The 60948-nt window shown below is 47.3% G+C and overlaps 1 protein-coding gene across 1 annotated transcript; it reads right to left on the bottom strand.

Moving 5' to 3' along the window:
• Window positions 1-201: 201 nt before the first annotated feature.
• On the bottom strand, window positions 202-59231 carry TIMM22 (translocase of inner mitochondrial membrane 22). The gene is made up of 4 exons (XM_085649767.1): window positions 58965-59231; window positions 21440-21636; window positions 20698-20770; window positions 202-827 (listed from the first exon to the last, which is right to left on the bottom strand). The coding sequence occupies exons 1-4, from the start codon at window positions 59182-59184 to the stop codon at window positions 751-753; spliced, it is 567 nt and encodes a 188-aa protein (XP_085505893.1). The 5' UTR covers window positions 59185-59231; the 3' UTR covers window positions 202-750.
• Between the last annotated feature and the right edge of the window lie 1717 nt (window positions 59232-60948).

Here is a 60948-nt window from a genome sequence, read left to right as displayed (position 1 = left end):
TATTTCAACAAGTGATTGTAATTTGAGTGAGATTACATAATATGACAAAATGACCCCCACCCTCCCGAAAAAAAAAAAATAGAAAACAATGAACTTCTCAATGGAAGATATGCTGATCAAGACCAAGTTAAAACTCTAAAGTTCAAGCAATGCACTCGTTTCTGGATATTTTCAGAAAAATGCAACTCTTTATCCACAATATCATTAGAACTTTCTTTTTTATTTCATTCAAGGTTGTACTTTGCATATTCATAGCAAATAAAAAGAACATAAAATGGAATCAGTAGACCATTTGCTTTCCTTCTTTAACATTTGTATGTTGTGAACATACGTTCAACTGTGTTCGGTCCCCTTATGTAATAATTCAGCGCATTGTTGGTGTGAGAGGAACTGATCTCTCTCTAGAGCAATAGTTATCAGTCAATAGTCATTCTTATACAATACGGAGGAGCAGAACAGAGTCAGTGCCTGGCTGTGCTCAAGTCTTACTAATTCAGTGTTCTTCGCAGCACATAAGTCCTTGGAAAACTGCCAGTATCCTTGGCTCAAAACAACAGTGATCCCCATGAACAAAGGGGCAAGCCGCCAGATGCCAACACCGGGCAGAGGTTGTGGCACCTAATCATCATAATCCTGATTGCAGGAAAAGGAGAGAGCTGGTCTTGTCACTTGGTCTCGCCATCACAAGTAGTTAGAATGCCACAAAATAAATATGTCCCTATTGACATAATTTGCCAGTCCCAAACTCTGTTATCGTAGATAATAGTCAATGGCTGCAGAAAAAGCTGCAAACCCACCACATCCTATGACACCAGCTTTTAATCCAGCTGCAAAATAAAAAGGGCAATGGTTAAAAACAGAGTTAAGCCAATAGTATTAAAGGTTCTTCAAGATCACAGGATATTGTGTCTTTACTTGCATAACCTATTCAGAGGATTTCAATACTGGTGAATTGTACCCACCTCCCAGACTTCTGCATTTTGATTCCATTCATTTAGTCAGATCCTTAGACCAAACATTTATTGGCAGATTTATGTGAACGATTCTTGAGGATTGGCTAGGGCCAATTTGAACGCTCCTTGACAGACCCAGAAAATCTCAGAAATCCTTGCGATACCTTTGAAGGGAAAGGCTGCAACATCTTCACCATTCAGATCTGGAACCATTGAAAAGCTACAAATAGTGAAAGCCAGCTTACTGAACCTTTCCCTAATCCATCAAAGGGGCGATAAACTGTACACATAGTAATTTCCTCTCACAATCTCATAGTGGTGGCCCAATGCAACAGAACGTGTAGTCCAGTGTGTGATGAGATACACCAACAACAACTAAAGTATACCTCCAAGTGTACTTTACCTAATCTTCCCAAAACAAGGCAGACACCGATTCATCTGAACCTCATGAAAATACCTACAGGAGACATCAAGCCAATTGCAAACCAGCTCATGGCACGAAGTCTCACGTTTAGCTTATGTTTGGTATGTAAAGAAATAAATGTGCACAAGTTCCCGGAGCAACAGATTCAAAGCCTCCAAGTATTAACAATGTGCATAGTTATTTAATGGTGTTGCCACAAAAAGACAATTAACCACTTAAGCAAGTGGGTGTCATAGATTTAAAGTAAACATGTCATGGAAGGAGTTTCACTACTTTAAAGTTTGTGAAAGGAACCCCAAGACAGACACCTCCATTTTGTAGCCTTGGCTTCTCTGTGTCATAAATAGCCCAATGAGCAAAAGACAAAGAAGGTGGTAAGAACACACACTTTGTGCTATGTATTCTTGAAACATTAAAACACTTTTTCCTCTACCTGCGACTGTTTACATTTAAGTTTTGGTTTCTGTGCATTTTGTACTTTTAAAACTTTTTTTTCTACCCATGACTGGTTAAAGTTCTCCTAGTTTTCCACTATACCGTGCTAGGCTTTAAGAAGGTAATCAAGCCCCTCCCTTTTTTACAAGGTATAAAGGAAAAATACACCACAGCAGGGCTCGAGTAGTGGGTACACGTAGGTACACGGCATCCCACCACTCTTTTCACAGGGTGGACGCTGTCCTCCCCGCCAAGAAGCTGGGCCCCACAGAAATAAGCTGAACGTGTCCCGGTGTAATTTTCAGACACCGGGACACGTTCAGCACGTGACGTCATGAGGTCATTTGCATATTGTCAGTCCCCCCCACTTCTTTTTATAGGACTTGTGCCCTGCATCACAGAGACTAAACAGAGTGTGCTTAAGAAACTGCTTAATCTGCTTTATGGTTTAAGCAGTGTTGGGAAAGTGTATGTAGTACTCTATTTTGGCTAGAAAAAGTGATTTAAGTGCACGAAAAGCAGTATTTTTAATGGCTTTAGATTTGGGCCTTATCTGCAGGGGTGAACAGGAACTACAAATTGTGGATTGAGCCAGTCCGTATCCAAAGAGATTCTGACTTGAGGAGCAGCTCCCTGCCCACCAGTTTGTGTTAAATCACATGCCCCTTACATAGGTTTCTTACTGGTTGTTGCATCTGTGCTCCGATTGGTTGCTAGATCTAGGGTTTTTATTGGAATTCGGGTTAGAGTTCTGATTGGCTGATAGGTCTGGGTTTCACCTGACCTAGGGCTATGTAACCTTAGGACTCAGGGCGTCTCAGCCCGGGCAGAGAGGAAAAGGACAGTTGTCTGTTTTGGTACAGGTCGGACCTAGGGTAAAAAATGCTGTCCTTTTTTCCATTCATCAGCTTCCGTATTAACTCAAGACCCTCAAACATAATCACACACTCACAGCAAATATACTCTACTAATTTACTACAAACATAACCTGACCTATACCACTAACAAATCCACACATCACCACCACAAATCCATATTATACATAACCTTAATCCATCAAGACACACACTCCCTGCTCATACAACACACCAGCTCTACCTTCTACTTGGTCCTAACAAATCCCTTCCTGTCACCACCAGAAACCACTCAATCGATATCTCCTTTCACTACTATACAAAAGCAAAACATAACATACACACCAGCACATCAAGATCTTGCACACAATTTCATAATATATTCCGTCGCAAATTAGAAACATACACCCACTCGCACCCTCATGACTACACAAATACACATCCTTAACCATCTTTATTCCCAAATCAACTACCACTACAAATCCAACAACACAACTCCAATTCAACCCCCACTCATCCCCTGCACAATTTGGAGCCTTAAAAACATGACCCACATGCTCCACCACCACCCCTAACCAGATGCAAACAAAATAAACAATCCACTCTTCACAACTTCACATATCCATGTCTATTACAAAACAAGGCTACTCTACAAAATCACGGCTCACCAACACTCTCAAACACCATCTCCACCACCTACACACACAGACCCAACAAAATGCCTGTTGCAAATAACATCCAACAAAGACCTAGACACAATAAATTCCATTCACAAACTGAGTGGCTACAGGAATCCTTTCATATCCTAATACCACCAAGAATAACAAAACAGGACGAAAGAAAATAAGCACCTTGGAGAAAGACAACTAAAAAAGATAAAACAACAAATTAGAAGGCTGCAATGATCCTCGCTCAATACAAACAGGAATCAAGACAAACATCACCTACGCAAACTTAACCTACTATACAAGTCAACAATTTTTTATTTTTTGACCGAAACAGAGCACCCTGGACCAGTTTGCTACGTCTGCAAGTGGGGCCCCTCCCCCAGGCCTTTGTCCAGACAATGCGGCCTTGCTCGTGGCCATCACTGACGCTAGGGACACGGAGGCCAAGATTGGCGCAGTGGGTCCCAAGGTCTCATTTCTGTGGCAGGACCTGCTGTTGACCGTGCCACCGAAGCCGAGACGAGAGTGTCCTCTGTGGAGGATACCGTGCAGACACTCCAACAGCAGGTCAATAAATTGACAGTGATTTCCCAGGAGCTTGCTACCCGCACCGAGGATGCGGAGGGCTGTTCCAGGCGCAACAACCTCTGCTTTGTTGGTTTTCCGGAGGGCTGCGAAGGAGGCTCCATGAATCTTTCTCACATCATGGCTTACAGATCTGCTGCCGGCGGATAAGATCTCGGTGTGTTTTGTGGTTGAAAGGGCTAATCGGGAGATTACAAGAAAGCCACTTCCTGGAGAAAATCCACAGCCGGTCATTGCCAAGCTGCTAAATGATGCTGATCGGGATGCAGTGCTGCAATATGTCAGATTGAATAAAGACAAGCCAGTCTTTGATTCAAGGCCCATCATGATCTTTCCGGACTACACACGCCTGGTGCAATAACAAAGGCAGTCCTTCACTGCAGCAAAATGGAGGCTATGTGAACTCAACATCTCTTATATGTTACTATACTCTGCCAGGCTCAGAGTGATTTATAATTCCAAAACTCTTCTTTGACTCGCCTGAGGAGGCCATTGCCTGGTCTGATGAAAGGGCACACCTGAAGCCGCATTACCCCCCGTCGTTGGAGTCTGACTCCCCTATGGGCTCAGAGCGGAATTGTTCTCGCAGGACTAAGTTCAAAAGACGGCATCGCTCTGGTTCTGCTAGTCGATCCTCTAGTCCTGTACACGCTCCTTGACCGACCCACGGTCTGCGATATTTCTGGCTGCACATAACTGACTGTGTATGGCTTGGGTTCGCCCGGATCATTTAGCACCACGTCGAGTTGGCTGTTCACATGGTGGTTGACTTGCACGGCCACTAGCTCCCAAAGGTTCATGTTTTTCAGGGTGGTTGGAATCCATTGGAGGGGGGTTCTTGGGGTCCATGTTTTGAGTCCTGAGGTTCCCCTTGCCACGACAGATGCTCCTAGTTCCTGGCAGTATCAGGTGGGGGGGGGAGGAGGGTGGTTGATGGGGGGGGGGGATGGGGAGGGGGGAGGAGGGTGGTTTCAGAATTGTAGCGTTTGTTTTTGTTCTTGTTTATACACACAGACGCACATCCCACTCCCCACTGGGCAGACCGCTGCTCTTGGATCCCGACTAGATACATGGCTCATCCAGTAACAGCTCTCCATATAGGCAAACTGGCGGTGGTGACGTGGAATGTCCTAGGACTGCTTATTAAAGTGAAACGGGGGGCCACCCTCAGGCAGGCCAAACGTTATGGGGCCGACATTCTCCTACTACAGGAGACTCATCTCCTAGGCAACAAAGCCCCGTGCCTGGCTAGGTTCGGATTCCAACAGGTGTTCTATGCGGGTCTCATGGAACCGCCATCCTTATTCATGCCCACGTCACTTTCCTTCTTACTAAACATTGGGTGGACCCTGGCGACAAATGTTCTCCTGACTGGGGCGCTTTACAGTGAACCGCTCACGCTGGGCAGTTTTTATGCTCCCCGCCCCTTGGGGCTACGTTTGTGGAATGTCTGACTCTGCTGTGGGGTGAACTTCCTGGGGTCTGACTATTAGGTGGCGACTGGAATGACGTTATGACATTATTTGAAAGGAGGCGGGATCCAGAGTGGCCCCCGCTTGCAGGCACTTCCAAACTGTCAACGGTTGCTGGAACATTGGGTTGGGCGGATCTATAGCAGACATACCACCCCGCAGAAATAGGCTACACCTACATATCGGCGGTACATGGCTCCATGTCCGGCTTGGACTACCTGTTTGCATCACGGTGTTAAGTCCACAGGTTTTCGCAGATCTCACATCTCCCGAGAGGGTTGTCTGATTACTCGCCCGTCAAGGCGACACTCGTCCTAAATTGTCAACGGCCCCCGCTCTGATGGGGGATGTCCCCGAGGTATTTGTGTGATCCTGATCATCAGGAGTGCCTCACTACAGCGATCCAAGATTATCTCTCCCTGAACGCGGACTCCGCACCGTCTAGAGTCACCCTGTGAGAAGCCTTGAAGACTACTATTAGAGCGGTGGATATTAGCTATAGGACTAACAACAAGCGCAAGTGTTCTGCTCAGAGGTCTGAACTTGAGGCCCGGTGCGTTTCCCTGGAAGCGAAATGCTCTATGGAACCCACCCAGTCCCTTCGGAGGACTTTATCCCTGGCGTAACAGCAGCTGCATCATCATCATCATCTGACAGAGGAGTCAAAGGACATCTGGTTGGCGTCCCAGTAACGGATATACCAGTGGGGGGCTAAATCTAGTAAGATGCTACATAGGGTATGTCAGGCCAAGCAGGGCCCGGCCATGGTCCCCACCATCCGGGGTGATGATGGTGTCCTGCGTACTACGCCCCCAGAGGTGGTCGAGGAATTTGCCCGCCATTTCTCTGTGCTGTATACCCGTAGGGAACAGGTCTACGGGGATACCATCGCAGAGTTTCTACGGGACAATGCCCCCCCTCCCCCTCCCCCCCCCAACGACTATCGGCCCACATTAGATATCAATTAGAAGTCTCCATTACCATAGACGAACTAACAGCCGTAATCAACGCGATGCGACCGGGTAGTGCCCCTGGTCCCAATGGGTTCCCCATGGATTTTCTTCGCTCTCATATAGCCGCACTGGGTTCGCATTTAACTGGTACGATTCACGAGGCCCTCGAGCAGCGACTACTGCCTCGAGACTGGCGTCAGGCTGAAATTGTCCTCTTTTTGAAACCCGGCCATCCACCTGAGGATCATTCCTCATATCGCCCTATCTCCTTAATAAACGTTGAATCCAAAGTATTGGGGAAGGTCCTGGTGGACCGTTTGCAGGCATGCATTGAAGACCTGGTTCATTTGGACCAATATGGCTTTATGCCGCATCGAGCCACCCAACATAATATTAGACGGGTTCACAATGCTATGGTGTTGGCTCCGGAGCTGGGACGTCCCGCGGCCTTACTCCTCGCGGCTATAAATAAAGCGTTCGATTCTCTTAGCTGGGAGTTCCTCTTCCAATTATTAGAAGCGATTCATTTTGTCCGTGTTCTGGCTTATGTGCGCATCCTCTATACCGAACCTATGGCCTCTGTACGTATAGCCAGCCACCATTCCCCCTTCTTTCCTATAGGCCGAGGCACACGTCATGGCTGCCCCCTATCCCCTCTCCTTTTTGCCTTGGCTGTGGAGCCCCTGGCGGTGTGGGTGCGTAGGGATCCGGTACTTGAGGTTTTGACTGGCCGTGTTCACAACCGGACTGCATTGCGCTCTACGCAAACGATGTCCTGTTATTTATGACCGATCCCTGGATTTCGGGCCCCTGTATCTTGCAGATCCTCCGGGTTTTTGGCCAGAACTCTGGGCTTCATACTAACCCCGCAAAATCAGTACTGTTCCCAGTGTGTGGCCATCTGGGTAGAGGCTTCTGGGCATCCCAGTTAAAACATGCCAAAGAAAGGTTTCAGTATTTGGGATTATTTGCACCCCCCCCCTGTTCGCAGATTTCTTGGACACTCAATATTACTCCACTCCTTGCCAACCTCCATGATGAAACAGCTGTATGGTCTTCCCTACCGCTTTCGTTATACGAGTAAATGTAAATTGATACTTGTATAGCGCACTACTCACCCGCAAGGGTCTCAAGGCGCTTGTACAAATACCGCTGTGGAACCCATCCTGGCTTTCCCTGTGAGGTGTCCACTCCTGGGCACCCCCAAGGTGGAGGCCAGGCATCCTTAGCGTTGTGGGGGCCGTTGTGGAGATTAAGCAAGCTATTGCCCAGAGTTGCAGAATGGGACTCCATGATTGGAATAGGCACCGAGGCGAGAATTGTCAGGTCCGTGGAATTTTGAGCCCAAGACCCGCCGAGGGGGGGGGGGAATTGAACCCTGGTCCCGGGCCAGACCTCTGCATCAGAGTCTGCCGCTCTAACCATTGAGCCACACTTCTCCACTACTGCGGCGGTATCGCGTCTGCGGATGTATACTCTTATTATGTTGCGGCTCACCTGTTAATTATTAATGGTATAACTCACCTGCGGACCCGGCGTTTGCACTAGAGCACGCGGCCATGAGAAGGACTCCCCTCCTGCAGCTCCTTTACAGTGAGCATAGCCATGACCATTTGCTACATGCCAGTCGAACAACGATCAGGCTGTGGAGGTACACGGTTCGGCACATGGGATGGCACACGCGGCTGACGCAGGCGACGCCCCTATGGCACGGGAATTATTTGCGTCCAGTGGCTGCACTGAAAAGGGTCCGTCAGTGGAACCCGATTGGCATCTCCACCTTGGGGGATGATATGCGGGGCACAGTCCTTAAATCATTCCAGAGACTATAGGAGGATTTCCATCTCCACAAATCCCAGTTCTATAGGTACCTCCAGCTACGTCACGCCTCGACTCCCCTGCTTGCAACTCTGCCTGACCTCCCCGAATTCCACCCGTTGGAAGGCCAACTTCTTATGGGGGATCTAGGAGCCCACAAAATAAGACAGATCTACCAGACGCTGATGAGGCACTCTAACATGACCCTACACAAAACATGAAGGGCTTGGCAGGATGACATTCCCGATCTGACAGAGGACGATTGGGCGGAGGCGATAGCTAATCCCTGTGGTGTCGCGGTGGAGTCCAGATACCATCTCATACAGTTTAAGTATGTGCACCGCGTGTATTATACCCGCCTACGTCTTTGGAGGATGGGAGTTGTGGCATCCCCCCATTGCTTATGATGCGACAGGGCGGAGGGGACGTTTCTTCATAAGGTGTGAAGCTGCGAGGCCCTGCAGCCCTTTTGGCGTAGGGTATCGACTTGCCTTAAAGAGGTATTGTCGTGGGACCTCCTGCAAGATCCCAGTCTGTTTTTACTTCATAGTACAGAAGACATAGGTGGGAACAGTTATGAGCAGCATCTCCTCTTTTTCGCTCTTATTATCGCCAAAAGGGATATTGCTCAACTATGGAAGGGCACTTCGCCGACAATGGGGAAGTGGCGTAGAGAACTAAATAAATGCATGGGTGCAGAAATGGCAGTTTTTCAGGCGATGGGCTGCCCCCGAAAAATATAGGAGAATTTGGTCTTATTGGGCCACCTACCGGGGCATCGATCTTCCTGCTCTACCATCACAATCTCCGTAACAGTGGTTCTATGGGAGGTTTGCAGACTATGCTGTGTATTTTATCATTTTATCTATCCGGATGTGCGGGGGTATTGATATTTGCTTGCCATTGTCGGTGGGGTGGGAAAGTATGTGGCAGTGTTTGGTATATTATTATTATTTGTTGTTATCTATACAAATTGCACCCATTAATATTTCCACGACTGGTAATCTTTTCACAATGTATCTTCATGTGGATTTTGTTGGCCCTGTGGTACTCTCAAAAAACGAATAAAATATGTTAAAAACATTTTTAAAAAGGTCCTATTCAGACATAACTCAAAATGCTACATGTGCAAATAAAGAATTTTATAAAAATTCTCACTGAATTTCATAAACCTAAATGCACAGAAGTCAGACATGTTGGACTCTTTATTTATAACAAAGGAAAACCACCAGCACCATTCCATTTCCAAAACTCCTCTCCAAGAGAATGCCAACCCAGCCTCTGCGTTCTTTCAAACAAATATCACAAAGTGAATTGAGGGATCTGGTCAAAGCAAGTAGGCCTTCTGACCCTTGCCCACTACAAATCTTCAAGAACATTCTCTTAACTACCTCTGCTACTACACCAGTGAGAAGAATCATCAATAATTCTTTAACTATAGGAATTTTTCAAGGAGGCCTAAAAAAGGAAACCAACCTGGACCCTCATGATACCAACAGCTACAGACCAATTACAAATGGACCTTTCCTGGGCAAACCGATAGAAAGACCAGGATTTGCCACGCTGTCGCAATTCAACTCCATACTTTCAGACTACCAAACAGGATTCCGCCCAGGAAGAGGCACAGAATCTGCCCTCTTCGTCACCATCTAGGATAACCTTAAAAACATAGTAGAGCGGAACGAGGTTGCGGCACTACTTTTCTTGGACATCTCAGCTGCCTTCGACAAGAGTTTGCCATGACACTAATACAAGTATTCTAAGAAGCCAGAATAGAGGGGACCGCTCCAGACTGGAGCACATAATACCTTCAAAACAGGGCAAATGTCATGCATAGTTCCCCTTCTTCATCCAAGCTGCACTTCACAAAAGCAGGAGGTCCCTCAAGGCTCTATCATCTCACCGATGCTTTTCAACATTTTGATGAAGTCATTACCAGCAATGATCAATGAATTTCAACTCACATGCTATAACTATGCAGGTGACACACAAATGCTCCTTAAACTAGAAAGCCCTAAAGGCATTGGAAAGGTAGAAATCTTCAGTTGCCTCAGAGATGTTGATCAGTGGATGACATGGAGCCATCTTTATTTGAAATGCTCACATGTGGCTACCGGAAGAATTATGACCCACTCTGCCTGGCCTGACAATCTGGGACCACCTCCTAAATAATCTACAGAAGTATGAAGCCTTGGCATTATCCCAGACTCCAAGGTATCAATGAATGACCAAGTGGACAAATTAGCAAGATTAGGCTTGGTTTCTATAAAACGTCTGTAACGCATCTTTCCCCCACCTGGGATTTCAACACAAGGTTTAGGTTACTATCTCTCTTGTACAGTCTAAACTTGATTACGCCAATGGCCTCTACCACAGGTTAACTTGATCAACTATGAAAAGACTACGGTGGATTCAGAACTCTGCTGCCAGACTACTCCTACATGTAAAGCCACAAGTCCACATCTCCCGTGCCTTGAGGGGCCTAAATTGTTTACCGGTTGCCAGAAGATCCACCATCAAGCTGCTTTGTAATACCCACAAAATAAATACATGGATCAAGACTTCTTCTCATTAGGAATAAAATTACCAAATACATTCAACAAAGGAACGTCCGGGAGGAGCCTAGCGCGCAACCAAGATGGCCGCGTAGGCTTACGGCTCTCGAGGGCCTCCGCAACCTCCCACGTCTATCCTGACTAAATCCTGGTTAATTTGACGGGCTTTTGCTGATGAACTTGCGCTGAGGTGCCACCCGTTTTCCAAATTCAGATCGGACGCCGGGAACCCGAATGGTTGCGCCCCGAAGTTTGCGGCCTGCTATTGCCTTGGTCCCAATCTCGAGTTGGTGAGGTGCCCGGGTACGAAGTGAACAACAGCGGCATGCTGGGCTTGACCTGCCACGTACCCCGCACTTTCACTTTCGTTTTCAAGTTTGTCTTCTGATACCGGCTGAGGGACTTTGGTGTTTGAGGAGCGCGGATGGCGGCGTGTCTGGCCTGACTTTCGGACTATACACGGGCTTCCTGTCTGCGACTGCTGTGTTCCATTGAATTAACTACCTGGTCCTTGTCCCTGGTGCTGGCGGGTGCCGGCCTTGGTGGCCTCCGGACGATGGCGGCGAGACTAGACGGAGACAAGTCGAAACCTAAGTCAACCCGGAGGGGCGCCTATACACAGGTCAACATGGATCGTTATGCGCAGCCAAAGGGATCCCCTAGTGGCTCGAATAAATCGCCTGAGAGGTCCAAAGAGGTCTCGGGCCCATCGTCTGAATTGACCTTGCAGGACGTCATGGGCGCCATTGAGGAGATGAAGGCAGCTGTGGGTCAGCGGTTTGATACCCTGGCTCATAAATTGGACGCGGTCCTGATCGATGTGAATTTGGTCAGGGTAGACCTGTCCAAAACTAACGAACGGGTCGACTCCTTGACTCAAGCGCCTAACTGTGGATGTGGCCGCCCTGCAGACGGAGGTCCGTAGGTTGCGGCTAGCCAGTGACCTGACGGATCGTCGACTTGAGGACTCCGAAAGCAGGGCTAGACGGAACAATGTTCGTATTATTGGGGTGCCGGAAAGATCGGAGGAATCTGCTGCTGATCTTTTTGTTGAGGATCTGGTGCTCAATCGTCTCGCGCCCAAGGGACTGAGCAAGTTCTTTGCGGTGGAACGGGCCCACAGGATTCCGGGTGGTGCGCCAAAGTGGGTGCTCCCCCGCGGCCTATAATCGCCCGACTCTTTAACTTTCGGGATAGGGATGCTATCCTTCAGGCGTCGAGGGTGGCCGGGCCGCTGAAGTTTGAGAACTCTAATGTCAGCTTTTACCCGGACTTCACACAAGCGGTTCAAAAACAACGGCTGGGATTTTTGGGCGTCAAACGGCGCTTGAGGGACATGGAGCTGAAATACGCAATGTTATTCCCGGCTAGGCTGCGGGTTGAGTTCCGGGGTCGCTCACACTTCGATCGGCCGGAGGCGGTTGGAGACTGGTTGGATGCCCCTCCTCGGGGACAGGATCGAGACACTCGGATGGCGGAGAGCGGAGAGGATTTGGTGGAGCAGGACTAGAACTTGATTCCTGGTGATGGACTAGACTGGTGACGTTTTGTACCTTGGCTCAACTGGACACTAGTTAGACACAATATGCCCTTCAAATGCCTGGAGGTTGTGGGGAGCTTATTGGGGCCCTTTCCTCCTTCTGGGGTTCTTTTCGTGGTATATGTTAGGGCGACAGGCACACTGCGAGTTGGGGGGGCTGTTTGGGCTCCAGCAGGGGTGCAGGGAGGGGGGAGTTGTGGTTTGGGGATTGTGGGGGAGGGGGGTTGTTGGGGACTGTTTGTTTGTTTCGCAAGGCAATGTGAAGTTCTCTGCTGACTTGTCCGGGTTGTGTTTTCCGGGATGTGGGTATCATGCACGGGAGTAGGGTGGGGGGTAGGGGATTGAGAATCCTTTCGTGGAATGTGAATGGATTGGGGGACAGGATCAAGCGCGGGGTGGTGTTGCAGTTTTTGAAACGGATTTCACCCGACATTGTTTTCCTGCAGGAGACATTTGATTGGGAACTCCTTCCATGCCCTAAATAGGAGGGGCTATCGCCTTGCTGCTCACTCTGGTTTCACTTCTGGCTCTAGGGGAGTGGGCATTTTGGTAAGGGCCTCTCTTCCACTGGAGGTGGACGAGGTGCTTCACGACGATAAGGGGCGTTATGTGGCACTGGTGGGGAGATGGGAGGGTAGGACTGTTTCGCTCGTTGCTGTTTATGTGCCTCCAGGGTTACAGACGGCTACATTTGCTGATTTGGGGCGTCTGGTCCTGGGACTCCCTGGGGGGGTTCTGGTGTTGGGGGGTGACTTTAACGCTGTTGTATCCGGGTTGGAGGACCGTCACCCCCCAGGGATCTCCCTAGGGCTCAGGCCTGGTTGGGTGGCTTTCTGGACACTTTGGGGCTTGTGGATTGCTGGAGATTGATGCACCCGGGACAGGCGCAGTACACCTTTCACTCGGGGGCCCATGGGAGTCTCTCGAGACTCGATTACATGCTCATGCCGGCGACCCAAGCTGGGATGATTGGGGAGGTGCGTCATTTGGCCCGAGGTATTTCTGACCATTCCCCTATATGGTTGCAACTGAAGGTTGGCCCTGAGATAGAGAGGAGAGTAGTGCCCATTAACCCCTGGTATTTACGTAACCCTAAGATCCGCGCGGAGATGGTTAAGTCCACCGACCACTACTTCCACGATAATGTGGGGTCGGTATCGTCAGCTGTCTCCCTATGGGAGGGTTATAAAGCGATGGTCAGAGGGCAGGCCTTGTCACTTATCTCCTATGTTAAGAGGTGCGGGAGAGCAGAGGTGGTTCGCCTGGAAACTGAAATAGCTGAAATGGAGGAGGACTTGGCGCGGGGGTCACTGACGAGAAATTGCACGTTGTCAGCCTCAAACAATCCAGATTATAGAGCGTTGGTCACGGATGCCGCTAAAGGGATGAGTAGAGAGCAGCAAGGAAGATTGTATGATGTGGGGGATAAGGCCGGAAAGCTGATTGCTTGGTTGGATAAGAAGGAGAGAGCGAGCAGGGTGGTGCCCGTGGTGGAGAGAATGGATGGAGTCCGTGTGACTGACCCCATGGAGATTGTTGACTGCTTCGCAGATTACTTCCGCAGGGTATACTCTCCGGTTTCTGTGCGTTCGGAGGAGGATTCTCATCTGTTGCTTAGAGACATCGCACTGCCAACCCTATCGGAGGCTGATGCAACACTGATGGAGGCGAAGTTGTCGTCAGATGAGATCGCTTTGGCCACTCGCTCGATCGCGTCTGGTAAGGCTGTGGGTCCCAATGGTCTTCCCATTGAACTATATAAGTTGCGTCCCGATAAGATAGCGCCGTATCTTCGGGACATGTTTTTCGCGGCACGTGCGGCGGGTTTCCTTCCCCCTGACCAACGTCTCGCCACTATAGTGGTGATACACAAAGAGGGGAAGCCGCGAGATCGCTGCGCCTCCTATAGGCCCATCTCGCTGTTGAACGCAGAACCCAAAATCCTGGCTAAGGTATTGGCTAATCGGCTGGTTCGGGTCGTGGGCGACCTGATTCATCAGGATCAGTCCGGTTTTATACCCCATCGGAATACCTCCCTGAATTTGAGGCGGTTGCACGGCGTGCTTGCTAGAGCGGAGTTTATACGTGAGCCGGCCATCTTGGCATCTTTAGATGCTACTATGGCGTTCGACACTTTGGAGTGGCCGTATATTTGGGCCGTGTTGGCGAAATTCGGGTTCGGCCCTGAGTTTATTGGTTGGGTAAAATTACTGTATACTGACCCATTGGCTCAGGTTGCGGTGAATGGTAGGGTGTCGGCTCCCTTCGCACTGGGGAGAGGTACGCGGCAGGGTTGTCCGTTGTCACCCCTTCTTTTCGCACTTTCTTTGGAGCCTCTCGCCGCTTGGTTGCGTTGGGAGCCGTCGCTGCGGGGTATTAGATGGACGCCGGAGTTCGAGGACCGTGTCTCCCTTTACGCGGATGACATCCTTCTGTATCTTACCTCTCCCCGACAGTCGCTAATTGTATTGGTGGATGTATTGAATTCCTTTGGTCGCAACTCTGGCCTGGTTATCAACTGGGCCAAGTCATGTGTTTACGTCCTCTCGGGCGAGGCCCCCCTCCTGCCGCGGGATTGCCCTATCCAGATTGCTACACTGGGGTTCAAATATTTGGGAATCTTTATCTCTCTGGATCCCGCGGTCCGCTATGAGCGAAACCTTCTCCCTCCCCTCCAGCGATTGAAGGCCGACGTCGCGAGGTGGCGACGACTGCCGCTCTCGCCGCTCGGACGGGCGGCATTGTTTAAAATGATGTCGCTACCCCGCTTCTTGTACGCTTTGCAAAACACTCTAGATGTAGTGCCAGCCCGTTATTTTCGTGAGGTGGAGGGTCTTCAGCGCCAACTGTTTTGGGACGGGCGGCCGCGGATCGCTCTCGCCAAGTTGACGCTCCCTTGGTACAATGGGGGGGGGTCGCCCTCCCCGATATTAAAAGATACTATTGGGCGTCTCAATTGGCGGCGGTGAACCACGGGATATACGGTCCTGCCTTAAATCCGGCCTTCGAGATGGATAAATTACTGCTCCCGGGTGGGGATTATAATAGGGCGCTGTATTCGGTGACCCCGGATGCGCGGTTGACAGGACCCACGCAGGTCGCGGTACGTGTGTGGCATGCGGCAAATGCTGCGATGGGGTGGAGGGATCGCTTGACTCGGGCGACGCCGTTGTACGCCTCCGGGCGGCTGGGTTGTTTGTGGAAAACGAAAGGCTTTGAGAAATGGGATTTGATTGGTATATGTAAGGTGGGTGATCTGTGGGCGAAGGGGTCTTTCAAAACGTTTGAAATGCTTAAAACTGAATACAAATTAAATGATAGAGAGTACTTCCGGTATGCACAAGTCTACCATGCGCTGTGTTCGGTCTTTCCGGACGTTGCTGCTATCCCCGAATATTCCCCGCTGGAGGATAGAGTGTTGGATGGCTATGTGCCCGACAGCACTATTTCTCTGATCTACAAAAAACGAATTAATGATCGCGCGGACTTGCTGATCCGTCTGCGGGAGGCATGGACGGGCGACGGCTTGGAACTAGACGATGAGGACTGGGTATCGGCGGTGGCCTCCCCGAAAGAGGTGGCGATCCCGGCCCGCTTACGATTCGTACAGCTGAAGATCCTTCATAGAGTGTATGTCACGGGGCCCGGTTTGCTACGTATGGGTTACTCGAGGGATGGAATGTGCAAGCGTGGATGTGGCCTGTCGGGTACCTTTCTTCATATCCTATGGGAATGTTCGGAGGTTGTGCGATTTTGGAACGGTATCCACGCCGTAATGGAGGAGGTCACGCAGGTTGCTCTGTTGCCAGAGGCTAGGAGGTGTTTGTTGAATGTCTGGGAACCGAATGACTATAATGTGGCACAGACGCAGTGGGCGACTCTGGGGTACATGGTGGCTAAGCGTAACATAGCACAGCTGTGGGGCTCCCTGAGGCCGCCCACGATCGCGGTATGGAAGGAGAATATGGACTGGTGTATGTTTAGGGAAAAGACGGTGTATGTGGCGAGAGGCAAGCCTGGGAAGTGGACGAAGGTATGGGGTCCATGGAATTCATATCGTGGACATATCTGCACCCCGCCTCTGTCGTTAGAGGTCGATATTGCTTTGTCCCCCTAGCCACGCATTCTGCGGGATTGTGTGAAGTGTGTTCCATGTTTTGTCTTCCCGTTGCCCCCCGCTGCCACTTCCTGTCAAGAACTGCTTCTGATACTCTACGTTGTCCCCTGTCCTGGGAAGCGCACGCTGCTATTTCGGACTCTCATTGCCTTGAGTGTGTTTTGCATTTAACAGAAAATGAAACTGTTTTTTCCCGATTGCTCTTGGCCTATGGCCACGGCCTGTTGCATGTGCTCACGAACAGCCGGGAGCTTCGCTTCTGGTTTATTTGAATGTGTGGCGTTTCATTGCGGGCCCTCGGGCTCTGTAGCGGCCGGCCTCGGTGGTTGTAGGCCCTTGTATGTATTTTATTGTGTAATAAAGGTTTCTTTTAAAAAAAAAAAAAAAAACCCCAAAGGAACGTCCTTTCAAGATTGGCACTGCATCTCAAAACCCACCATACAAGAAAAAAAAAAAAAAAAACATAGGTAGTACATCTTTGTCCGTTCAGGCAGCCATACTATGGAATTCATTGCACCCATATGATCTCACTAAGGGGGTCACAACTGGAGAAATTGTTACCATCCACGGTACCACTCCACACTCTTAGTACTCACAACAAGTAACCGGATGGTCTACCAACTCTACCTAAATAATGATTGTAAAAATCGGTACAATTGTTATTGTAAAGACGAGAACCCTCACTCACCCAAAGGTGACATGGTTCATCATTGGGTTCCCTCTTGCACACTGCGACCGCAAAGTACACAGTGTGGGCTACAATTCTCCCACAGGAGAGGAGCGAGAGATGTTTTAATCATCCAATGTTGGTGAGAGTGAAGGGCAGAGTGCAAAAAACCAAAGTAGTGAATTAAAACTCTCACATATGAGGGCAATACAACTTTAATAGGTGTCCTCAAACCTCATCCTACTATAATGATCTCTCAAATTACACTTTCTAGACTCTTACCGCTTCTATCCCTCCATTATCATTTTCAATCCAACTAACAGACTCACATGTCCACCGCTTAAATTAACTCATACTTCCCTATACTAATCTACCACTAATCCGTTTTGGGTACCAGAGAAGCATGCTACTCACCGAAAAGCGATTAGACGCCTCAACAGGGGTAGTAAGCACTATATAAATACAATTACCATAATCAACAAGATCCAATGTGTTATGGGTTCGGTATAGCAGTAGAGCAGACAAGGTCACAAGTTTACCCCTTAGATGGTGGGCAACTCACTCAGTACATGATTTTTGTTTGCGTTCTCTTACATCTAGTCTTAGATGTAAAACGGGATGGACAAAACTAGAAGTAACAGAATGCAAAGAAAAACATCTTGACTGGGTCAGCTATTAGAAAAAGGACTGGGAAACAGGGCTCAGAATAATTAAAATAAGCCCTGTGTTGCAAAGCAGATTATGTTTTAGTTGTTTCATATGAAAAAGCAACTTGAATGTACAAGTTTTCAAGATACCTTAGTAAACAGACATCTAAATGTCACACCAGGACAAAGCGAAAATATACAATGTGAAAGCACTATCCTTTAGTGGACTTGCTCCTTCCACAGGTCCGCACCATCTGGTAGCTGCTGCTGCCCCCATCTGCTGCTGCTGACCTGGAGGTCAGGAGTTTGAGGCTCTCCTCCACCCGCAGGCTCCTGCCTTATCCCTGGTGGTCCAGTTGTAGAGCCTCACCGCCCTGCTGCTAGACTGCCCTTCTTTCTCTCTCTCTGCCTGCCTTTTCTGTCTCTCTTTCTACGTTTCTCTCTTTTTATTTCTGCCTTTAGCTTGTTTTCTTTCCTTTTCCCTCCTGTTTTTTCTCCCTCATCGCACCTGCGATGCCCTATGGCCTGCCCCCTCCAGGTTCCCTTCCCACATTTTCCCGCCTCACAGCTGTTCAGCTACCTCCCACCCCCCTCATAGCACTACTTAATGGCGGGCGCAACGCAGCGCCAAGGACCCTGCTTATCGGACATTCCACTCCTACGACACCAGCACCCTCCTCACCCTAAACCCCTGACGCCACATCACCTGCCATCTAGCCTCTGCAACAAACTTGGCCCCTTCTTTCACCACAAGCTCAGGCAGATCTACAATAGCTTCGACACCCTAGACCCGGCCTCTACTCCCGCCACGATCCCACACAACCACACCGCACCGCAACAGACCGTGCTCTGCTGGACCCCACTCACAACAGAGGACACACTCAAGACCATAAAGAGAATCCACTCAGCAGCCCAGACAGACTTTTTCCCGTACAACATCTTCCACAGAGCAGCTGCCGCCATGGCCCCCCAGTTTCGCCACACCATCAACTGCTACATCGAAACCGCCACCTTCCCAGATGACTGGAAACATGCAGAGATGAACCCCCACTAAAGAAGCAGTCCTCCGATCAGACAGACCCAAAAACATCAGAACCATCTCCCTCCTCCCCTTGCCAGCCAAGGTCATCGAGATGGCCATCAACGCCCAACTCTCTGAGTTCATCTAAGGGAACCACATCCTGGACCCCTCCCAATCTGGCTTCCGTGGCAACCACAGCATGGAGACCATTCTCCTCACCGACATCCGATCCGTCCTCAACCAGGATGAGACAGAGGCCCTCATCCTACTCGACCTCTTGGCTGCTTTCAGCACCATCTCCCACCACACACTAATCACGAGACTATGCGATACCGGATACAATCCTTCCTCTTGCGCCGCCGAGTTAGACTGCCACCGTTCCTCTCAGAACCCACAAAGATCAGCTGTGGAGTGCCACAGGGTTCCTCCCTGAGCCCCACCCTCTTCAACTACTGCATGGCCCCCTCGCAGTCACGGACTCAACATAGTCTCCTGCGCTGACGATACTCAGCTGATACCCTCCCTCACTAACGAACCCACAACCACAGGCACCAACTATCCACAGTTGAATGTAGGCAAGCTGCGACCTAGATGAAAGACAGATGGCTAAAGCTCAACTTGGACGAGACTGAAGTACTCGTCCTGGGACCCACCCGTTCAGCCTGGGATGACGTCTGAGGGCCAGCCGCTCTGGGATTCCCCCCAAACTCTGACGTACCACGCATGCAACCTCCGCATCATTCTTGACTCCTCACTCATGAATCAAAAGAGATTCAGATGGATCCCTACAGAATACAGAAAGACAGTCACCCACGCAGTAGTCACCAGCAGACTCGACTACAGCAACGCACTCTAAACCAACGTCACCCAGAAACAGCTCAGGAAACGACAGAACATTCAAAACGCCATAGCCAGACTGGTCCTCGATATCCCCCGCCGCAACCACATCATGCAACATCTCTGACAACTCCATTGGCTCCCAGTCAACAAGAGAATCACCTTCAAGCTCCTCACTCACGCCTACAAAGCTCTACACGACAAAGGACCAATATACCTGAACCACCGCCTCGCATTCCACGTACCCACCAGACAATTCTGCACCGCCCAACTAGCCTTAGCCTCCATCCCTAGGATTTACAAAACCAGAACCGGAGGAAGCTTGTTCTCCTACTGTGCCACCAAGACTGAGAACACCCTTACCCTCCGGCAATCTGCCTTGCTGACCCAATTCAAGACCTGGCTCTTTGAAAGATCCTCCACCCAGTGCGACCAGCAGCCCTCTACTGACACACCCCCAGCGCCTTGAGTCCCTCACGGGTGAGTAGCCACACTATACAAGCCCGACTAAGAGCGGCAACATGAAAGTGTAGCAAAGTGTAGCAAAGTCTTCTTTTGCTAAAGGCAATATAAGAGAAACGTTTTGCACTAAAACGGAGGCAACCAAGTTGTTTTTACATTTGTTTGTTGCATTTAATCAGACAGTGGATCGTGATTCTGAGGCATTTTTGAGTTTGTGAAAAGAAGCGAAGAAGGTGGTCTCATTTTAGCAGAATGTCAATTATGTAGTATTTGCACAACTTTGATTGTGCTGACCGTCACAGCCAACATCGTAATAATATGGAAGTTTCAAAAGAACTCCACCAAACACCACCCTACTGCACGTTATCCAAAGTTAGGGGTGATATATTTAGCAGCGCCACCAACAGCACTGAGGTGCAAAAAATAGAATTGTTTTTGTTTATAAATACAAAACACTTGGGCTTGACTGGCTGAAGGAGTTGCATGTTACCCAAGTGCATTAAATAGTTATGCATGAGGGACTGAACCTTCTCTCTGCACCAAGACGACAGAACAAAACTCCTTATATGAGCTCAGCATTTAAACTAGTTATTCACAGCCTGGTTAATGGTGAAAATTGGTTCAATTGTGTGTGTTAATTTTGGAAGCCAGATTGCTAGAAAATGAAAGTCGGAAAATCGCTCACAGACCTCGAAAGCCAATTGCGCCTCCTGTGATGCAGCCACTGAGGACACTGTTCTTCCAATCAGATTTGCCACGGTACTAGAAAACAGAGGGACACAAAAGATGAAAATGAACAAGAATGTAGAAAACTCTTTTACAACCCACACTTAAGCTATCGAACTCACCTTTAATGGACATATTTTTGGCTGCAGATAGAAAGTTTGAATTCAATTTATTTTTAACCCAGCTTTCATACCAGGCTCCGACAATAGATGGAGAAGAAACACACAAACTGGACATGAAGCAACATCAGCAAGATGGGAGGTATACGAAGGGAAAGTAATCGAAAGTGAACAAAAACTAGAAGAATGCTTCGAGCATAAATCATTGAATGTGGGCTATGGGTAAGAGAAGGTGGTTAAAGTGCATAGTGCCTGCCAGATTGTGAACATTTATGGAAGGTACAAAGTCACTAAAACACTGACAGTCCATTACTTTCTTAGCATGATTACATAAACAATAACAATTATCAGCATTAAAATGCATTAAGAAATAGCAATATGTGAAAGTGATACTATTCGTGTAGGCTTCAGTGCCTCCAATAGAGGAAGGTATGATATGTGTCCATTTTTTTGCCGGGCTTCCAATTGTTGGTTCTAAGGCAGTTTATTCTGTCAGCTTACAAAATTATTAAAATATATGCAAAAGTGAATTGTTAAGTGAAGATCTAATTTACAGTTTTATCCAACTACAAATACTGCCACTTACCGATTCGACCAAGCACTCTGTGCAGGAGAACATTGCTCCCACAATGGCGAAGTTTTTTGCATATGATGCACCCCTCTGGCCCATATCCCGGAGGACTTCCTTTGCTGTTGGCGTCCTGTAGGGATCTTTGGGATCAAATCCTACATTGGTGTCAATGCCGGCTGTAAACACTCCAAAAGCTCCACCCAACACAAAACCTAAAATCAAGAATCCTACATTACTAATTTTCCTCAGCACATAGGACTTGGGTAAGAAAAAAAAACAGGCCAGGGCATTAAGACACAATCCTGGCACTAGCAGTCCCCAAGACATGCTCTGGGACAAGACGACAGTGAACCTGGGAGCTGGTAACATACAATTAAACAAGGCAGTAGAACACAATGAAAGGGAGACAGATCCTTGTACTAGGAACCCCTGATGGTAAAACAAGGAACACTGACAAGAGAATCAGAAGACAATGACACAGGGGTGGGAATATAGGCAGATCGGAAGGTTGCAAGTGCTTGACAAGGGGACTAAGATGTGGGCCAAAGGAGGGAGATGGAATTAGAAGAAACACAAAATAGAAGCAAACACATCACAAATGAGGGACACTGACATGGGAACAAGGAAACATGCATGTCAGAGAGACATTGCGTGCTTTTTCAATCACAGTGACTTTTTCCTGGCTTCTGATTGGAATGGACATCAGGATAAGGGGGCATTGACCTCAATGCAAGGCAGGAGAACTACACACAGAAAGATACTTAATTAACAGGGAGATACTACCTGTGGGTCAAAGAGAAATGCAAACTGATAGCAAAAAAAGAATCAAGGACAAGATGGGGACAAACAGATAGGAAAACATATACACTAACCCCCAAAACAATAACTATGATGGAAACACCATGGCAGATACTCAAACAGAGGACCTGGTACACAATGGGACAGAACGACCAGATCGGGAGGCCGCTCCTTCTCCTTCCTTGCGGCCAGCTCACCTCCTCACTCAACAACTCCACCCCAACCACCGCGGAAGACGACAACCCCAACACCGCAGCCCGAACTCTGCACAGATGGATCTCCGACAGCGTCAACACCATAGCCCCCCCCCTCAAGAACAACACACGCCAAGAAAGCCAGATGGTTTACCGTCTTACTTCGAGAGTCCAGACGCACATGCTTCCGCCTCGAAAAGGCCTAGAGGAACTCCAAATCCACAAAAGCCCACAACAACTTCAGAGCTGCCACCAACGCCCACCACAAACTCATCAGAAATATGAGAAAAACAGCTATCAAAGACAATCTTCACACACGCACACAACAGCAAAGAGCTCTTCAGCATCATCAAAGAGTTTGCCCAAACCACCAGCGAATCTACAGACATCCCTCCTTCACAAGACATCTGCAACAACCTCAGCACCTTCTTCCACCACAAAATCATGAACATTTACAACTTCGACAAAGAAAGCCAACACACTGAACCCTCACCAGCAGCACACGACAGCCTGAAGCCAACGATCCACAGCTGGACAGCCCTCACCACCGAAGACACACTGAAGACAATGAAGTCAATCCACTCCGGGGCCCCCACGGACCCCAGCCCCCACCACATCTTCAACAGGGCCGCCGACACCATCGCACCCATGCGTCGACGCACCATCAACCGCTCCCTGGCGAACACCTCTTCCCCCGACGACTGGAAACACGCCGAGATCAACCCCCTCCTAAAGAAGCCCTCGGCAGACCATATCGACCTCTAAAACTACAGACCCATCTCCCTGCTCCCGTTCCCAGCTATAGTCATCGAGAAAGCGGTCAACAGCCAACTCACCACCTTCATCGAAGAGCACAACATCCTCGACTCCTACCAATACGGCTTCAGAAAAAAAAAAAAAACAGTACAGAAACCGCCCTCCTCGCCGTAACGACGACATCCGCTCCCTACTGGACAGAGGAGAGACAGTAGCCCTCATCCTCATCGACCTTTCAGCCGCCTTCGATACAGTCTCTCACCGCACCCTAACACGCACACTTCACAAAACAGGGATCCGGGACAAGGCCCTCGCCTGGATCCGCTCAAGCCTCTCCGGCAGAACGCAGCGGGTCAGACTCCCTCCTTTCCTCTCGGACCCTACACCAACCACTTGCGGAGTCCCCCAGGGATCCTCCCTCAGCCCCACGCTCTTCAAAGTCTCCATGGCTCCGCTCGCCCACATCGTCAGAACCCACGGACTCAACATGGTTTCCTACGCAGACGACACCCAACTCATCCTCTCCCAGGAACCCAACGCAGCCAAACACAACTTTCAAGAAGGCATGGAGGAAGTCACCAAATGGATGAAAAACAGCTGCCTACAACTTAACACGGACAAAACAGAGGTACTCCTCATGGGCCGACACCTGGAGTCCCCCCGCCCTCGGAAGCCCTCCCACCCCCACGGACCACGCACGCAACCTCAGCATCATCCTGGACTCCAAGCTCCAAATGGACCGCCAAATCAACTCCGTCGCATCCTCCTGCTTCCACACCATCCGCCTCCTACGTAAGACCTTCAAATGGATCCCCCTCGAGCACAGAAAGACAGTCACTCATGCCCTCTTCACCAACAGACTCGACTAAGGCAACGCACTCTACGCCAGAATAAACAAAAGCCTCACCCGCAAGCTAGAAAACATCCAGAACGCCGCTGCAAGACTGGTCCTCAAACTGCCAAGACACTGCCATATATCCCAGCACCTGCGCACACTCCACTGGCACCCCATCGAGACTAGAATCACCTTCAAGATCTTCACCCACACACACAAAGCCCTCCACAACGCCGGATCAGCATACCTGAACAGCCGACTCGCTTTCCACGCATCCCAAAGGACCCTACGATCAGCCCAGCTCTCCTACGCCCTGGTCCCCCGTGCCAGAAAGACCAGATCGGGAGGCCGCTCCTTCTCCTTCGTCGTGGCCAGAGCCTGGAACGCCCTACCGCTCCGCCTCAAACAGACTACTTCACTCCCCATCTTCACGAGAAAGCTCCAAACTTGGCTCTTCGATAGACCACCTCCTTGATGGACTGGAACCTGCATCCCGCCGCCCTCCCCAGCGCCTTGAGACCCTTACAGGTGAGTAGTCACGCTTAACAAGTACCCGATTTGATTTGAACGACAATACCAATAGAGAATTTGGTACATGGAATCTTGGATATAGATCCTGGAAACAGATGAGAAGGATACAACGACAAGGACATGACGGAGGCACTGATTGAGCAGACAAGGTAATGAATGAGAAGACACAGAAAATACAGTCCTAAAGGCAGCACTAGACAAATTATTAGATACAGACATGGACACAGAAACAAAGATATAAACAAAATGTAAGCAAAAACAAAAGATCTGACAATCACCATAAAACCCCTCCAAGAAACCTAAGCATCAAATGGTGCAATTTACAAATATCCCTGGACAATGGCAATTATTTATACAAATTGCCAGAGCAATTAGGAAGAAAAGAGCAACAAACTGACTAAACGTTGGGTTGGGACTGGACTATCCCCTACCCTGTATGGTCTTCACTTGTGTTTCCCAGCCCAGAGTGCCAGACTTCGACTTTCTGCTATTCTGTTTTTGACCATAGGCTCACACTAATCCAGAGTGTGCGCAGAAACCTGGCCAGTCCCTTGACACGAGTGAGGCCATGGACCTGTCCTGTAATCTGGAGGCACCTCATTTTACAGATAGTTGATCAAAGGCCCTTTAATGGGTTTATCATGTAGAGCGGTGGTGGCAGTGTACCATGAGTTTTGAATTCATAGCTGTGACCAGACTTTTTTCTTTTTTGACACTGGAGTAGAGGTCTACTGGGCAGCTCGCATCAAGTTCGGCTTCAAAGTGCTAACCCAAATCCTAGCACTAATATTCCAAGTGTATGTTGTGCGTGATTGTGTGTGTAGCCGGTGTGGTACATGCATTGAGTGCATTCGTGAGCCAGAGTAATAGAGGCCTGTCGGTAATATTTTGGAAGCCCCTGGCTTGTACCTGTGCAAAAGATGGAGGCAAGGGATTTTCCTAGACAGTGTATTGCTTACATTCCTGAGGCTGGAGGAAGGAGACCTAGACACTGAAGTGGGGCAGAGAGGACAAGGCTCCCACCGAAATTCAATTAGGCCTTTTGCTGAGAGAAACTAATGATTTGTCTCCCTGTAGCACTGCTACATGCTAGGTGGAGTGTTGTCCTACAGGCTCTGTTGTTCAGCATGAAAAGAGCCCTTTTGGCGAATAAGTATTTGGCCTCTTCCATGACGATTGGTCAGCTTAGCTGTTGAGAGCCAGGTGCAGAAAGCTCACACTTCTTTGTGCCTCTATTGTGAGTACTCCTGGCTGAAGATTACTTTGCTGTGGGGAACATCACTTTACACAAAGGCTGCGTCTGTAGAGCAGCTTAAAAAGGACACTTAAAAGAAGAGCTACTCCAAACAGGTTCTGAAAGGACAGACCTTGAATCCACATCGGTCATTTTTGACCGTATAAAAGTGGAAGCAACTGCTCAGCTTGTTGTTGCAGTTCCAAGTTGTCTTGGACCAAGAAAAGGAATGCATCACAGAGTACTGGGAACACTGCTGTACAACCATAGCTGCATGACAGCTAGCTTTCCAAAGGTAAGGGGACATCACCTGAAGAGTTACCTTGCAAGAAGAAGTTGCTTCTCTTGCATGAGCACAGAGATGTCAGCCTGCTTGATGAGAGAGGGAGGGAACCTGTTAACCCTGCAAGAAGGGTTGTCACCTTTGCTACAAAAACATACTGGCCAATTATTTATATATGCATTTACATCTACGACGTTGTATATAAGCAACAAGTACCATTGGCTGTTAATGCCGTGAAACTGCATCATATGTATATGTACTCCCCCGATGGCTCACCACATGGCAGAATATCTTAATTGTGTGTGTTTGTGCTTTGGCACAACTGTATGAAATACTGTTCATAAAGGGCAACTAAGTTGTCCACTCAGGTTCATTAATTGAGAAAAATGAATGAACATAAAAAGTTCAACAACAATAAGGTGATGGATAGAATGCTTGAATTAATCTCAGCCACTGGCAACTGCTGGGGGCCGCACTCCAACCCATTTTTAGCCCACCCAGTCACCCCAGTTTGGACCTAACCACACACAAATCAGTCTTGACCCTGCTCCAACAAGAACAGTCAAGTCTGAATTGCTAGGCCAAGTCCTCCTTGAACCAGAACAGAAGCAACCCAAGACCAGTTATGCACTATTTGTGGCTCTTCAGTTGGGTGTAGATTGGTTCCGTTTTATTTGTTTAAATATCTTTATTGGTTTTCTTGAGTTTAGTAACAGAGTATAATTTTCATAGGCAACACATCTGCACATACAAAGCTATATCATGTAAACAATTTTCTTATTGGTATCAGTTTACAGAAATTCAAATACAGTACACAATGGCTTTTAGTTGTCCTTACAGGTGGCCGATAGTTGTAAAACATTACATGCTACTTCCTGCTAATATTCGTGTTTTTCAATTCCCAATTAACATGTAGCTACGCCCCATATATTGCAAATATGTCTTATTTAGTCAGGCATCTGCAACAGGTGGTTTGAATCGGCAGTCCACTTGGAGAATAGGAGCTTGTATTGCAACTAACCATATTGTGGGAAATTGTGCAGAAAGAGAAGGATGGGCCAATAAGACATATTAATCAATCCTCAAAACTAACTATGAATAAAAAGAAAAACTGCCATCACATTACAGCGAAAAGGATATACGCAACATCACCAGGCATTCGCACGCTCATCTCAATCTGGGCCCTACAGTGGCTCGCCAGGGTGGTGTTTGGGCTCATTAAAGCGTTAGAGACCTCTATCATCCTGGCGTAGCTTGGTTCCATTGGCACAATGAGCATGGGACCCATGCCTGGACATACCCATTGCACTTACAGTGGCAACTGCAATAAGGTGATGGATGGAATGCTTGAATGAATCTCAGCAACTGGCAATTGCTAAGGCCACACTACCGTCTACTGTTTTTCTTAAACGGCTTAAACACAGGTTCGCTCACTTGAATAAACACTGGCCCCGTCAATTGCACAATGTCCTGCTGCTGCTTTGTTTTCATGTATAAACAAAACCCAACACACACTTTCAGAGCCAAACTGCAGGCAGCGTGCACTGCTGCATGTTACCTCAGATTAAGTACAAACAAATACTGGCCCATGTATTGTCAGAAAATCATCAATACCAGCACCGGCTTTAAACATTAACATGACCTTGGTGCTACTGCAGTAACAGCCTGGTGGTAACCGTACCTGCAGGAAATACGATGTTCCAGGCAGTGCCAGACGCTGCTTCAACCAAGTTTTGAGAAAGATGACGGTGGGTGAAAAAAAAATCTGTAAGTCTTATGAGTATGGGGCACAGTCTTTCCGAGACAGCGGTTACAAGTTGGAATCAGGGAAAATGGTCTTTACCGCTGTGACCAAAAACTACACTTGAAGCGGTCGTCACTGCTGTGACCTGAGTGGTGCTGGAGCAGGCATTGTTGCTGTGACCAAAACTATGCCTGAAGTAGACCGTGCCGCCACAACTAAGAACTGTAATCAAGGCAAACTGTGCCACCACAACCAAGAACTATGATCGAGGCAGGCTGTGCCGCCACAACCAAGAACTGTGATCGAGGCAGGCTGTGCCGCCACAACCAAGAACTGTGATCGAGGCAGGCTGTGCCGCCACAACCAAGAACTGTGATCGAGGCAGGCTGTGCCGCCACAACCAAGAACTGTGATCGAGGCAGGCTGTGCCGCCACAACCAAGAACTGTGATCGAGGCAGGCTGTGCCGCCACAACCAAGAACTGTGATCGAGGCAGGCTGTGCCGCCACAACCAAGAACTGTGATCGAGGCAGGCTGTGCCGCCACAACCAAGAACTGTGATCGAGGCAGGCTGTGCCGCCACAACCAAGAACTGTGATCGAGGCAGGCTGTGCCGCCACAACCAAGAACTGTGATCGAGGCAGGCTGTGCCGCCACAACCAAGAACTGTGATCGAGGCAGGCTGTGCCGCCACAACCAAGAACTGTGATCGAGGCAGGCTGTGCCGCCACAACCAAGAACTGTGATCGAGGCAGGCTGTGCCGCCACAACCAAGAACTGTGATCGAGGCAGGCTGTGCCACCACAACCAAGAACTGTGATCGAGGCAGACTGTGCCACCACAACCAAGAACTGTGATCGAGGCAGGCTGTGCCGCCACAATCAAGTACTTTGCCTGCAGCAGACTGCTGCCACAAATCTCAGGATGTAGCAAATTAAAAACTTTAGGGGGAAAAAAATCTCAGTAACAATACAAGTAGGGCTCCTGGTTTCATGGTATTTATTAACATTTCTGTCTGTATTTATCCATTTTTATTTTTGGGCCATCTTATCAGTATATTTATTTTGTGTTCTGCGAATAAAAAGAAGTTGTAAAATGGTATATTTCCATATTTGTTTAACTAATAAATGTGCACGCTCATACTTTGATGCCCGTCATGCTTTGAACCCTTCACTGCTAGGCCTTCCCCACCACCTCTCCCCCATGCCAAGACTTTTTTATTTTTTTTTAGCTATTTAAGCTAGATCGGACTTGGGCCCCTGTAACTGTTTATCCACATAAGGTATCCATGCCAAATTTGTGTCCTTTTCTTCCAACATCTTGAGGATTGTAAAGGTACCCAGGGTTTGTGGATTCCCCGGGAGGGAACTAAGAAATTGGCCAAAATACAGCTAATTTTTATTTTGTTTTTTTAGGAAAAATGGGAAAAACTGCTGTTGAAGAAAGCGCCTGTTTTTTTCCCTGCAAAAGGTAGCAACAAAGTGTTTGTAGTGCTAAAATCACCATCTTCCTAGGTTTCAGGAACAGACAGACTTTTGTCGGGAAACCAATTGTTTCTACACAGTTTAGGCATATTACTGGGGGATAGACTATTTTTCTTATTTTTGTGCTTTCAACCTCCGTCCAGTAAATGGTAGAAATGGGTGTGAAAACAATAATGGATCTCGGAGAACTATACATTTCTGAAAAGTAGACGATTCTGAATTCAGCAAGGGGTCATTTGTGTAGATCCTATAAGGTTTTTCTATAAAAACCAACAAATGAAATTAAAAAAAGACTGAAATTGAGTTGGAAAAAACAGTCATTTGTGCCAACATTTTCACCTGAAACTGAAAGTATGGTAAATTTCTTAAAGCGTTATACTGCTAAGTCTGTTGGTTGCGGGGATATATAGGACTTGTAGGTTCACCAAGAACCCGGGGGGCCCAGAGCCAATAACTGAGCTGCATCTTGCAATGGTTTTTCATTGTGTACCAGATATAGGAATTAATTTGGTAAAATATAGAGTGAACAATGGGTACCAAGGAAAACTATATATTTCCGAAATGGGAAAAAAATATATAGTTATGAAACAGTGGTTATTTGCACATCTGCGAAATTGTGGGTACCCTTACAAGCATGTGAATTAGAGGACTTTTTAAAAAAAATTATAACTTTTTCACACAGTCATACATTTGGAGGGCAGACATGCAAATCAGTCAATTGGTAATAACACTTGTTCTATTGTTCTGTGTTCCTCTAAGTCTCCCGATACAAAATGGTACCCAACTTGTGTGGGTAGGCCTAGTACCTGCGACAGGAAACTGCCCAATAGGCCTCACATCCCATTTTTCCATTGAAAACTGATCCTTATTTTGTAATGTGCCTAGCTGTGAATTTTGGACCCTAGCTCTACCTGCACCTACAGAACCACAGCAAGCCTATACATTTTTGAAAACTAGACATCCATGGGAATCCAGGATGGGGTGACATGTGTGGCTCCCACCAGCTTATGTTACCCAGAATCCCTTGCAAACATCAAATTTACCTGGAAAAAAAAAATCACAGTTTACTCAAATTTCTGTGTGGAAAGGTTGTGGAATTACCGGGTTGACACAAATTTCGTTCCCCCATGTCTGCCAATAAAAATGGTACCTCACTCGTGTGGGTGGGCCAAGTACCCGTGACAGGCAAGGGCCCAAAACGTATTGTGGAGACATCAAAATTACCTATCACAAAATGATCTGGTTTTGCAAGGGGGGGGGGGGGGGTCACATGAGTTTTTGGTCCCGGGCTTGGCGGCCATCTAGGGAAACCTACCAAACTCACACATTTCTGAAAACTAGACACCCGGAGTAATCAATGGAGGTGTGACTTGCGTGTACCCCCCAAAGTTTTTTCCTACCCAGAATCCCCTGCAAACCTCAAATCGTGATGGGGAAAAAAAAAATTAATCACATTTTTCTCAAATTTCTTTGTGGAAAAGTTGTAGGATCACCGGGCTGACACAAATTTCCTTCCACCCAAGGTTCCCCCAGGTCTCCTGATAAAAATGGTCCCTGTGAGGGAAAGTTCTGGAATCTGCATGGATCCACAAAATTCCACTCACCCCGCATTCCCCAAAGTCTTCCGATAAAAATGGTACCTCACTTATGTGGGTAGGCCTAGTACCCGCGACAGGAAACGGCCCAAAACGCAGCGTGGAAACATCACATTTTCCTAGTGAAAACGGACCCTTTTTAGGTCTCGCCTGAGCCAGCGCTTCTCGCGAGAGCTTTTGTAAACGGGGGATGTGGAAGTGCAAACTAGTGCTTTCAAGCCGCCAACTAAAGTGCATGTGCGCCGGGCGCGCGCACCATTTGGCAGCCTGCGTGTACATTTCGCGGCCGCTTTGATGTTCTCAATGAGCCGCGCGGCCACTGAGAACATCAAAGCGGCCGTGAAAATGCTCACCATTTGCAGCCTGCGTGCCTCTCTCCCCTACCCCCTCCCTTATCCCACTTCCTGCTTGTTGTTGTTGTCGTCGTCCAACAGGCATGTCCGGAAAAGCGAGTTAGTGGAGGCAGTGATATTCCCCCTGAAACCTTAGCAGATTTGTGCAACCTATTGTGCCTACATCCTTTCTACAGACTACATGGAGCAAAGATTTCCTGCAACGACCAATGCATCAGAAATCCATTCGTAGGATTTATGTCACCTTTTGTGCAGGGGTTCAAACAACCTCGCGATCTGTGAAGGACACTTTAAATTTAGGCTGTTTGAGATGCAATAATGAAGGGAGTTCCCTGGTCTGAGTTGCTTATTGCTCTAACACAATGCACCTTTGTTTGCAAAATAGAGCCTCTCTTTGGAGGGAACCGACACTGCCCTTTCCAACCAATAAGATGCCTTGAATTGTTTCAGGATTTACATTTAAAACCTTTTCTATTATAGTGAAGTTTCACAGAAATCCGATGCATGCAATTTTCGAGTACAGACATGCCTCGTTTTCTCTAATTTACTATTAAAGTAGGCTAGCTAAAGGGTCCTGACAGAATTTTGCAATTTGAGTACTTGTGTTTTAAACAGGACTGAAAGCATACTTTGTACGTGTTAAATTAAAGAAGTCTCCGAGAACAGAGGCAGTTTTATGGCCAGCTCATGTGCGGTGGTAGCACGAGATGGTTTCTGAGATACTAAATGAGAAAGAAATTAATGTGTATTTTTGTCTAGCTCACTATTACGATACAGTTGCCGTCTCTACCCCAATAAACATCGAGGTGAACGGCGGAGTCCGGGTAGGGTCAATGCAGAAAGGAAACCCTGAGTAATGTAAGTGATTACAGACATTTCAGAAGTGAGAATCAGAATTGAAGAACTGAACACATTTTTTGGAATCGAACTTTTGGGAGAAGTGTAAAGTATTTCAAAGGGCAAAACTATCAGTTATTGGGATTAAATTTTAACACCAGTCATGGACAAGCGTTTGCAATGCAATAGGTCTCGCATTTACGCAAGCTTCAGCTATTGGTATTGTAAACAACAATGCCTTTTATTTAGGTTTTAAAAACAAAAACATAAATAAAAGGTATGGTCATTTACAATGGCAATAACTCAAACTTGTGTTAATGCGAGGCCTATTGCATTGCAAATGCTTGTTTCATAATGTGCCTAGCTGTGGATTGTCGACCTTAGCACTGCCGGCACCTATGGAAACCTAACAAACCTATACATCCAGGGGAATCCAGGATGGAGTGACTTGTATGGCTATCACCAGGTTCTGTTACTCAGAAACCCTTGCAAACATCAAACTTTATTAAAAATAAATAAAAACATTTGTGATGGAAAGTTCTGTAATTTACATGGATACACAAACTTCCACCCACCCAGCATTCCCCAAAGTCTCCGGATAACAAGCATTTACAATGCAATGGTCTCGGCATTGGTAAAGTTAGAGCTATTGGCATTGCTCATGACATTATTTTTGTTAATGTTTTTGTTTTTAAAACATTTAAAGAAACGGCATTGGTTATTTACAAGGTCAATAGCTTAATCACTCTCAAATGCGAGACCTATTGCATTTGCACCACCACACAGAGCCACACACACAAAGCCACCCACACACACAGAGCCACCCACACACACAGAGCCACTCACATTGAGCAACCCACACACAAATAGAGCCACCCACAGAGCCACCTACACACACTGTTACCCACACACAGACAGAGCCACCACGCATAGAGCCACCTACAAAAAAAGCCACCCACACAGAGCCACACACACACAGCCTCCCACACACACACACACACACACACACACACACACACACACACACGCGCACAGAGCATTTGCAATGCAATAGGTCTCGCATTTGCAAAGTTTAAAGTTGTTGGTATTGTAAATGACAATGTTTTTGGCATGGTCTGGTCTGTTGTGCACCCTCAGACCCCATGAAAAGCCTCCTCCCCCACCCGAGAGCATGGTCTGGTCTGTTGTGCACAGTCAGACCCCAGAAAAAGCTCCCCCCCCCCCCACAGAGCATGTGCTCTGAAGATCTGTTTAGATCAAGCGATGGCCCACGAGTGGGCGCACTGTGGAGTCCCAAATATTACAGAAACAACCTTTCAAATAATGTACATACGAATGTATGTGTGCACGAGCTGCATCAGTTATAGGGTAATGTTTCATTGTTCTGTAACTTCGGGCGAAGCTTGACCGCTTTCTTGGCTTGCTGGTGCTCCTCTGCATCTCGTAAACAAGCAACTAACAACCGAAAGGCACGCCAGCTCCCAGTAATCCAACTGAGGCTTGCTGAGCTAGTTAAATAAACGTGTGGGGGGGGGTGAGGGGGGAGGGGGGAGGTAAAGCACTGGTGAAGGGTTTGTGATTGCTGGCTGTGACCGGTGCTAAGTTAGGGCCATTGTAGGCAGCTGCCTTATGGCGCTATCATGAACTCACCAGATGGATACTAATGTCCGTGTAGCAAGATTAGAAGGAGTGCCCAAACAGCAAAATATCATTTAGCATGGGACTCCGATAACCCTAGCACAGGAGCGGTTTCTGTGCATGGTCGGCGGTGCACAGCTGATTGGTTAGAACGTCGCAGCACAAACAATGCAGTTGACAGTTCAGAGCACTGTGTTTTTTGGCGTCAGATTACAGTAGGAGCTCTGTCCCCGGTTTAATTTGATTCTGCACTGAAAACAGATGAATTGAGCCAACAGTCCCATAATGACTTCTCACCACTGCGTTAGACATTCAACTGTATGTACTGGTGTTTTGAGACCACCTCTTAACCAATTTAGTCCTGGTGCATAGCATAGTAGGAGGTGAAGAATTATAGCCTGACCTTCCTGCAAATACAACTCGGATAACAGCACCCGGTTACACTCCTGCTTAGAACTTCACAGCAGCGTTTGATTACAATGCACGTGCAGGTGGGAGACGTGCATGTTTGCTGCGAGAGCCACAGCTACTCCATGCGAGATGAATATGTTCGTAGTCAATAAATGGCTTCCTGTGACGCAGTTCCTTGAGGACCAGCGCGGCCACATGCTGCTCGCAGCCGTAAGGAGGGGCTAAAAAGCAAGGAAAGAAACATCGGAGCTTGTGGCCACAATTAAAATCCTTTCATCGTTCCTAATTGGCCCAAGTCTGGCGTTAGTTTCCCAGGCTACATTATTTTTCCGCACCCACGTTAATGCTCTCTAGTGCACGGATAGGCAACTTGTCTTCGGAAGTGTATTTGACTCGTTAATAAGAAAAATAAAACAAATCAAGCTTTCACGCTCTCTAGTAATTACAGTTACCTTGAAATACAATTAAAACGAATTAAAGTTACATTAGCCTTCTAAGGTAACTAAAGGCACAAAAGTACAGCTGTCTTTAGAGCTACAGGCCAGTTGTGCTCACTTACTTCAGGTTCAGAAAAAACAAAACACACCATGCTAGATCCTGTAAAGTCACTCCCAAAAGCCCCCATCTTTCTCCGAGGTCAAGCAGAAATGCCACTGAGAAACGCAGCGTCGTTTTCGGATTCTGGGGTGCGTTTTTCTTTCTCTCCTCTTGCCATTGGCTGGAATGTTTACATTCCAGAGGAGAGAAAGAAAGTAAAAAACACGCCCCCGAATCTGAAAAAGACGGGGCTTAAATGTCTGGCCTCCGTTTAGGAAGCCAGCCAATGGAGAAGAGGGGCGGATCAAGCCCCACACTAGAAAACGTTAAATCTCGCAAGCGAGACTGCACAAGCGCAGCCTTCGCTAGCCGAGACCTAAAAAGTGCATCACACTTGAACAGGACACGTCCCAAAACGCAACGTGGACAAATTACATTTTTCCAGTGAAAATGGACCCTTTTATGGAATGAGCCTAGCTGTCGATTTTGAACCTTATCTCAGCCGACACCTAGGGAAATGTTGTGACTTGTATTGTTACTTTCAGGGGTGGGGGAATCATATCGCCCGACGCCCGAACCATGTTGATTTTTATGACGGGCAAGAAGATTCACTGTCTATTTTGTCCGACGGACAAGTAGAGATTAACTCACATCAATAATAAATGATCTGTGAGCTGTGTGAGTTAAATGGTCTGTGTTGCGGGCTTGGCAGGCCCAGCAGCTCAAATGCAGATTATCGGCACTTCGAAAGTTTTCTGCTCTGCAGATCAAATGACGAGAGCCGCTCTCTACAATCCCGCCAAAGTCGTCACGCAAAATCCGGGAACGGGTGGAGGAGGGTCTCTGCTTTTGAAGCTCCTCACACGTGAGGAGAACATGAGGGCATTGTCCAGGGCCAGGGGAGACTGAAACCCGGCATAAGGAAATGAAGATGCGGCATGTAACGTCATAGCGGGGGCGGCGCCCCTGCCTCTGCTCTTACATGAGAAATCGCCAACACCCCTCCCCCCCTTTTCAGCGCGGCCGCAGGGCGGGAAAGGCACAGACCGCCACGGGAAACGGAGTAGCACTGATCTGACTGGCTTTAACTAAGGCTCTGGACTGCAGCCTTCAATTGAGGATTTCTTTACTGTGACTGGTGGCCAGAACCAACTACTGATGCTGGTGTTGAGAGCGCGCCTCCCCCCAACAACTTTTACAACCGGCAAGATGGTCAATCTACGGGTCAGCCCGGAGCCGTGGTTACACTGGGAACATCCAGGGGATGAACACTAGAGGAGCAGCAAGCAGCACACAAGTCGTCACTAAAGCGGGTACGCTGCAAAGTGTGTCTTCCCTCTACATGCAAGCCTCAGGTCAGTGTGTCATACATGCCAACATTTCAGATGAGCAAAGCAGGACATTTTTTAGAAAAAAAAATCGGTAGAATGGCTCCTTGAATCGGGTTACTGTCATGTATGGGCTTTGAAAGTGATCTGCTGCAGCATCGGACATTTGAAACGCAAATGCACTTTTTTTTCTTACCTTTCAGAAGCATGGAGCGCAATGGCTGGCAGAGAGAGGGTGACGCAAGTGTTGTGCACTGGCCTGGCAGGTTGCTGGCAGTGCATACACCAACCCCCCACCCCCACCCCTGTGTGTTAGCCCGGGCTGAGACAGTTTCCCGGGCACACACCGCCCCCGAGTACTTCAGAGGTCTTTAAAAGATAATTCGCTTGTTAATGAGGCTGAGTTGGTTTTTCACCCCTTCTAGAGCCCCCGCATCGCCACTCTGACTATTGCTGGAAGAATCAGCACTTTACACATTACCAAGCCCTGTCAGCTGAAACCTTGAGGACTCAGGCTTCTGGATGCTTGAATCAGGAGGCGGGAGACTAGCCTTGAAATCGGTAGTCTCCCGTCTGAATCGGGAGGGTTGGCATGTCTTTTTTTAATTTATTTTTTTGTCCAGTGTGTATTCTGTTGCGACGGCCCCTCATGTTAATACTACCCCTTTTAATCCTGATAATAACATTGCATTTTTCAGCGGTGCCTGCACTAAGCCCCTCATTGGCTCAGCCCGGCCCCGTAATTATAACCACTTTAGCTTGGTTTGAGTCTAGTCTCTGGCTCTGAGAGAGGGGTAAAACTCATATATATGCAGTCCCTGGCTTGGCTAGTCAGTCTTACTGTTCCCTCTGCGTATATTGCTCAGCTCGACAGTGGCTCAGACAGGAATTATAGTCCTGGCTCACGAAAAATTAACTAAGGATGCCACAGGTGAATGTACACAAAATATGCAGAGAGATATTTAGTATTTTCAATTTCAGTTTGCATTTTTGGTACTGTCGCCCAGAATAATCAAGTTCAGAGCGTGTCTGTTACACTGCGAGTTATGACTGTGTCTTGATTTTGAGGTTATTTGCTTTAAATATATGGTTATTGGGTTTTATGTTCCTGAGGCCCCCTTTTGTTGTGTTTTGCTGTTTATTCTGATTTCCTCAGCCTCTCAGGGTGTTGGCCTACTGCAGTCAGGGGTGAAAGATGCTTCTATAAACCAGAATATTAGGGGTTAAACCAAATTTCTCTTTCTGCCCGGAATAAACCGACCCCTGCCTACTTGCTAAGAAAAGTGAACCCATAATCTTACAGATGCCTCCCGTTTGTCTTGCATCTTTCAGTTGTTAGTCGCTATAGTCCCTTCTCATCACATTAATTTTTCCTTCTGCCGCTCACTCCCTGCTTAGCGCCTCAACTCCTGTTCTACAAACCTGACCACCTCTCTTCCCAGCATACTCTTTGTACACTTCCTTGCATTCTTGTACACTACTTCATCCTGCCCCTCCCCCCCCCCCCATCTCCATTTCGGGTCCCACATATTTCCACTCACTGCCACCACCATCTGTCTCTTTTCTCCTGGCTAGTAAGTCTGCCACCAGTGTCTTTTATGCTACATGCTCACGAGCCACAGCATTACACTCCCCTAGGGGCATAGAACATGTAGTGAGTTGGAGACAAATGGGCCAAGCATGACACCTGTATTCTGTGTAGTGGATGAATAGGGCATGGAACCTGTGGCCTGTAATGAGAGAGAGAGGGGAGATAACACTATTCGGTCTGTATTGAGAGAAATGGGTAACATGAAGCTAACAGTGTGAAGGAACAGAAGCAAACGGTGATGGGATGGAGCCTATGATGAGTCAGTGGAAGGGTTGTGTACTGTAATTGAGAGGAAAGTAGATGTGTTTCGCCTTTATGGTGAGAGGAATGTGGAAGCTTATAGGTTGCTGTAAAGGGATTAGCGTGGCTGCTTACTACTGATGGGCAGAAGCGGAGGGCAACTTTACTTAGGAGGGTGTAACCGATTTAGTAAAAGCAGCAGCTAAATTATTTAGGGTAGTAAAGGGGACAAGTGGATTTTATTACAGGACAAGAAGATTTCTGTAGCACTTTGTCCCTTGGACAAGTAATTTTTTTCAAAAATTCCACACCCCTGTACTTTGCAGCCTTTCCCTAGGTTACCTGTTCCCTGCTGCTCAACCAGTATTAATATGATGTGTGTGGAATGTTTGATGAGGTAGTGGAATGCTGGAGTGCCTGGTGTGGTTGACAGAGAAACAGTTGGAGTGAGTGGGCTGATCAAGTCTCCCGATAAATATTATACCTCACTTGTGTGAGTAGGCCTAGTGCCCGTGATAGGAAACTGCCCGAAACATACTGTAGAGACTTCAAAATTATTATATTAGCGAGGGAGTGCAAGGCGGCCTCCATGGAGTAAGTCCTCGCTGTCATTCAGGCTCGTAATGAAGACTTGGAAGCTAGGTCGCGCCGCAACAACGTGCGCATTTACGGGCCTGCCAAAATCAACGAACACAGGCCGCCTCGAGACCTATGTGGAGAAGCTCCTGAGGGACATTTTCGGGGCAGATCAGTTATCACAGTTTCTCATTGTGGAACGTGCCCATCGCTCCCTTGCTGAGCGACCACACCCCCCCCCCCCCCCCCCCGGGTGCCCTCCCCACCCTATCAATGCCCGCCTCCTTAACTACAGAGACCGGGACGTGGTTCTCTGTCTGGCCCGGGAAAGGGGCACTATCACGCACGATGGTAACACCCTCGCCTTCTACCCGGATTTCACGCAGGCGTTGCAGGAGGCCCGTAGAGAGTACCAGCCTGCTAAAAAAACTCCTCCTTGCTGCAAATATACCATATGTCATGCTCTATCGTGCGAGGCTACGAGTGGAGGAAAATGGAAAAGTTACGTTTTTCACCTGCCCGAAATCAGCACTGGATTTTGCTAAGACTGTCTCCCGCCACAATCGGTCCCCCAGGCATGCGGAGGTTGACGAGACTGTGGGACTGGCTGACACGGATAGTGGGCCCAGCGGACTTTAACTCCTATTGGACGGAGAGGTGTCGCGTTCATGGCTCTGTCTTTAATATTATACTGTATTTTGCATGATGGGGCCTCTGATGGGCTGCGGAGTGCACTGGGATATGGCATGAATGCGAAGCTTGACTGGTGTAACACTTTCAGGTTGCTTCAGAGATAAAATTAACTCCATTCAGGCCACATTTTCCTCTGGCAACGGCTGCCGTGCAGGGCCTCTGGCTGGTCAATCTGCGGTCCCCACCTGCTCGTTGTCAGCCTTTAGAACAGTCAACCCCCTGGAAACTCTTAAAATCCTCAGGGGACTAAAATCTGGTTCTCCTGCCGACGCCTGCCCGGCCAGGCTTCTGGCAGCGGTGGCTGAGAGTGTACACACAGAGGTGAACTCTATCATCAATCTGTCTCTTCAGACAGCGGCTGTTCCTCAGGGGTGGACGTAGGCGAAGAGTCTTAAAAAACCTTCGCTGGATCCCCGTAACCCAGGTAATTATCGGCCCATTTTTCTTCTACCGGCTATTGCCAAAGTCCGTGAGAAGGTGGTCAATAAGAAACTTACAGAATTTGTGGAGACTGAGGCACTTCTGCATCCAGCACAATCAGGTAATTATCGGCCCATTTTTCTTCTACCGGCTATTGCCAAAGTCCGTGAGAAGGTGGTCAATAAGAAACTTACAGAATTTGTGGAGACTGAGGCACTTCTGCATCCAGCACAATCAGGATTTTGAGCTGCTCACAGCACAGAGACTGTTCTGGTTGAGGTGGTGGAGGCCATTCGGGAGTGCCTCGATTCCGGGGGGGAAGGGCAGCTTTAATTTTGCTGGACCTCTCAGCGGCATTTGATACGGTCCCACATGCTCTTCTTTTGGCCCGTCTTGCAGAGGTTGGTGTGTCAGGGGCCGCCTGGGGCTGGCTTAGGTCTTTTCTGGAGGAGCGGGCTGAGCAGATTTGGCTTCCTCCCTTCTCCTCTTCCCCTCATTTGGTTACCAATGGAGTTCCGCAGGGATCCTCCCTTAGCCCTCTCCTCTTTAACATTTATGTTACGCCACTGATATATCTGGCAGAGGATCTTGGAGCTAAGGTGATGGCCTATGCGGATGATACCCAGTTGCTGTTTACCTGGGATAAAACATCGGATTCTGTCCTAGCGGCGCAACATTGCCTAGTTTCCATCTTTAATTGGTTGGCGGATGCACAGCTTAAGTGCAATGAACAAAAATCTGAGATCTTGCTCTTTGGCAAATTTCCCGCTGATTTTCGAGAGCAGTTGTGGCCGCAGGACTCCCCACTGCCCCTCTCCTCGGGCCAGCCTGCTAGAACTTGGGAGTATGGTTCGATGAGTCTTTCCTTTTCAACACACATTAAGAAAACAGCTGGCTGTTGTTTTGGCCTTCTTAAGACTCTCAGGAACTTTTTCCCTCTCCTTCCGCAGGCAACAAAAGAAACTGTTACCTGTGCGTTGATTCTATCACGATTGGACTATGCCAATGCTCTCTATGCCGGTGTCCCTGGCTACCTGCTTAAAAAACAACAGGTGGTCCAGAATATGGCGGCTAGACTGCTTCTGGGCATTCCGGCAAGGAAGAGCATTGCTTTCCAATTGCGCTCTTTCCATTGGCTACCTCTAGTGGATAGGGTCAAGTTTAAACTTTTGGTCTTGGCCCATCGTGCTGTGGAAATATGGATTTTTATGATCAGTTATGTCCCCTATCTTGGACCCCAACGGTTTCATGTATAAATCACAAATACATGTATGTTCCCTCCAGTTCCAGTTATGAAGACGCAAACACTTGTGCGTCCACCGTCAACATGTCCTCTTTCAGATCCGCCATGAATGGGCCGGATATTCTATTTCTAAGTATGAAAGGCCACCGGCTTTATATGGTTCATTTATCCCATTTTTCAGTCCAGGCGAGTAGGCCCTGATTCTGCCATTAAGCCTTTTCCTGCCTTCTGCCTCTGAAAGCTCCAGTCTGAGCTCGCATCTGTATCCATGAACTTTGTCCTACTCCCTGCGCGGCTAACGGTGCCTGACTCCAGCCTGTTGCCTGCCAAAAAAAACTGTATTTCACCTTCGAGATTATCTGCTCCGCTCCCTACCCAATGCATTCCTGTCTAGTAGTTTAAGTAAACATTCTTCCAGCTACCGAGCAAAGGGCCCGGCTTCTCTGTCTTTATGCAACTAATTCATAGCCCTGTTACTATGGAAGATTTCTGCCCTCGCATCTAGTGTAGACACTTAGACGCTTGTACACGCACTAACAGTCAGTATAGTCAGTATAGAATAAGATTCTATCCTAAGAGACCTCTCTTTTTGGATAACACAGTTCTTTAAACATAAGATGTTAGATATGATTTGGGATTAGGTTGACTTGACCCCCCAGACTTCTGTCTCCACATGTAGAGCTAAATGTCAAGTCCCCTTCACCCCCTAGTCGCACGTCAATCACACGTCATGCTGCTGCGCGCGCATCTCTGCCGAGTATTTCTGCTGACATTGCGAAATTCTTTCATGGAACCACCCTATTGTGACATCATACCTGATGACGTTCTTTAGTTACGCCTAGTTACACCCACTTTAGCTACGCATGTATGTTTTATCTTTGTTATCAACTGTTACGCCTCCTGCATCTGTTTCACTGTAATGCCTATTGTATAAAAATGATTACTTGTCAATAAAGTTGGTCCTTCACTTCCTGAACCTTCGTGGTGATGGAATATGGAGTCCATCAATTCGAATTGATTTTGGAATAAAGCCCGTTCCGAACCTCTAATACCACGGATTCTGCCTCTTATTTTTCTGAGCTATTATTATTAATTTTCCGCATCAAATTAAGTTCCGGTAATTAAATTATTTACCACATATATGGCGCCCGAATAGGGACACTTTCTCATCTCACGCGCCGGAGGTGCGTTGCAGGCCCGGTCTCCTGCCACAGCTGGACGGACAACAACGCGTACCCACAGGATTTCCTGTATCTCCCTCCTGCCGAGCGGGGGTAACTGAGGCTGCGATCAACACCCAGACGAGGCGGTGAGAAGTGCGAAGTATCCCGACCAGAGCCTAGCTGAGAGAGCAAGATCCGAGGTATACAGAGGCCCACCAGTTTCCGAGGTTCCGAAGTTTCGAGTCGAGTCCAGTCCGGTTCAAGTCCAGTTCAGTTCAGTTCCGAGGCCTTCCGTTCCGAGCTACCCGGTGAGTACCATTGTCGGGGAGGCGTTCTGACGTGCACATAGTTTGTGCCGGTCAAGAAGGGTTTGGGTACACAAATCCGGTCTGCACTGTTTCAGCAGTGTATCTGTACTGTTTAGCAGTATATCAAGTATGTCTAGTATATAATTCAGAATTACCTAGTTAGTGTCGAGTATTATGTTTAGTGATTAGTTCCCTAAATGGCCATTATTGTTGTTCATTAAATGTTAAATGTTTTAAATACGTTCTGCATATTGTGGTGTGAATGACTGTTCATTATTGTGTTTTGCTTTATTAAACGTGTTCAAAATTAGGTATCCGATCAGTTCTCAATATGCCGCTCTTTTCGAAATTAAGACAGATCACAACTAGAAAAGGGGTACTCGAAGAAGCTGTTCCCATTCCTCCTAGGGACACTCCAGGGTACTTCATGTATCATAAACATGGCCTAGACGCCATATTATTTCTTGATTTATGGGTAGACTACACCAAGGAATTACCAGAAAGTCAGAGGTGGCCCGCAGCTGGGACCTGGGATGCAGACTGCATCATGAAAGTAGAGGAAGAATTATGGAAAAAGAAAGCTAGACAGTCACAGAAAGATGCCATTGAATTATGGCGTAAAGAATCATATAGACGTACAGAAAAAGCGCTCAGACAGGAAGAGAAAAGTAAGGAGAAGTCAAATAAAGTTCGAGAAAATATATTAATTGAAGAAGGTACTCGAGTAAAATCAGAACAAATAGACAGACAAAGAAATGCCCTCATGAATGGTATGTATCCTCTTCTGGCCGAAGGGTTACCTAAGGCTACTCCGGAGATACCAAAAGACTTGCCACCCCCATTGTTTCCGATAAAAGTACATCCCAAAGGGCATCCCAGAACCGCAGAAGATGTTTTTCTTTCCTCTTATTTAGACGACGCAGCTCCCGAGTATGCTAATACTGCGCCACATAGACCGCCTGCCGAGGGGGTTCAACGCCAAGACCCTCCTCCGTCTGTACCTCCGCAACAGCAAACTCCGACACAAGTTCCGGCAAGCGCATCTGTTTCTACATCTGTATCCACACCTATGGTTGCTATATCACGTTCAACAAATCCTTTCACACCCAGCACCCCAGGTGGTGCTACCGGAGGTACATCAAACATTTTTTCCACGCCACCCAGAGTAAATAAACTTTCCTTTCAAGAATTAGCCCACCAACGTACGCCCAAACTAGTAACTCCCAACACGCTCAAGGAACTTCTAATAGATTGTAGATATGACCCTGTGCCCGGAAAAGGGGACGAAATGGTGCTGGCATCATTACGTATCCGACGAGCTGCAATATATTTAGGGAAGCTACCAGGAATGACTACACATTTAGAAAATATATATCACTTTGTCCAGTCAGGGCGGGATTCTGAGAGTATTAACAGAGCCATGGAGTACCAGAAAGTGGAAATACAGGGGGAACTGTTACGTTTCCTCATAAACTGTGTGATCAGAAATCAAGATCAACAAGGGGTAAGTCCGGAAGAAATGCAAATTCTTACCACATGGAGTCGGAATATATCAGAGGGGAGACATGATAAACGATCATGTATAGTAGCTATGTGCCGCAAGATCCGCAAAGAAATAGAACGAATACACGAAGAAAGATTAGCAGTAGACGAGCCTGAACAAACCGAGGAGGAGGAAGAATTAGAACTGCCCACAGGACAGTTAGAAACCATGGCCTATGTAGGTAGAGGAAGATCTTGCAATAATACTAGATGCTTTACTGATCCGATACGTCCGATACGTCCAGATAATAGCAGAAAATTTCAAACTCCTATAATAAATATAAGGTCCCCCGAACATTCGTTCCAAGCCGCGGACAAATTACTTCGAGAACGAAGGGGTTATCATATACTCGATTCTATGGACGAACAAGAATTAGCCAGGTCAGCCGTTCACTGGGTTGATAGTCCCGGAAAATATAGTGATGATACACTAGCGCACACGTTTTTGAACCTCACCCCAGATGAACAGCGTTTAGCTGGTATCTATATGATTCAACAACTCCTTATATTATATAAAAGCCAACACTCCGATCCCGGTCCCTTACCTGATATATTGACTGAATTACTCACGAATAAATGGAGAGGTTCAGGTACTGAGTTAATTAGAGAAATACTAGAATCCAGAAAGCAGTACATTCTTTTTGTATGTCCCGAACATGTCTCACTACCCATCAAGGAAAGAACGACGTATTATATGGATAGACAGAATCCCTTACGCGAAGTGCACCCGATAAAAGGTGAGGACAATCAGTTTAAACGTGTGTTTGTATACACACCCATATCCAAAATAGAACTATTAGAAATGAAGAAAGTGGTACCCAGTCATGACAAAGACCCAGCGGGTTTCCACCGTGAAATTAAAGATATGTTACTCATGGGGGAATATACCTACCCCGACATTATGACAATATTGAAGGTATTAATGCCTGCGGGCATTTACGAAAAACTCAAGGAAAAGGATTGGGAGGTGGGAGACCAGAAGATAGATTGGACAGCATTAGAAAACGAAGAAAAAGCTCGAGGTCCAGGTTCAGGGCTTGGGGAAAAGACCAAAACACAACCAGGTTTACTAGTACAGGTACTGCCACGTTTATTAACTACGAAAAAGGAAGACTGGGGTGCAATCTCAGCCTGTAAACAAAAACCAGATGAAGACACTAGTGATTTCTATGCCCGATTCGAAAAATGTTTTGGTATAAATAGTGGAATAAAAGCAAGTAGCGAGTCGTATCCACATCTGTTTGTGACAAAATTGGTTGAAAATTCCTTGCCCCAAGTTAAGAATAGAGTATTGAAATTCGAGAGTACCTGGCAAGGTAACACTCCGTCACAAATGTTACAAATGCTACAGTACCATCACAATAGAATTAGAGAGGAACAAGAACATGAACAAAGACGCATGAAAGACATGAAAATGAAAATGCTAGTTTCCCAGACAGTTCCAACTGACGGTCATAAAAAGGGTATGACACAGTCCAGTGTTTCAGCAGGTCCTGTAAAAGGGACGTGCAACTATTGTAAACAGCCAGGTCATTATGTACACGATTGTCCAGTTTTAAAACATAATATCGCCATAGGTAACACAAAAGAAAGACCACGACCACTTAGACAGGATCAGAACCAACAAGGAGCCCCGCAGCATGCACAGTCCATGCCAGCTCCGCAACAGTCTATGCCAGCTCCACCACCGCAGCCTATTGCTGCCACACAAACAACGACACAACAGATGTACCAGACCGCACAGTATGACTACCCTGATTATCAACGATACTCATGAAACAGCCTAGAGAGGGAAGTTGGCTTACCCCTTATTGAGGTCCCTGTAGATCAAGAAGGACCTTATGTACACAGTGAACTATTAGGCCAAGATAGAAAATTCTTACTTGATACAGGGGCAAGCCGAACAACAATACAACGTAGTGAAGTTCCAGGGGCACCCCTCTCAGGCTCACAGAATATTTCCCTTGGCTTTTCAGGAAAACCTATCATTAACGAAGTATCACAGCCTCTTCCACTTACGATTGGTCCCTTGACACGAACTACAGATTTATTACTTACTAAATCATGTCCAGAAAACTTGTTAGGTATAAAAACATTGAAAGCTCTAGGAGCTATAATATGTTGTTCTCCGGAAGGAGTAAGATTGTTTCTACGTGATTTCAAAGGGCACTATGTGTCCCGAGACATGGATGACCGACTGCAGACTTTACCCACACATTTATGGGCACAAGGCCCTACAGATGTTGGTTGCATGAACATTACACCATATCGAGTCACACTAAAGGCAGGAGTGGTACTACCACGAATGCGACAATACAAGTTACCCCCAGATGCTGTAGTGGCTTTACTGCAAATCATTGACGAGCTTATTACCCAAAGAGTGGTTGTGGAACCCAACTCCAATGTATGTAATTCACCGATAATTCCGATTCTTAAACGAACTGATCCAACAGCCCCGCCAGTATATCGATTGGTTATTGATCTGCGCGAATTAAATAAATGCATTGTACCACAATACCCCGTAGTCCCAGACATTTCTTCATTACTGACAGCCATTGATTCCGAAGCAACATTCTTTACTGTAATTGATCTCAAGAATGCCTTTTTCAGCATCCCAATAGATCCGGAAAGCCAATACTTGTTCGGATTTAGTTTAAATGGACGAAGCTTTAAATTCACACGCGCACCTCAAGGATTCACAGAAAGCCCCAGCATCTATAGCCAAGCACTGAAACGAGAACTTGACAGTATCCACATGCCAGTCAACACTGCCCTGCTTCAATATGTCGATGATCTGCTGATCACCGCTAGAAGCGAACCTGAATGTGAAAAAGCCTCACTGACGGTTTTACAATTTTTGGCCGAAAAGGGGCACAAGGTGTCCCCTTCTAAGCTGCAATTCTGTGTCCAGCGAGTTGTTTACCTTGGGCACTCGCTATCCAAGGAGGGAAGGCAGCTTACACCCGATCGCATCCAGTTAATTGCTAACATGCCAATACCCAAGACACAAAAGGAGGTGCGGGCTTTCATAGGCCTCACTTCGTATTGTAGGCAGTGGATCCCTCAGTATGCATTTCTAGCAAAACCACTCATTCAGTTGACAACACAGGAGGCAGCCACATCGACTGTTCTCCCTTGGACTCAGGAACATACACAAGCTTTTGAAAGCCTAAAGAAAGCTTTATGTCAAGCACCTGTTTTAGCAACACCATGTTACAATAAACAGTTTACACTCTTTGTTACAGAACGCGAAGGTACTGCCTTGTCAGTACTCACACAGGAACAAGCAGGATCACACAAACCATGTGCTTATTTTTCTAGTACATTAGATCCCGTAGCTCAGGCTTTGCCTGCGTGCCTGAAATCAGTGGCAGCAACAGCTTTAGCAATCCGACAAAGCGATGCCATAGTACTAGGACACCAATTGACAGTACAAGTACCACATGCAGTAGAGGTTCTCTTGAACCGCACACAAACACAACACTTGACTATAGCAAGACTCACCGGTTACGAGTTAACATTGTTTCAGCCACACATAGAAATCAGACGTTGTAGTACATTGAATCCTGCCACACTGTTACCAGTAAACGGAACAGACCCACTAGCACATGATTGTATTGAAGTTATCACTATCACGACGAAACCCAGACAAGACTTAACAGACGTCCCATTGTCAGATCCAGACCTGACATTGTATGTAGATGGGTCATGTATGAGAACAAGTACAGGAGAGCTAGTGGCTGCGTATGCAGTCACAACAGACACTGAAATCATTGAAACAAATTGCATAAATACCTTGTCAGCTCAAGCAGCAGAGCTCATCGCTCTGACACAAGCCTGTATTCAAGCCACAAATAAAAAAGTCAACATATACACTGATTCACGTTATGCATTCGGAGTTGTACATGACTTCGGCGTGCTGTGGCGAGAGAGAGGTTATTTAACTTCTCACGGTGCCCACATTCAGCACGGACCCCTCATTCATGCCTTATTAGATGCAATACATCTACCCACTGCAATATCAATTATGAAATGTAAAGCTCATACGAAAGTTACTGATATCATTTCCCAAGGCAATGATCTAGCTGACAGAACAGCTAAACAGACTGCTCAAGCTCAAACATCTGACATGACAAAGACAATAGTTCCGACACCAACATATTGCATGACGGTTAAGGATCCCGCTCTTGACGTAATTGACATACAGACAGATGCTACACCAGATGAAATAAAGAAATGGACTGAATTAGGAGGGATCCAAACGGATCAAGGATGGATGACGAAGGAAAAATCTGTGTGGTTCCTTCCTGATTCAATGGTCCAAGTTATCATTAATACTGTACATAGTCCAGCGCACCTAGGAGAAAAAGCTATGCTAGACAGCATTCAACACATTTGGTTCAACAAACACTTACGAGCAGCAGCTAAACAAAAAGTTCGTACCTGTATGATCTGTTGTCAGTTTAACCCAGGTAAAAGCATTCCCGTAGAACAGGGTGGATTTCAGCCTTCTGATCACCCTTTTGAAGTCCTCCAGATGGATTATATCCAGATGGAACGATGTCGAGGATTCAAATATGTTCTTGTAGTTGTCTGTGCTCTTTCCCGTTGGACAGAGGCATACCCGGTTTCAGATTACACTGCCCCGACTACTGCCAAACAGTTAGTTCGAGAATTCTTCCCACGGTACGGTTTACCACGTGTTGTCTACTCAGATAACGGCCAGCCGTTCTCATCCGAACTAATGAAACACGTTTCACTTTTGTTAGGCTATCAGTGGAAATTTCACTGTGTCCGACACCCCGAGGCAGCAGGACTCGTGGAACGACATAATCAAACTCTGAAAATTAGATTGGCCAAAATATGTAGAGAGAAAGGTGTCGACTGGGTAGTAGCCTTACCAGTTGCACTCTTTTACATGAGAATGGTAGCGCACTCTCGAACAGGGCTATCCCCTTATGAGGTGGTCTTTGGCAGACCACCAAATATGTGGGGGACGCCTATACCACGCAAAATAACTGATGTTGACTGTAATATGCTGACAGATTACCTGGCTTCCTTGATGTCTGCACTACAATCTTGTCGTTCACAGGTAGCCGCAGCCTTTCCCGACAACACCGAGGTGAAACCCCATGACGTAGTTCCTGGGGACTTGGTGTTAGTGAGGAATTTTGACCGGAAGTCTCAGCTGGACCCTAGGTGGAAGTCGCCTCAACTAGTACTGCTCACCACGAGGACAGCCGTGAAGATCGAAGGTCGCAAAGGCTGGATACATTCAAGTCATATCAAGAAATTTCATGGACTACAATCAGATGTAAACGATACACCTCGCGTGTCTTCACCGATTGACTCAAAGCTTCCTTTGGTTGAACTGAGTAATCAGGAACAATATAAACTAAAACTAAGGTCTAACAAGTCAGACAATTTGATTGTTTAAGTCCTCTCCAAGGTGAATCGGTCGAATTTGTCTCTGACATGTATCCTCTAGACCTGAATAGAGAAAGAAACCGAAAAATACGATTGAAACAACATGCGTACTGTAAATCACTGCGTAGTCATTGCACAGTGACGTTATTAATTTTGTTTTTCTTAAGTCTTTTAATAATAACTGCAAGTATATTGTTGCACATATATTATCCTATTTCTAAACATGTTTACAATGTTACTGCTGAACATTCTTTTAGTGAATTACCGCCGCATGAGTTGTCCTATAGATTTGCGCTGCGCAATAACACTTTCATTAGTATGTTACATCATTCCCATCAGGCTAGCAATGCTACAAATTGTTGGATATGTGGCCGACTCCCTCCCTATCAGAACTATAAAGGAATTCTGCCTCTCTTTCCATATCCGTTCACACACAATGGCTCCTGTGGAGCATGGTTTAGTTTAATTAATTCCCTAGATTCGAATTCTGCAGTTTATCAAGACAACTGGGTATGGGGAAACCTGAACTTAGTTTTACTCAAAGTCTGCTACCCTGACAAGAAGGGACTTCCCAAAAGAACAGGAACTGATCTAGAAAATGAAGTATATGGATTAGGGAATTTCACGCTTAATCTCATGATCCTGAATGTTGAATCCGAAGCTGCACCAATTTTGCCCGCCATGTCAGTATTTCCAGTTAAAGGTGAATTATGTGTAAGAAAGAATGGATCCATACATATGGGCCATAGTAGATGCACCACTGTAATAGAATTCAGTGATCAAGGCAAGTCTACATTTAGAGCTTCTCGCCATTCCTACTTCGTATGTGGTCAGACTGCATATATACGTTTGCCTCTAGATTGGGATGGTACCTGCTACATCGGATTCCTTTTGCCACCTGTTTTCCTAGCTCCTCCTGATTATCATAGAAATACTCATTTAGTACACAATAGAGAACGGAGAGATCTCCCAATAGTCGATTACACTGAGACAGCATGGGAAAAATACACAGATTTCAATAAAGGTCTCTTTCCCTATATAGGTACAGTTACCAATAGTAAGCTGATACGTAGATTAACCAGAACCCTTGAAGCAGTAGTAAACGAAACTATTTCCGCCTTAGGCAATTTAACAGAAGAGCAGTCTGCTATGCGGATTGTTGTGCTTCAAAATCGTCTTGTCCTTGACGTCATCCTGGCCGATAGGGGCGTAGCTTGTAGGGTCATCGGATCAAGCTGTTGCATTTTCATACCAGAAAATTCGCCATCTGTATATAAAGCCATAACTCGCCTTCATAAGATTGTAAGCCAGATACACCAGAATCCAGGCACCTGGACTTGGTCCGGTTGGTTTTGGAGTGTATTATCTACCTTTGGATGGAGGGTCCTATCCTTCCTAGGTATTGGCTTTCTCATACTATTCAGTTGCTGCTTATGCCTACAATGTGGACCAGCGATTTGTGGTCTGTGTGCCACATCGTGTATTCCACCACCAAAATTTCATTCATCCCAGAAGAAAAAAGAAGAACAAATGATGCTATATGAACAGATCAACGGATTGATGAAGATTGATATCTCTTAAGGGCAAGTAGGGGACAAGGAGGGAATGTGGAAATATGGATTTTTATGATCAGTTATGTCCCCTATCTTGGACCCCAACGGTTTCATGTATAAATCACAAATACATGTATGTTCCCTCCAGTTCCAGTTATGAAGACGCAAACACTTGTGCGTCCACCGTCAACATGTCCTCTTTCAGATCCGCCATGAATGGGCCGGATATTCTATTTCTAAGTATGAAAGGCCACCGGCTTTATATGGTTCATTTATCCCATTTTTCAGTCCAGGCGAGTAGGCCCTGCTTCTGCCATTAAGCCTTTTCCTGCCTTCTGCCTCTGAAAGCTCCAGTCTGAGCTCGCATCTGTATCCATGAACTTTGTCCTACTCCCTGCGCGGCTAACGGTGCCTGACTCCAGCCTGTTGCCTGCCAAAAAAAACTGTATTTCACCTTCGAGATTATCTGCTCCGCTCCCTACCCAATGCATTCCTGTCTAGTAGTTTAAGTAAACATTCTTCCAGCTACCGAGCAAAGGGCCCGGCTTCTCTGTCTTTATGCAAGTAATTCATAGCCCTGTTACTATGGAAGATCTGCCCTCGCATCTAGTGTAGACACTTAGACGCTTGTACACGCACTAACAGTCAGTATAGTCAGTATAGAATAAGATTCTATCCTAAGAGACCTCTCTTTTTGGATAACACAGTTCTTTAAACATAAGATGTTAGATATGATTTGGGATTAGGTTGACTTGACCCCCCAGACTTCTGTCTCCACATGTAGAGCTAAATGTCAAGTCCCCTTCACCCCCTAGTCGCACGTCAATCACACGTCATGCTGCTGCGCGCGCATCTCTGCCGAGTATTTCTGCTGACATTGCGAAATTCTTTCATGGAACCACCCTATTGTGACATCATACCTGATGACGTTCTTTAGTTACGCCTAGTTACACCCACTTTAGCTACGCATGTATGTTTTATCTTTGTTATCAACTGTTACGCCTCCTGCATCTGTTTCACTGTAATGCCTATTGTATAAAAATGATTACTTGTCAATAAAGTTGGTCCTTCACTTCCTGAACCTTCGTGGTGATGGAATATGGAGTCCATCAATTCGAATTGATTTTGGAATAAAGCCCGTTCCGAACCTCTAATACCACGGATTCTGCCTCTTATTTTTCTGAGCTATTATTATTAATTTTCCGCATCAAATTAAGTTCCGGTAATTAAATTATTTACCACAGTGCCATTATCTTCAGAGGCGCGTTTCCATTTACGTCCCTTCGCGGGCTCTTCGTCCCTTCGCTTTGCTCAGGTTCCGCGTTTCAAGTTCCAGAGGTTGGAGGGCTGTTCCCTCGTGGTTAAGTCAAGTGTGGCTTGGAATGCCCTCCCATTCGATCTTCCTTCCACTCAGGACCTAGTGGTGTTTAAAAAGAAGCTTAAAACGCATCTTTGTCTGATGGTCTCTTCTTGCACCCCTCTGATATCGCGCCGGGACACTCACGAGTATCCGAGCGCGCTACAAATGGATACAACATAACATAACATTAACCGGTTTTTGCCCTTTTCAGTATACTGCTTTTGCCGCAAAATTGGGAGGGCTCTCCTCCACATTCTTTTCAGTTCTGGGGCTACGGGAGCCAGGACTGGTACGCCGCGATAGCTCGGCCAACTCCTACCTGCACCGGGAGGGAGTTTGTGCTCGGCACCCCCCTACATGGGTATTCCCCTTCATTGTTTACGTCCTTGGTATTGCACTGGGGATTTGTTTATGGGTGTTCGGGATGGCTTTAGCGTGTTGGGGTTGCTGAAGTGGGTGGGGGTCATGGGGGGTGGATTGGGGTATGTATGTGTGGCTAGATCTTTCTAATGCACTGGTCATTGCTCACGCTTTCTGTTCGCAATTTGGACATGTGGTAGATTCCCCATTTTACATGCTTTGTTTTTGGTATGCATAGTACTGGTCTGACAATCTCTTGTTTAACATGGAATGTTCGGGGACTAAATTCACTGAAAAAGATCCGACAGGGGATGGCCCACCTAGACCGCCATCGCATCCACATTGCCCTCCTGCAGGAAACGCATCTCACACAACACACTGATTAACTGGTTGGGCCCCGCTGGGCCGACTTCCGTATAGCCTCCTCCTATTCCTCCTACAGTCGAGGGGTACTCACTTTGATCAAGAAAGGCCTTCCTTTTACAGCCCACCGAACTCACACTGACTCTGCGGGCCGTTATGTTATGATGCATGGTACATTAGCAGGTAAACTGGTTGCCATTGTTAACTGTTATGGTCTGAATACAGACGACCCTGGCCTGTTTGAGGGTCTACTAGCGGTTCTGCTAGACTGGCCGGGTGCAGCCATCCTCGGTGGGGGGGGGACCTCAACACCCATCTAAATTCCAGCAAAGATAAGTCCAGTGGTTGGGAGGGGCATGTAATCAATTCGGTTTGGTGGAACTTGGCCTGTTGGACATATGGAGACACCAACATGCAGACGCACTCGAGGGCACGCATATCTCCACAGCACACGGCAGCTGGTCTCGCCTTGATTACTGGCTGGTGAGCGAGGGGGTGGGGGGTTGGGTGACTGCAGTTGAGAGCCTACCACGCACTCTCTCTGATCATTGTCCTGTACAACTCACTCTTAGCATTCCTCAGGAGACTCCTCGAGCCTTCACCTGGCGCTTTCGCCCTGAGGCGCTATTAGACCCTCTATATCTGGAAACTATTCGCGAGGCCATCACTCAATATTTTGCCAACAATGTGGGGTCTGTGGATAGTGCTGGAGTACTCTGGGAGGGATTCAAAGCCACAATATGGGGCACTTGCATTAGCACGCCGTCTGGCATATTAAAAGACCTACGGGGCCAATTAGCTATGGTAGAAGCTAAGTTGACTCGCCTCGAACAAGATTACGAATGTGCACCCCTTGAGTCAACCCTGGCGTCCCTCAAAGAAAACATGCTCGACCATGCGGAACTGGCAGAAGAGCTACGCTACATCTCTAAGCAACATGTAGCTCGTTTGTATGGTGAGGGTGGGAGGACGGGGACACCATTTAGCCTCGAAAATTAAACGCTGCCTGAGCCACGACGTCATCACTAAGATCACGGGGCACGACCACTATAGCGCTACGGACATTACGGAACAGTTCAGGCAGACATACGAGTCATTGTACACATCTCACGGCACGACAGACACTGAGGGACTTGATGCCTATCTATCACAGGTGTCCCTTTCATGGTTATCAGAGGGGCAGAGGGATTACTTAGGTCAACCTATCACGGTGGAGGACATCCGTATGGCCATAGCCTCACTACCTAATAAGAAGGCCCCTGGTCCAGACGGCTTTCCCCCGAATTCTACATGGCTTTCGCTGAGGAGCTCACTCTCTATATTTTGGAAATGTATGCGGAGGCCTATGATTCAAGCGTCCTCCCCCCGTCTCTCCGCAAGGCATTAATCATTACCCTGTTGAAAAAATACAAGCCACCTGCACTTTGCGACTCATACAGGCCACTTTCGCTTATTAAAACTGATGTTAAAATTTTTGCGAAAATACTGGCCACTCGCCTCCAACCACTGAAGCAAAATCTGGTCCTTCCAGACCAATCTGGATTCATACCCACGCGATCCACATCTCACAACCTCCGCTGTTCCACACCCTTTCTCCTGAGATGCCGGCGGCAGCCGTCATGCTTGACACTGCCAAGGCGTTCGATTCAATCGAATGCGGGTATTTGTTCTTTGTAGTCCAGCGGATGGACTTCTCTCCTTTTTTTTGTTAACTGGGTCAAACTGCTTTATGCACGCCCTACGGCACGGGTCCAAGTGGGAGGTCATACCTCAGACTCGTTCGCTATAACTAGAGGCACTCGTCAAGGGTGCCCCCTCTCACCTCTATTGTTCACCCTCACACTGGAGCCCTTGGCCTGCCTCATACGGCAACGTCACAAATACGCGGCTATCAATTTGCATCATCGCCCGCTCATTATTTCGCTGTATGCGGATGACATGCTGCTTTTCATTCGGGAACCCCACACTCATTTGGCGACGGTTTTGCGGGAATACATCCGGTTTGCTCGGTTCTCCGGTTTATCTATAAACCGGACTAAATCTGTGGTAATAACACTGACCGCATGCATGAGCTGGAATTTCACCTTAAGTGGGCGACAGTCGGTTAAATACTTGGGAGTCTGGGTCCACCGAGATCCTGATAGAGTGATCCGGGAAAATTATGGCACTGCCACAACGATATAGGAACAGCAAATAGACAGGTTGATTAGGCTTCCACTCTCCCTTGCGGATCGCATCGCACTTGAAAAGATGGTGGTGTTACCAAAATTTGTATATCTTTTATATAACGTACCGATCCCTCTATCTCAACATTTTTTTAAGTCGCTGCGGTCGCTGCTTCTTCGTCTGGAGGGAGCGGGAAGCAGGCTCGGGTGGGATGGGGGGACTCTTATCCTTGATTATAAGCACGGGGATTCAATGCACCTGATATTTATTTATATTACCTCTGTGCACAGGCACAATACGCTCATTTCTGGTTCGCAGCTCATGACTTCATTCCGCATGTAGCGGTAGAGCATTGGGACGCACACCCCATACCGCTAAGCTCCATCCTGACTCATAGTCGTCGACTTACGCCTCGCGATGAGATCAACACTATCAATTCATCGATTGCTGCCTGGCGGGCACTGGGTCGAGTAGCCGGGAAACTGCCTTCATACTCCCCTCTGCTCCCTATTGCCTACCACGCGGATATTTCCGTGACCCACGAGAAGGGCATCATGCGCACCTTGGCTCAGGCGGGTATTGATAAAATGCAGGATTTATTTCCTAATGGCACGTTTCTGGCATCTGCTGATGTTGACTATATCCAACATAAAACCCTACTGTTTACATTCTCACTTCACAGACTGAGGAGAGCATCACAGGCCCATTTCCCGACGTTCCCTGCTGAACCCCCGACGTCCTTGGCACTGCACACATTACTCACCAGTCCTACCCGGCGCAAGCTAGTCACTAAATTATACCGCGCCGCCCAAGCAGATCAGGACCTCCCTGAAGATAAGAGCCTGAATAACTGGAATGAGTGGCTGGAGCCGTAGCTCACTCGGAAAGACTGGGAATACTGCTGTGCTCTGACTGGCGCTCTCACCTCTAACAGTAACTTATGTATCATACATTTTAAATACCTTCACCAGACCTATCACACGCCCCTCTGGCTTTTTAAGTATGGCCTCAGGGAATCTGACACATGCACACGATGTGGGGCTCCGAGGGCGGATTTTTGGCACTTAGCTTGGGCCTGCTGCAAGGTGAGGAATTACTGGTCTGAAGTGGTCGCCAGTCTGTCCAAGATCATTGGGGTTGCGCTGGTCTGTTCACCTCAGGAGTGTTTATTCGGTGTACTCCCTTTCCTAAAAGGGGGCACTGGTAAACTGGCCAGAGTGGCACTGCTGGTTGCCAAGCGTGGCAATGGTGTGGGATGGCAAACTGAGTCCTACAGTTGCACTACGGCTCAAAGATTTGACGTACTGCAAAGAAAACCTAGTGTTATATGCAGAGGAGTTGCCGGTGACCTCCCGACTGGCTAATATTTGGGAGCCACTGGTGAACTACTTACAGGCGATTGTTCCGCAAGATACCCCTGTAATTGAGACTGTGTAATCACGGTTCTATGTCAAACGTCTGTGATGCGCGTGATTTATTGATGAATTGTCAAACCTGGACTCTACCCACTGAGTATTTACTTTATAGTCACGACTAGTTTGATTTCACTGTTTTTTCCTTTTGCTCTTCCACAATGTCATTTAGTATCTGCTGTCGTCTTTATGTATTGTATGATGCATTATAAAAGTCAATTAAAAAAATAATTTAAAAAGTTCCTCATGTATAACAAACGCATTCACCCACCCAGGTGCTCTATTCCATTTATAAGTAAGTGTGAACTGGAAAGCACCTTCTTTCTTGCAGACTCCCCGTCAATACGTCAAGATCACCTGTCAGGCACCCAACATGTTATGTCCATAAGGACTTCATACTGTTCAACAATCATGGAACCTCCAGGGCTCCTAAACAACCAACAAAGCATCTCGAATTTAAAGTGTCTATCAACTCCGAGCTTACCGGAACACCATCCAATAGCACCAAAACTCAAATGGCCCCGTTATGCAACTTCAGATTGAAAAATGGCTAGATGGCATGAACCAAGATAACTTCTCTACCTGCATTATCTCTTGTCTCAAACATTTGAATATAAAGAAACTGGCATGCCCTGCAAGAAACTTTCAATTAAGGAAACCGACAAAGCTGGATTCCAACCGAAACTCTTACGTAGAATCAACCCCATTACAATGCTGTACAACATCTGTTAAGACTACCAGGGCCTTGCACTGTCCCAGAATTACGTTGCCAATACATGGATGTCAGGCCTCCAGTGACAACCCTTGGATACCGAAAGCAAGCATGTACACTGTAGCCCCCTGATCAGTGCCTAATTTGTGCCGGTGGTTTCTTAGTGCTCGGCACTGGCACTTAATTGTCACCACCAGCTTTAGTGACAGCCGACCACATAGTGAAGTTGTCTTTTTAAATTGGAGAGGAGCACAACAACCGTGTTTATTAAGTGAATATACATTGAAAATGAGTAATATCAGCCTCTCATTCCATTATCAAAGCTTTGTGTGGCCTGAAACAGTCTGAATTGTCACACTTGTAGGAGTGTGATGGTTAGGTGCAATGTTGCTACTGCCATTTTTGGCTGGCAGGTTATGTGTGGTGCAGACTGCAGTGGCCTTTCGAGAAGGGCCCTGGCACGTAATTGTTTACAAATTAAGCACTGCCTCTGATCACAAACCCAAAGCCCCTAGATCACACCACCCCCACGCTAAAGCAACTGGACAAGTTACTACTGCCAGCTTGCCTCAAATTTAAATCCTACATTGTGTTTTTTTAAGGCATGCGCTCAAAAACACTACCTTCCTTCTGGAGAATAAACACATAACTGGAAGTTTCAGCACACGTCACAGCTCACCCAGTGTAAAGTTAGAGAAGCAACACTTCTCTTCGCCAAGGCTATGGAAACATACATTAGTAAAGCCAATAGGTCTGGTTGTAATGTGCCAATGCACATTGTGAATGCCTGTAAACGCACAAATGTTTTAGATCACAATAAAGCATGCCCTATTGGCATTGCCATTATACAAAGTAATGGGGTGACCCTGTGTCCCTCAGAACCTGGGTATATATATTGTCAAGATACAATTGTTCTGTCGGGAGAACCATTGTATCTTGACTATTGGCATTGCCAGTGCAAGGAAAAGCTAGCAAAAAAATTATTGATTTCTTGTCTTACACACAATAAAGCACTGAATGTAACAGAGTACGACGATTGAAAGTGGTTTCCAGGTGTAAAATGGTCCCAATTGCTCCTCGTGCATTTCAATTTGAAGCACTTCATGGAAGACAAAATTATACACCGAATAGCCTACAGCACGATGTGAGAACACTTCTTACTTGATGGAGCCAAGGTCCGCTCTAGCTATATTATTAAGGAGTTGTAGCAATATCTCACCTAGCTGCGGTATCAAGCCAGAACTAACAACTACCAATGCGCGTCAGGCTCCCATTCAGCACGTCAAGCGTGAGCTAGAAACTCATATATTCTCGATATTTTTGTCACAACATACGGCCCTACACTATCCCCATTTCGCCTCAAACCTCCCACAAAAAAACTAATGTATTCATAGAATTATGCAAAGGCCATAACGGGACTGTTTATATACCAGTTGCTCATTAAAGTGGAATGCTGCCCATCAAGGTCGACCTTACAGGTACATATAAGCTGGGACACACAGCCCTGGATAGCCAGGTGAATGCAGGGAGTGTACAGCCATAGTCCTGATCTAGGTGTCCAAATAAGCAGCCATTTCTGTCCAGACGCATGTTGGAGCCAATATTGCAAAACACTCTGATGTTTATTTAGACTCAAGGTTTAGGCAGTCCAATGGAAAGAAGGATCACTCAGGGCTTGAGGCACACGTTTTTACTGGGTCATAGACAGCAGGGCACCAGGACATTGTGCCCAGCCAGCATGCTTCGGCAAAATGTCCAGGGGATGGCAGCGTACTCTGGGTTTACTGGCCTTTGCCTCTATTGCAGCATGCATACGGATACAGCATCACTCCTTCCTCGCCTGTCATACTCACCGCCGACACAGGCCAAGGCCGCCTTGAATCCGCAGCTTTCCATAACTCGTTCCATACGTCGCTGCTCAGGACTCTGCTGCTGATTAGGGAATCCAGCCACACCGACCGGGTGCAGCGGCCGTGGCCCCCGCCGCTCGCCCACCAGTTGCTCAAGCAACATGCTGTATTGCAGATTCTCTTCAGTGGCTGCAGTGCCACCCGGCTTTACGGGGGCCGCCATCACTGTAGCTTCAGAAATAGACAAGGGACTACAAGGACGAGCTCCACTAACACGGAAGGATGTCCTCCACTTTGGAAGGTCTGCCACCTAGAGGAACCCGGCGGCAATGCCGAGCTTAATAGACAACGAAGAAGTACTACCGCCGACGGGCAATAACGATCTAAAACCTTAAAAAACAAGCATTAAAAATGCAATATGTCTTGCCTTTTATTAAGGTAAAGCCATTTGCGTTGTTATACAATACCATTAGCAAAGCAAATGGCTGTAACCCCTTCGATGCTCATGACGGAGCGGTTCCGTCATGAGCATCAGTTGGGCTGTGCTCATGACGGAACCGCTCCGTCATGGCACCCACCCATGGGGGAAGCGCTGGCGCTCCCCCCATGGGCAGCCCATCTAGCCCCCACAAAGGGGGATGGCAGCGGACGACCCCCCCCAACGCAATCCCATGATGTCAGCGTGCACAGCGTGCGCCGACGTCCTCAGGAAGCGCTGGACGCACTGGAAACCATTTTTTTCCAGTAGGTCCAGGAGGAGCAGGCAAGTTGGTGTGCTCCGGTGGGGGGGGGGGATTTTTTTATGTATTGAGGCATCGGGGGAGAGGAAAGAGTATTTCCTCTCCCCTGATGTCTCAATACAGGGCATTTCTGCAGCACGATCACTCACAGCGTCTCGATTGTGCTGCAGGAATGGCCCCAATCGGCACCAGGGATGTTTTTTCCAGTAAAAGGAAGCGACCACTTGGGCAAGGGTCGCTTCCTATAGGGGGCAAATAAATTAAAGACTTTCTGCCCCCCCTGGGGCCAGATCGCCTTGGTTATTTGGCGTTTCTGGCCCCAGGGGGGGCAGAAAAAAACAGAAGCGACCCCTAGGGGAAGGGTCGCTTCCAGGCCCCTCATTTTTTTCAAATGTGTATTCTGCCACCCCTGGGGGCAGATCGGCCTATGTATTTGGCCTTTCTGCAGAATACCCCACTAGACACCAGGGAGTCCTTTTATTATGTAAAGGAAGCAACCCCTTGGGCAAGGGTCGCTTCCTTAGGGGGCACATTTTTTAAAATACTTTTCTGCCCCCTGTGGGGACTGTTTGCCTTGGTTTTTTGGGGTTTCTCGTCCCAGGGGGCTCAGAAAAGCCCACTAGAGCCAGGGATGTTTTTTTAAAGAAAAATGGAAGCGACCCCTTGGGTAAGGGTCGCTTCCAGGGGCCTCATTTTTTTAAAATGTGTATCGGCCCATGTATGTGGCCTTTAATACCCCACTAGACACCAGGGAGTTCTTTAATCATGTAAAGGAAGCAACCCCTTGGGCAAGGGTCGCTTCCGGGGGGCAGAATTTCTTTTTTTTAAATTTGGTTAATGTTTTTTCTGCCCCTCCTGGGACATCTCTGCCCCTTTTTTTGGCTTTTTTGCCCTAGGCGGGAGGGGGGAGGCAGAAAACCCTACTAGGCACCAGGGATTTATTTCTTTTGCAAGGGGGGCACATTTCTGTCTGCTGTTGTCTGCCCCACCCTCAGACAAGCTCACCCGATCCCTTGGGCAAGTTCACCCCCCATTTTTGCACAGCCCCATTTGAAGGCCCATCTGCCAGATTGACCAATTGGGTAGTGACATAGTGTGTTATAATGTTCATTCTTTTATTTCTTGTGAATTGCAATTGTAATGCTTTATTTCTCCCTTTTTGTTCTAGTTGAAAGCTTTTGCTCTTTAGACTGTTCCAGGTTGTGGTTTCGTTACTTTTGGTTCTGCTGTTTGTGTAGTTGCTTGTG

Source organism: Triturus cristatus, chromosome 3_2 (genome assembly GCF_964204655.1).
Source record: "Triturus cristatus chromosome 3_2, aTriCri1.1, whole genome shotgun sequence".
NCBI lineage: Eukaryota > Metazoa > Chordata > Amphibia > Caudata > Salamandridae > Triturus > Triturus cristatus.
This window is presented reverse-complemented; position numbering and strand designations above follow the sequence as displayed.

Excerpts from the sequence above, each read along its gene's own strand:
- TIMM22 (XM_085649767.1), bottom strand. The coding sequence starts at position 59,184 with ATGGCGGCCCCCGTAAAGCCGGGTGGCACTGCAGCCACTGAAGAGAAT. Across the intron at positions 21,637-58,964 it reads GGCCTTGGCCTGTGTCGGCG|GTTTTGTGTTGGGTGGAGCT; the intron begins GTGAGTATGACA and ends TCTTGATTTTAG. Across the intron at positions 20,771-21,439 it reads CAGAGTGCTTGGTCGAATCG|TACCGTGGCAAATCTGATTG; the intron begins GTAAGTGGCAGT and ends TCTGTTTTCTAG.